This window comes from Rhinopithecus roxellana, chromosome 13, assembly GCF_007565055.1.
Source record: "Rhinopithecus roxellana isolate Shanxi Qingling chromosome 13, ASM756505v1, whole genome shotgun sequence".
Classification (NCBI taxonomy): domain Eukaryota; kingdom Metazoa; phylum Chordata; class Mammalia; order Primates; family Cercopithecidae; genus Rhinopithecus; species Rhinopithecus roxellana.
Genome location: NC_044561.1, coordinates 102,597,145 through 102,668,259, shown reverse-complemented (window position 1 = coordinate 102,668,259; position 71,115 = coordinate 102,597,145). Strand labels below are relative to the sequence as shown.

The 71,115-nt window shown below is 49.5% G+C and overlaps 1 protein-coding gene across 2 annotated transcripts; it reads right to left on the bottom strand.

Moving 5' to 3' along the window:
• Positions 1 to 11,409: 11,409 nt before the first annotated feature.
• On the bottom strand, positions 11,410 to 53,364 carry RSPO4 (R-spondin 4). 2 transcript variants are annotated; one of them, XM_010361298.2, is made up of 5 exons: positions 53,208 to 53,286; positions 18,993 to 19,181; positions 18,219 to 18,359; positions 15,077 to 15,262; positions 11,510 to 11,619 (listed from the first exon to the last, which is right to left on the bottom strand). In XM_010361298.2, the coding sequence occupies exons 1-5, from the start codon at positions 53,284 to 53,286 to the stop codon at positions 11,510 to 11,512; spliced, it is 705 nt and encodes a 234-aa protein (XP_010359600.1). The 2 variants fall into 2 exon arrangements, with proteins under 2 accessions (XP_010359601.1, XP_010359600.1); XM_010361299.2 differs by lacking the exon at positions 15,077 to 15,262 and having other exon boundaries at positions 11,410 to 11,619; positions 53,208 to 53,364.
• Positions 53,365 to 71,115: the final 17,751 nt, after the last annotated feature.

Genomic DNA, 71,115 nt, shown 5'->3' with positions numbered 1-71,115 from the left:
ACATGGCAGCAGGTGAAAGAGCCTGTGAAGGAGGCGAAGGGGAAAAGCATCAGATCTTGTGAGAACTCGCTCATTATTGTGAGAATAGCATGGAGGAAACTGCCTCCATAATCCAATCACCTCCTGCCAGGTACCACCCTCAACATGTGGGAATTATAGGGATTACAATTTGAGATGAGATTTGAGTGAGGACACAGAGCCGAACCCTATCAACTGTCCACCAACAGGTGAATGACCAAACAATGGACTACTATTCAGCAATACAAGGAAATGAATTAGGGAATGAATTATTGATACATGCAAAATACAGACGCATCTCAAATGCATTGTGTGGAATGAAAGAAGCCAGACTCAAAAGGCTGCGTCACTGGGGGAGGAGAACGGGAAAGCATGCAAGATGGACAGGGGGCCTTTGAAAGTGGCCACAGGGCTCAAGATGCGATGGCATCGCGGTCTGAAGAAAGGGAGCCCCATTGGTAGCGGGGCAGGGATAGGGAGTGATAGGGAGCTATTTGGGACAGGAGGCCCTCTTAGTGCAGTACAGAAAGTATGAGAAACTGATACTATGTGCAGCCTAAAACCCTCCCACCCTAAGCTGTGTGGCCTCAAGCAAGAGACTGAATCCCTGTGCCTCAGTTGACTCTTCTGTGAAGTGCTCCCTTCTCTGTTGGGCTGCCTCAGGAGTGAACTGTGCCTTGGACAGAGGGAGCACCCTCAATGCATTCCTTCCTTTCTTCTTTTTTTTTTAGACAGAGTCTCACTCTGTCACCCAGGCTGGAGTGCAGTGGCTCTATTGTGGCTCATTTCAACCTCCGCCCCCAGGTTCAAGCAATTCTCCTGCCTCAACCTCCTGAGTATCTGGCATTACAGGTGCCCGCCACTGCACTTGGCTAATTTTTGTATTTTTAGTAGAGACAGGGTTTCACCATCTAGACCAGGCTGGGCTTGAACTCCTGACCTCTTGATCCACCTGCCTTGGCCTCCCAAAGTGCTGGGATTACAGGCGTGAACCACCACACCCGGCCTCCTTCCTTCCTTCTTTCATTCATTCCACAACTATAGATTGTCTGCCAAGTGCCAGGTGCTCTTCTGGGTGCTTGGGACATGGTAAACAAAGCAGATACAGTCCCCATGCACAGTCTAGTGGGGAAGACAAGCACAGTCAGGTGAGGGAGGCAAACTATAAAGAGGTAAACTGGCCAGGCGCGGCGGCTCATGCCTGTAATCCCAGCACTTTGAGAGGCTGAGGAGGGCAGATCGCTTGAGGTCAGGAGTTCAAGATCAGCCTGGCCAACATGGTGAAACCCTGTCTCTACAAAAAATACAAAAATTAGCCGAGTGTGGTGGTGCATGCCTGTAATCCGAGCTACGTGGGAGGCTGAGGCAGGAGGATCACTTGAACCTGGGAGGCAGAGGTTGCAGTGAACCCAGATCATGCCGCTACACTCCAGCCTGGGTGACAGAGTGAGACTCCCTCTCAAAAGAAAAAAAAAGAGGTAAACAGATAAAGAAAATACTTTTAGATCATGATAAAAGTTAGGAAGAAAAAATTTTCAAGGCACTAAATAGAGAATGACTTGGAGCGGGTATGATATTTAGAGAAGGTTATCAGCAAAAGCCTCTCTGAAAAGGTAACATTTGAACAGAGATTTAGAGGGAGAGAAGGAACCAGCCATGTGGAGATCTGGGGGAAGAGCATTCCAGGCAGAGGGGATAGCAAGTGCAAGGGCCCTGAGGCCAGAATGAGTTTGGTGTTTTTAGGAAAGAAAAAGGCCAGTGGATAGGGCAAGGAGGAGAGGGCAGGAGGTAAGGTCAGAGGAGTGGGGAAAGTCTAGCTTGCACCAGCCCTGACATGGGACAAGACGCCCTCTATGCCCTTGGTCCTGGTGGCTCCTGCTTCCTCCTTTGTGTCCACCCAACATGATGGGTGGGCTTGGCCATCCCCAGATCCCTCTTGATGCCCCACTACTTGCCCTGCCCCGCCCAACAGTGAGGTCCAGCCTCCCAAACAGCTCCTCTTGCTTGTCATTGGATTAATGGGCAGGAATTTCTTCTGTTTTTTCAAAGCCATTGCCCCCAACCACAGTCCCCTAAGATCATGACGGTGCCATCAATCATACATGAACTGTTGAATGATGAATGCATCACTGTTGATGTGCAGGAGGCGCCCCAATGTGAGGGCTCGGAGCAGAGTCTCAGCCTCTCACAGACCTGGCTGTGCCCTTGGCTCCACCTCCTATGACCTAGGGCCCTGAGCCTCAGTCGCCTCACCTGTAAAATGAGGCAAAAAAAACATGCAAATAGATGTCCAACCTCAGTAGTAGTTAGAGAAACAAGAGCTAAATAGCAGTGAGGCGCACCCTTTACCTCCATTTCCTGGATTAGCAAATAGTAGAGTCAGGAACTTCCAAGTATTCATGAGGATGTGGGCCATGGGGATTCTGTGTTCTGCTGCTGGGTGTTTGGACTGGTTTAGTACCTAGGAGCCTAAGAAAGGGCATATCTGATGACCCAGGCATTTTCCTCCTGGGTGTATACCCCAGAGAACTTCTCCTGAAGCTCCAGAAGGAGCCCATTCGAGGTCATGGGTCACTGTGATGGTGTTTGAGGATGTGAGCAGTAGATGAGAATCCATGTCAATGCCTGGAAAAGCAAACTACAGGGGCCTCTAAAAAATACCAGATGAGGGCCGGACGCAGTGACTCATGCCTGTGATCCCAGCACTTTGGGAGGCCAAGGCAAATGGATCATTTGAGGTCAGGAGTTTAAGACCAACCTGGCCAGCATGATGAGACCCAATTTCTACTAAAAATACAAAAATTAGCCAGGTGTTGTTGTGTGCACTTGTTATCCCAGCTACTGGGGAGGCTGAGGCAGGAGAAATGCTTGAATCTGGGAGACTGAGGCTGCAGTGAGCCAAGATCACAGCACTGCACTCCAGCCTGGGCGACAGAGTGAGACTCCATCTGAAAATAAATAAAGAAATAAAAATAAATAAAAAATGAATAAAAAACACCAGATTAAAAAAGAAAACCAAAATGTAAAAATAAAAAACACCAGGTGTATGGGAGAAAAAAATTGAAGACAGGGAAATCTGTAGCACAAGATCATTTATGTGAATTTTTTTTTTTTTTTGAGACAGAGTTTTACTTTGTCACCCAGGCTGGAGTGCAGTAGCACAATCTTGGCTAACTGCAACCTCTGCCTCCTAGGTTCAAGTGATTCTCCTGCCTCAATCTCTCGAGTAGCTGGGATTACAGGCATGCACCACCATGCCCGGCTAACGTTTGTAGTTTTAGTAGAAACGGGGTTTCGCCATATTGGCATGGCTGATCTTTAACTCCTGACCTCAGGTGATCCACCCGCCTCAGCCCTTCAAAGTGCTGGGATTACAAGCATGAGCCACCGTGCCCGGCCCATTTCTATGAATGAAAGAAATCTCACAAACTACAGAACATCCCTACACGCATTAAAGGATTCACACGTGTTCAAGCCCAGAGAACAGGCTCACAGGAGCAGACGCTTGGGTGGGAGGGGGAGGGGATAGGGCAGAAAAGCATCAAGAGCAAAATCCAATTCAATCCAATTGTGCAACAGACAGTTTGCAGAATTGATGAGAATGTTTAACCCAGGTCTTGGCATCCAAAGTCCAAGTAAAAAAATAAATACGATAAAGCAGATAAAATGGGGGATGATGGAAGGGTGGCGATAGCAGTGCCTTTCTCATGGTGAATCCTCAAGGCTCCGATGAGCGAAGCCATGCAGAGTACTCAGCCAGGTGCCTGGCACGCAGCAAAGTGTCCGGTGCACAGTAGGGCTGCCCAGCTGTGAGCGGTGTGTGTATTCTCTCCAGCCTTGAATTCTGGCCTGGCTCTTTCTGCTTCTTGGGCTGTGCTGTCCTCTTGTGGCCTACACAGTGATAGGACTTACACTAAATAGAGATTGGCCATGGTCCAAGGTATCTGATAGAGCGTCGGAGGAGGGAAGGGAGGGAGTCACATGGGGGAGATAGGATCACAGGAGGCAGATGGGATCACAGGAGGGAGATGGGGTCACAGGAGGAAGAGCGACTTCCGATCGGGGAAGAGATGGTGGATAAGGCCTCCTGGAGAGCGAGTGTCTAGGCTGAAGGATAGATTCGATTGGGAGTCAAGGGGATTGATGAGCAAATGAAAGAATGAATGGAGTTAGGATATTGAGCTTGAGCATTACTTAGCCCTACTGTGTGCCAGGGCTTTACATGCCTCATATCATTTCATCCTCTACCATCCCTGGGAAGGGGAGTTACTGCTTCTGTCTCCTTTGCAGCTTCAGAAAGGGAGGCTCAGTGGGTTAGTGACTCGTCCAAAGTCAAGCTGCCAGCTGCACACAGAGCTTGGATATACACCCAGGTTGATGTGACTTGCTGGGGGACTCTACCTTCTCCACTTTGGGGTGGACCGAGGGACCCCAGTGAGCATAGGCACAGACCACCCCTGAGTCTGTCTGGACCACGTCTTAGCAGAAGTTTAATACTAGACCTGCACAGCAGGTGGAGATGGGTGGGACCTGTGTGGACAGGAGGAAGCAGACTGTGGGACAGTGTGCAGGGGCTCACTCCAGGGCTGGACCCTCACTCTTTGGCAGGCAGCTGGGGCACCACACCCAGGGGTTAAAGGTGGAGGCTCACTTCTTAAGCTAAAGGATGTCTCCAAGGCACTCTCTGAAAAATGCCTCATTTTGGAATTTACGTCAAAGCCATTTAAAATCCTTATTAAGAATATTTAAAGATCAGTTTTCAAAATGTCTCCTGAGTATTTCATTTTTGTTTTTCTTGACTTGGTAATATATTCCCATGGCTAAAAGTTCAAAAGGAACCAAAGAGAAAGGTAAGTCTCCTTTCTTTCCTCCCAGTCTAACCTCTCCCCACCCCAGAGCCATCACTGTTACTGGTTTCTAGAGTGTTTTGTCACCTATAGGTTTTGTGAATTCATGAATCATACACACATGTGTATTTTCACTCCTTCCCTTCCCCCCATGTGGGGGCTTACTAGGCACACTGTTCTGCAACTTACTTTTTTCACTTAACAATTCATCTCAGGGATGCCCCGTCATTGTGTCAAATCCTTCCTCATGGTGCTTCTCGGCCATGCGGTGTTGCACTGAGTGCCATGAGATTGCATCACAATGCCTCTCCTCTAGATATTTAGGATGTTTCCAGCATTTTGTGATCATGCACAGGACTGCAGGGAACAGCTGTGTAAGCAGGTACACCTGTTCTGCTGCACATGGGCCAGGCTAATTGGAGGATAAATCCCTAGAAGTGGATTGCTGGGACAGGGGACATGTGCACTGTGATCTGAATAGATGTCGACTCACCTTCTGTAGAGGTTGGGTCAAGTCACTCTCCTGAGGAAGGTAGGGGAGGGGGCGGCTTATCCCCACCCAGCCAAGGCCCTGTGGTTTCATTTTCTTTGTTTTTCTTTCTTTTGTATCTTTTTTTTTTTTTTTTTTTTGGCTCTTAGCCAATCAGATAGGTGGAAAATGGTAGCTCTGTGTGGCTTATTGTCATCTAATTTGAGTAAGGGTGACTATTTGGAGTTCCTTTTCTGGATGAAGCATTTTTGCCTCACGGGGACAGTGCTGAGCTGATGACATGGCAGTGCCACTCTGGACACGCTGATTCCCCCTGAGGCTCATCTTCTCGGGCTGAGTGGCACATGCGCCTGTGGAGGCCAGCTCATGGAGTGGTCGCCTGGTGGAGGGCAAAGTTTTTGAGTTCCCATTGCACTACTTACTTTCTGAGCCTCGGATTCCCCTTCTGTAAAAAGTGGAAAGAATAAAAGAACCCACTTCAGATGGCTCTGAGGAGGATGAATTTAAGTTTTTAATGTGAAATGCCTGGCACAGTTCCTAGCTCAGAGTTAGTGCTTAGGAAACGTTTGTTGAATGAAGAAATGAAAGAGATATAATCATTTTAAAAACTTTTATTGAGTACGTATTATGAAGGCTTGCTCATGTATTCATATATTTAAACCTCACAGTGACACCATGAGGGATACTTTTCTTATCCTCCTTTAAAGATGAGAAAACTGAGGCACAGAGAAAGATACAGGATCTTGCCGGTCATTGGTGGCGACGGGATTTGTGATCTTCTGTCTGCTCTTACCCGTCTCCCTTCCCTGCCTCCCACTCTAGGAGAGAGGTACCACCCTAAACCCCATTCCAGCTGTCCATTGCATGAAACAACCTCCCTAACCTCAGAGGCATAAACAAACAACCATTTTGTCATGTTCCTGGATTCTGAGGATCAGGAGTTCAGACAGGATAAGGTGGGCAGCTTATCTCTGCTGGGCCTTAGATGGGAGGACTCTGTGGCTGGGAGGATTCTGCAGTGGGGAGGTAGGACAGCAAGGACTAGAAGACCCACTCGTGTGAAGGCTTCTTCAGCTGCAAGTCTGGCTGTGGATCCATTCCACCTTGGGGATGGTAGGTTGGCTATGGCTATGGGTGAGGGTGGGAGTCGTGGGGGGCTGAGTGGGAGCCATCAGACCCCGGGCTGAGTCCACATGTTCCAAGTCTGACAGCTTAGGAGGCTTAGAAATTCCAGGGCTGGCACCCCAATCAGTAGCTTCTCCAGAATTTTGCAAGTGCTGTTCGCTCCCCCTCCCCACCCATCTCATTAACACCTCGCACTCTTCAGTTCTCAGCTCGGCTATCTGGTCCTGGAGGAGGAGCTTCCTAACCCCTGTATGCCTTAGATGGGATATGCTAGGTCCTGAACTCATGGAAGGTCTTATCACATTGTTGGGATTGACTGTCTGCAGACTGAATGCTTGGAGGACAAGGCAGGGTCTTTATCACCAGCACCCAGCACAGTACCAGGCACACAGTAGGCACTTTATGCATATTCACTGAATGAATGAATGGGTGAGACTGATGGATTTTGAATGACTTGAACTTGAGCCTCTTTTTCCTCCTAGAAGTTAGCTGGCAACGTAGCTGTGAAGGTGGCAGGAGATGGGTGGGAAATGCGAGGTTAGTAAGAGGAATTGGTAGAAAAATGGTAGTCATGATTTATGCTGAGGAGAGAAAAGCAAAGGAAATTAGATACTGCACCTGAAATACTTAGCAATGTTTGGTGCATAATAGGTGCTCCATAAATATAAGATGATGTCATCATCCTCATCCTCATCATTACTATTATTTATATTATAAGAATGCATATTTCCTGAATTAGAAGGTCCACATAGGATGGCTTGAAATATTCCTCTGGGCTGGGTGCAGTGACTCACACCTGTCATCCCAGTACTTTGGGAGGCTGAAGCAGGAGGATCGCTTGAGCCCAGGAGTTCAAGACCAGTCTAAGCAACATAGCAAGACTCTGTCTCTACAAATAATTTTAAAAATAGCTAGGTGTCATGGTGTGCATCTGTAGTCCTAGTTACTCGGGAGGCTGAGGTGGGAGGATCACCTGATCCCTGGAGGTCGAGGCTGCAGTGAGCCGGGATCATGTCACTGACCTCCAGTCTAGGCGACAGAGCTATTATCCATCTTAAAAAAAAAAAAGACAGAAAAAAGAAATTTTCTTCCAAGTGAAAATGGAGAGGTGTAATCCCCCACAGGTCACCTGGGCCAGATGTCTGGGCAGGAGGTCATGTTGCGGTGACTCACTTGGGGATGCTGGGCTTGGGTCATCCTCTGAGTCAGATTTTCCTTCTGTGCAAGGAAGGGCCTGAGACAGGGACCTGTGAGTCTGACACTTTTTACACACCTGAGAAGGCAATTCAGCTGAAGTCCTCATTGCAACTATTGTCCTTCAGCCTGAGGCAGTCAGTCCTTCGGTCTGAGGCAGCCTGTCCCCTGTCCTCCGCTGCCCTCCACCCTGCTCCAGTCCTGCTAGGAGAGAACAGCAACAAGTCTCCGTTTCAGAAATGCGCTCCTTTACGAGCCTGGCTGCGACCTGTTCCTGATTGATTGGCGCCATCCAGTGGCAGAATGTGGGCATGACATGCAGGGCTGGAGTGAGGAGTCAGGCAAGGATGAGGATGGAGTGAGCAGGTGGGGGGATCTGCAGAGAGGGCCCTAGTGTGGCCCAGTTGGAAGCGGTGACAGGAAGAACCCAGCAGGGATTCCTTATCTCTGGCCAAGGGGTTGTTCTCTCCTGCTGGCATAGCATCCGGAAGGTCAATAGCAGCGGAACTTCCCCCTGGGCTCTGCCCAGACTGCCCTTCTTTGGCTGTGTGACCCCACCCTGTTTCTGAGCTTCTCTGTGAACTTCTCCAAGCTTGGCTTGTAAGAAGGGAGTGGATGATGCCCATCTGACTAGCAGGGTCTCCTTCCCAGAGAGGTGCCTCAGTCCTCCAGAGAATGTGGGAGAGGCTGGGATTTGAAAGGATTGGAGCTGGGGGACAGGGAATGTCTGAGATGGAAAGGTTATAGGAGGGGCTTGGGCCCTGAAGAAATTTCATCTTGTAATCTGAAAATATTAAAAAACCGCCACAGCCCCCAGCTGAGGACAGAGGACCAGGCCCCCCGAGGGGAAAGAACATGGCCAGGGGATTGCAGGACTGGAAACTTCCACTCTTATCTTGGTCTTTTAGAACTGTGAAAATTAGAACGCTCAGCATCCTACAATTGGAATCTTAACAGGAAACACTATATAGTGTATGTATGTGTGTGTGTGTGTATACATACATATATTTATTTATATATGGGCTGGACATGGTGGCTCACGCCTGTAATCCCAGCACTTTGGGAGGCTGAGGTGGGAAGATCATTTGAGGCCAGGAGTTCAAAACCAGCCTGGGCAACATATTGAGACCCCCCCATCTCTACAAAAAAAATTAAAAATTAGCTGGGTGTGGTGGTGTACACCTGTAGTCCCAGCTACTTGGGAGGCTGAGGCAGGAGGCTTGCTTGAGGCCAGGAGTTTGAGGCTGCAGTGAGTTGTGATTGCACCACTGCACTCCAACCTGGGTGACAGACCAAGATCCTGCCTTAAAATAAAAATAAAAATAAAAAGATACACATACTTACATACACACATACACACTAAACTCTATAGCATCAGATCATTGAGCCTTGAGGTCAGAATCAGAATTGCAGGCACAAATCTAGACTCAGCCCTCTGAGCTGGAAGTCATCTGAGAGCCACCTCTCCCCTCAGCTTGTCTTTGAATGAATGTTTGCTCCTAAACGTGTTCGCAATGAATAGATCTGGGGGAGGGCCCTAAAATCTGAATTTCTAAAAAGCTCTCCAGGGGATGCTGTTGCTGGGTCTTCCAGATTTCGGCAACAGATTCAATTTAGTCATGCTTCCTCTTCATCACATGGGGAAACTGAGGCCTGGGAAGTGGAAGTGACTTGACCTAGACCCTACCAGATAGCTGGTGACAGGCTGGAGCTCCCAACTGTGCCTCCCAATGCCAAGGCCACTCTCACTCGCAGCCCAGGGTGTTTAGATGGCCCCGTAGGACTGTCAACCTCCTAGGTGCCCCTGGTCCCTGAGACATGTGGCTGGTGAGACTGCGAGGTTCTGGGGCTCGAGGTGTTACCCTCTTCTGCCTCTGGCTGAACCTGCTTCTTGAGAGTGGCCTGGAGGGGCTCAGGGCCCGTCCTCTTTCGTCAGCTCCCCCCAAGCTGAAACCCCACCCCATCCCCAATACACCCTGACCCCTCTCAGCCCCAAGCATTCCTGCGAAAAGCACTGCACATGTTTTAAATTCTGCTACTCCAAACTCATCAGTATCATGGTTTTGCAACACCCTCTCGATGCTCCAGAAGCATTTGCTTGTTTCTTTTCCCTTTATTAAAAAAATTTAAAAAAATGTTAGGGTCTTGAAACAATAACAACAGAGCATTTCAGAGGCACAAACGTTTGCAGAAGAGAAGCTGGTGGCCTGGCCAGGCGAAGGAGGGGGCTCTAACTGTTCTCAGGGAGGTGAGAGGAGGGAAGTCAGAGAGAGGGTGGGCCTGGGGAGGGTCAGCCAGGGGCTCCCCAGCTGCCAGGTGGAGGGCAGGTCTGGGGGTGGGTGCTCTCTTGGGGTAGGGGATGTAATATTTAGTCACCTAGAGCCTCTCCCCCAGCCTGCTGACCACATTCCTTCCCCAGGCCACTCCTGGGCCCCTTGGAGCTCTGACTCTGGCTTCTCCTGCCCATTCCTGTCCCAGCCACAGAGCCCAATGTGTTCAGGCCAGCCAGTCACAGCAAATACAAATCCCCTTTCTGAAGATTCCGGGGAGCAGAGCAGGAAGAGGTGTTATGATGGCAGAAGGACAGGCAGGGAGGACAGACTTGCTTCCAAGCTGGGTCTGACCTGGAGACTCCCCCCAGCATCCTTCCTGCCTAGGGCAAGGGGCATCACAGCGAAGCACAGATGCTCAAGTCACTGGTGGTGGGTGTGGGTGAGTGCACGGACTTTGCCTTGCTGCCAACCCACAATTTCCTATATTTCCCCACTCAAATGACCCCCAAAGTCTCCTCTTGGCCGTGAATGTACTGAGCAGAGCCGTCAGGTAGAAGCAGAGCCTGAAGGCTTCCTGTGTGACCCTGGGCAAGCCACTTCCTTCTCAGGCCTGTTTCCCCACATGGGCAGGAGGTGCTGAAGTGGGGAACGGAGCCGCTGGATAATCTCAGCTTTCCTTTCCATTTCAATGGCCTCTTCTGGGCTGGGCAGGTAGATCCCCCAGCAGTGACAGTTCACCTGATCCAGCTTGGGAAAAAGGGGCAGGGGACCCATGAGACGGAGGCCCGTCAGGGAGTGCTGATGAGGGTGGCAGGCAGCGTGCAGAGGATGACCTGGCTGGCCCAGGGCTGGCAGCCCAGCCAGAGGCCAGGTCGTGGCCCCCATGGCCAGCTGGGGGAAGTGTCCAGGCCAGGCCTCTGGAAGCCCTGGAGCCTTGCCCAGCCAGTTCCTCGGGGTGGCTGGTGGCTGAGGGCTGTGGAAATGGTCTCCGGGGACTGTCCAGAGAACCAGGTGCTCACAGCTCAGCGTCCTGGAGCCTCCCCCAGAGCAGAAGCAAGGCCCTCAGGACTCAGCCTTGCTGTGCCCCAGCTTTGCCCTCTGGAAACCCTTTCTCTGCAAAGATGCGGTCAGGGAAAGTCCTGGGAAAAGATGTTTGCTTTCTTTAAGTTGTAGTTAGAGAGAGCTGCAGGGGAGGGCACAGGCTCATGGTCCCTCTTAAAGTGTGTGTGAGAGGGAGAGAAGAGGAGGGAGAGAGAGAAGGACGTGGTGAAGGACAGGAAGAAACACAGAAAGAAAAAGAAAGATAAAAGATAAGTGAAAAAGAAGAGGAAAGAAGGGAAGGAGGGAGGGAGAAAGGAGAGGAGAATGCAGGTGGAAGAAATAAAGTAAATAAAAAAGAAAAAGAAAGGCAAGGTAGATTGACAGAAAAATGATAGAAGGGTGGAAAGAAAGAGAGGACAAATGGAGAAGACGGAGGAGGAAGGGTAAGAGGAGAGGAGGAGGAGCAGGAGGAGGTGTGCAGGGGCCGAGGACTAGGACCAGAGAGCCGAGAGAGCCGGCGGTCAGGGCTGCAGGCCGGGCTGGCGCGGCCTCACGTCCAGCCTGCGGTCCAGCTTTCTGTCCTTGCGTGGGCGCCGGTCCTTCCTGCCCTTCTTCTGGCCGGAGCTCCTCTCTGCAAGGAGAGCACAGGGCCCGGTGACCAAGGCTGCAGGGCCAGTTAGGTCCTGGGAGCCTCCTCAGTCCTCAAAGACAAGGGTGCCCCACCCACTCCTCAACAACGAGGCTCAGAAGAACATTTAGGCACTGACCTTGCAGTCCCTCCTGTTGAGAGTCTGGACCGCGGGCTAAGTTACCCCAAACTGAACCTTTCTCTCTAGTTCTTCAGGGAGTGCTGAGGGCCACTAACTTGCTCAGGGCTCTTTTGTGCTGGAGATCTGGCTTGGCCAGGCCTGCAGATTCACCTGGGGCCCCCCAGTCAGCATGTAGGGTGGCTCCATGGGAGTCCCATGGCTTTCCCCGGCACACTCCTTCCATAGCCAAGCAGGCTCTGTGCTGGACACTGGGCACCTTTCATCTGTGTCCCTGCATCAACTTCTCCATAACACTGTGGCAATAATACTTGAGCATTTAGCAAGTGCTCACCATATGCAGGTCACAGCCCCAAGCGCTTTATGTATATGAAACTCACAACAGCCGGGAGAGGCAGGTAGGGTCTGAGCCGCACCCAGTCCCGTCTTCTACAATTGTCCTCTCTTTCTCTCCACCCTTCTATCATTTTTCTGTGCCAGTCTACCTTTCCTTTCTTTTTCTTCTTTATTTCCTTTATTCTTTCCACCTCCATTCTGGCTGTGCCTGCTGCCCGGGGAGTTCTTCCGAGCAGTTGCTTGTCATTGTTATTGACAGGTGAGAAGACCACAGCATGGCTGGGAGCAAGGCCAGCCCTAAGTTTCTGCTTTACAAAGTGTCTCCACACCCAGGACATTCTTCTACATTGCTTGGGCCCCCTTCAGTTCCCTGCAAGGAGCTGTGTGTCCATTTGAACATGATGAACCTGAGGCTCCACAAGTTACTTTCTGAAGGTGTGCGGCTAGGCTGTTAGAGACCCTCCCAGCCTAGTGGCAAGGGAAGGGCAGTTTTATTCCTTAGGTGTCAACTGTGTGCCTGTCTCCCCAAGAGTCAGGACTGTGGCTCCAGTCCTGGCTCCTTGACTCTGCAGAGCAGAGTCAAGGAGCTAAGGTCAGGCTGCCCACTTTTGGGACTCCCCACGCCCACTCTGAGCCCTTGGGGAGCACTGAAGCCAACTCCCACTCTGTGCTGCGGAGCTGACTCTGCAGGCCTCAGGTAGGACTGCATCTGGAGATGGCGTGTGGGTGCTGCCTGAGTGGCCTTGCCAGCTCTGATGTGGGGGTGTGGGGGCCAGTGGCTTTGTGTCCCTACCCCTTCCCTAGGCCTGCCTGACAGCTGCTCATGTACCCATACAGTCACCCACCCATCCCTCCACTTATTTACCCACCTACCCGATTGCCGTCCACTGAACTGTCATCCACCTGTTAACTCATCTGCTTACCTCCATACCCACCTCCATACCCAATGACCCATCCATCCACCTAGGCACCCACCCATCAGCCATCCATCCACCTGTTCACCTACCGACCTACCTACCCACCCACCTAATCATCCACCTACCTACTCATCCACCCATCTACCCTCCCACCCACCCATCCATCCACTCATCCAACAAATATTAACTGGACACCGACTATGTGCCAGACTCTGTTAGAGGCACTAGAGAGACAGCTGTGAACAAGGCAGACAAAGCCCTTACCCTCACTGGAGATCACACTCTAGTAAGGAAAACAAACACTGAACAAAGCAAATACGAGAATGAGCAGGCTCGTTTCAGAAGGGTGCAAGTGCTACCATGTGATATGATGGAAAATGACTCCTGGGAGGGGGACTCATGGGAAGCCTCTCTGATGAGGAGCCGCTGCAGCTGAGACCTGGATGATGCAGGGAGCTACAGTGGGGTTGTTGCAAGGATTAGAGTCATGTTTCACAGCACTGAGCACAGCCAGCACATAGTAGGTGCTTTACGAATGTTTGCTGTTGTTGTGATTATTATTATCCAGGGGAAAAGTTTTCCCCTCATGGCCCCCCCCACAGCCATTCACCCCCCGTTCTTGGAGCCATGAGAGGTGCGATGTGGTAATGAGTGCAGGAGAACTGTCTGCCTCCTGTGTGAGTGCTTCCCTGGCTCTGGGGTCTCTTAGGTTCTCTGGTTCCATCTGAACCTCACTCCGTCCTCACCTGCCCAGTATGACTCCCAAAGGCTCCCATCTCTGCTATCTGCACTCCCAACCCAAATAGCACAAGTCCTTCTGAAAGAGGAGTGTCCCTGAGTTCAAATCCTGGCTCCACTACATCCCACCTGGGTGCCCCGGGTGGCCTGGCCCCAGGTCCCTCATCCTTCATCATGACTTTAGATTCCTGTTTGCATGACGAGTTATGTTTGAATTCTAGGTCCACAGCTCCCTGGCTTTGTGACCCTTAGGTGAATGACTCAACCTCTCTGGGCCTCAGTCCCCTCATCTGTAAAATGGGGATAATGTTAGTAACACCTACTGCACAGCATCATTGTGAAGATTACATGAGTTAACGATTATAGAGAATTCGGCACAGTGCCCAGTCAACACTGCCAATTCCGTGTAATTACTACTCACCATTCACATCTTACAAATATACCCTGTGGCCTCTCTTCTATGTAAATCAGTGGTCCTTAATATCTCCCAGACATTTTGGAAATACGTGTAGTGGTCTGGGATGCCACAGTGAAGGGGGTTCCTGTGGCATTCAGTGGATGGCAATCGGGATGCAGTGTGGGACAGTCCCCCACAAAGACGAGTTGTCCCCCATTCCATCCAGTTCTCTCACATCGTGCCCCACCCTTATGTAGCTGAAAAGTCTGCTTGCTGGGAGCTGAATTCTGTTTTACTCATGAATGCCAAGTGATTTCGAACACTTGCACTCACTGAAGACTCTAGGGCACTGCGAGTGTGGTGTCAATCAGAGATTAGTTTGGTTGGACCTTACTAACTGCTGGTCACTTTTGGGAAATCGCATCTCTGATGGCAATGCGGCCACACACTTGGAGCGCTGACCACGGCTGCCGTCTGCGCTGGGATTGTGCTTCCCTAAGTGTCTGCTGGTATGTTGGGCCAAGCGCTTCCATCATGAAATTTCTTTTCTTTCTCCTCTATATTACAGTTAGGGCACTATACTGATAAAAAAATTTACCTTTGCAAGTAGGCTACATTCTCCATGAACTTCATTAAGAATGGTATAGGAGGTATTCCCAAATCCTTCTTATTAAAAGGGGGCTGTTCAGTTTGAGGAGGTTGGGAACTCCTGGCCAGCTCAATTTCCCTAATGTTTTTGGGACTGAACCCAGCAAGGAAGGTCCTCCTTTGAAAGAACACCAGGGAAGACGGTGTGTACTCCACATGACGGTAAGGCTAATGGTGGCATTTCAGGCAGTCTCATAGGTACTATTTGTGGGGCAGTGTCCTGAGTCCACTCTGTCCCTGTGGGCCTTTCCCATCACAGCCTCATGTGCTTGTCCTGGGGCTCACCTCCTGGGCAGGGCCTCTGGATGGGACATTTCCTTGACTCAGAAAGCACCTGGCAGGTGGTTGTCTCCTCATGCCCAGCCCGGCCTGCCTCTCGTACCCGGGTCTCCAGGCCCCAAGCCGAGCCGCAGGTCTTTCCGTTGTACGCGCAGGGGCTCCAGCTGCCCCAGGGACCCGGTTCACACTGCCCTGTGGAGTGAAAGGAGAGACAGACAGACAGGGTCAGCTGGCAGTGAGGGTCCTTCAGTAGGCACAGAATAAGGGCAGGGTTTGAGGGGTTCAGCTCTCTGAAGACTGAAGACACCACTTCCACCTGCTAGGAGCAGAGGGGGCACATTTAAAAGTTATTTATAAGAGCCTGGAATGAGAGCTAAACTAATGCATGCACAGATTAATATGGGCCTGAAGACAGAGTGGCCGACTGCTTAGCTTTAAAGGGGAAGGCTTCCTGGAGGAGGTGATGTATGAGTGAAAGGGAGAGAGGGGAGCTCACCAGGTGAGAAGAAGGAAGCCCATTCCAGGCAAGTGTGTAAAGCCTTGGGAGCCCGGCCCCCCATGTTTGGGAGATGGGGCAGCATGAGTTGGGCGTGAAGTCTCAGGAAGTGGGGGGCAGGAGAGGAGGCTGGAAGGTCGCCTGGGAAGTCCTCAGGACCCAGACACAGGTTTTAAATTTGATCATGTGTCTTTAATCAACTTTGGAAGGAGGAAAAAGGAGGCCATGGACATAAAAGTTCTTCATAGGGGGTAATTAAAATACACACACACATATGTGTGTGTGTGTGTGTGTGTGTGTGTGTGTGTGTGTATACTTTGATTATTTAAAAAGTCCATGAGAAGTAGGCACAGAATATAAGTAGCTATGAATACTCCTATTTTGTAGATTTGGACACTGAGGCCTAGAGCAGGGGTTTGCTAAGGGAACGCAGCAAGAGGCTCACACAGCAGACACAGCAAGTTCAAGATGCAGTGGGGCCCAGACCTGGTTAGATGCACACATTTGACAAGTAAAGACTGAGCACCCAGTATGTGCTAGGCGCTATTCTGGGTGCTGAGGGAGCAGCAGCAGACAAGACAGACCAGGGTCTGCAGGCCTCCTGGAATTCACCATCTGGACACCGCCGTGATGAGGGAAGCGCAGGCACTGTGGGAGCCCAGAGGCGGCATGGGTTGGGTTGTAGGGGAGGAAACTCCTGGACTGGGTCTTGAAGTGGGGGTGGGAAGGCAGGGAAGGGGAGCCTAGCCAGGCTCAGGGAGGGACAGGAGGTGCTCTGGGTGAAGGCATAACCCCAGCAGAGTCCCCAGGATGATGTGGCCTGGAACTGGGCAGGCCGGAGAATGAGCTCAAATGGAAGAGGAAAAAAATGTTGGGGGTGGAAAGACTGGCAGATGGGACAGATTGCCCAGGTCCCGGGTGAACTCCGCCCGAGGGCAGTGGGAGCCACTGAAGGGTCCTGGGAGGAAAAGAAATTGAGCAGACTGTCATTTTGAAATACTCCCTCTGCTGTTGAGTGGAGAGTGGGTTGGAGGGACTGAGAGCTCAGGCAGGAGACGGGCAGGAGCTGTGGCCAGAATCCTGGCAACAGGCAGGGGGTGGCGAGAAGGCGGGAAGAGCGGGGCACAGAGGAGAGAAACAAATGGGTGGGGCTGGGGTGGGGAGAAAGGGTGAGCTGGATGGTGTGGGTTTGGGAGCTTTGTGCTGCTTCATTTCCCCCCCAAAGTTCCTCCTGCCACCCGAAATATTATGTATTTGTTCTCGGGTGTCACTTCTGTCTCTCCACTGAAATGCCATGTCCATGAGTGCAGAGGCTTTGTTTTGTTCTCTAACATGTCTCCAGCACCTAGGAAAGTGCCTGGCCATAGCAGATGCTCCAGTAGATATTTTCAGAGTGAATAAATGAACAGATTGGATTGAATATAGGGTGAGGGAGAGAGAAGAGTCAACAGTGATATCTGCATCTCCGGCATGGTCACCCAGGGATCAGGGAGCTGGTTATTGAAACCCAGAAGAAACCCAGAGGAAGCGTTAGGCAGTGGATGGTGGCAGTGGGAGTGGAAAGGAGGAACCCAGGGGGCAGTGGAGGTAAGGGTCTGCTGCTCAGGGAGGCTAGAGACACGGAGTCAGGGGCCATCAGCAGCTGGAATGACCATGAATGTGAGTCCAGAGGGAATGCATGGGCAGAGATGCACAGTTTAGATGAGAATGCCAAGGAGCAGCCTAGTGCAGGGACGGAAGAGGGCTCACAGGCAGGAGTATGACAAGGAGCTGTCAGGAAATAATCAGAGCAGCAATAACACTGATACTGACATGTACTGAGCACCTACTGTGTGCTGGCTGCTGTACTGAGCACTCTAAATTGTACTAATTCACTTAATCTTCGTAACAGTTCCTCCCCATAAGGTAGGCTCTATGTTCTATTTTTTTTTTTTTTTTTTTTTTTTTTTTTTTTTTTTTTTAACGTTTGGAGAAACTAAAGGACAGAGAGCTGAGATGGTTTGCTTAAGATCACTAAAGGGTAAGGTTTAGAGCTAGGATTGGACCCCAGGCCAGTCCTATTCCAAAATCAGTGCTCAGCCAGTGTGGTGGCTCATACCTGTACTCCCAATGCTTTGGGAGACTGAGGTGGGAAGACTGCTTGAGTCCCAGGGGCAGCCTGGGCAACATAGCAAGAGCCTGTCTTTGCAAAAACATAAACGCATCACCAGCTGTTGTGGTACATGCCTGTGGTCCCAGTTACTCGGGAGGCTGAGGCAGGAGGATTCCCTGAGCCTAGGAGTTTGGGGCTGCAGTGAGCTATGATCATGCCACTGCACTCCAGCTGGGTAACAGAGCGAGACCCAATCTCAAACAAAACAAGCAAACAAACAAACAAAAATCAGTGCTCTTCTTCTGCACTCTGCTGATTCTCTTGGCATTAATATCGATGCCAGTGTTGGCTGCAGTAGTAATCATAGTAATGGTGGTTACGTTGGCTCTAGTGTAACGCAGTTACTATGTGTAGGTATCTGGTGTACCCGACACGGTGGTGCTCGGCCTCCCCTAACCATATGGCATTCTACTGGGATTTCTTCCAGGCCCCCAACACCTCTCACCAAGCCCCCACTCCAGGGAGGTGGGGGGCAGGGTCAGGGCGGGGAGGTCACTCACCCTGGCACTCCCGTGTGTTCTGGTGGGCCAAAGTGCCTGGCGGGCAGGTGGGCAGACACTTCCCCTTGTACAAGTAAAATCGCCTCTTGCACCGGATGCAGAAGTCCTGGCTGAAGCAGCTCTCACAAGTGGCCCCACATTCTGTAACAGAGCCAGGGATACCCTGGGTGAGGGAGATTGCCAAGGATGGGGCTCACTGGGTCTGCCCAAGGTGGGAGGGCCTCTGGGTAGTTCCAGGCTTGGTAGCATTTGTGTCAGGACTCAGTATCTCCTTTGAAACCCAGACTTGGCCAAGGTCAAACTGGGCTGTATGTGAAGAGAACTCCCTTTCTCATTTGAGGGGAGGCTCAGAGAGAGTGAGTGACTTGCCTGAAGCCACCGGTAAATCAGGGCTGGAGTGAGGACTCCCTGCTTCTTTTTCACATCAGAAATAGTGATGATTTGCCCAAAGTTATAGCAAAAATTAGAGGCTGGAATTAGGACTCCTTTTCCTATTTGGGCTAGGACCAGAGAAGGTGAGCTACATGACTAAGGCCACACTACAAACTAGGGTAGAAGTGAAAGTTCCCTGCTCTATTAGTGCTAATTAAGGCTGAGAGGGGACAGACTTGCCTTAGGCTGCAGAGCCAGCCTGGATGCAGGCAGGTATCTCAGCGTCTGGGCTTAAACATGCACCTACTTCCCTGCTGTCTGTGCTGAGGTGAGAGGGTGGGATCTAAGCCCGCGGTGTCTAGGAGCCCAGCACTAGCATAGAACAAGGGAGAAGCCACGTACTTTTGCACCTGTTGACCTCCTGGCCCCGGATGCCGAAGTAGCCAGGGGGACAGTCGTGCAGGCACTTGCCGTACTGGCGGATGCCTTCTCGGCGGATGAACAGGAAGAGCCTCTGCTGGCAGGTGGAACAGCCATTCTCCTCTGAGCAGATGATACAGCCTGTGCAGTTGCCTCCCAGGCCAGTGCCCACTGCCCACCAGACCAGGACAGAAGGAGGGAGAAAGGGAGAGAGAGATGGTCAAACCATATATGTGAACAGCTGAGATAGTCTCATTGGGATAGCAGCTGGGCACATGGCCACCCAAACAAAAGACTACATTTCCCAGTTTCCCTTACAACTAAATATGGTCATGTGACAAAAATCTGGCCCATCAGATGTAAGGTAAAGTAGCATGTGCCACTTCAAGAAAGCTGCCTTAAAGGGCAGGGGTGTGCCCCTTGTCATCCCCTCATCCTTTCTGTTGGGTGGAATGTGAACAATGACTGGAACACAAGCAGCCATTTTCGATCACGAGGTGGAAACTGTGTCCTGTGAGGCGGTGGAAAAATCAGATAAAAAACACCTGGGTCCCTGAGGAAGGCAGAACTGCTGTACTAGCCCTAGCCTGCCTATGCAGACTGTTACATGAGAGAGAAATCAATATCTATCTTGCTTAGATCACTGTTACTTGGAGTTTTCCATTACTCACAAGCAAACTTAATCTTTACCAAAGTAGTATGTATTTTTGAGTGTGTGTGGGTGCACATGCATGAGTGGGGTGGGGTGAGACCCTCACCCTCCTGCTGGATTCCTGAACAATACTCAACAATACTTCATTTCTCACTGTCACCATCAGCAAGGGCTCCCACCATCATCAGGAATAGCAACGGGATAAATATATTTAAGGAGAAAAATTTTTGTTGCCCCAGAATTGGTACTCAGGAGCCAAAGCTGGGGAAAAAGAGGTGGAAAGTGCTCTAGAATCTTAAGCGAGCCATTCCCAGGCTCATAAGGAGTCTCTGTTACCCTGACCATCACCCCAGGACCCTGATTAAGCTGAACACTTGCAGGGAGGAACTCATGGGAGTTAGGAATTGTCAGCCTGGCCAGGCACAGTGGCTCATGCCTGTAACCCCAGCACTTTGGGAGGCCAAGGTGGGAGGATTGCTTGAGTCCAGGAGTTTGAGACCATCCTGGGCAATATGGCGAGCCCCTGTCTCTACAAAAAAAAAAATACAAAAATTAGCCGGGTATGGTGGCACACACCTGTAGTCCCAGCTACTTGGGAGGCTAAGGTAGGAGGATCACTTGAGCTGGGAAGGCCGCAGTGAGCTGTGTTTGTGCAACTGTACTCGAGTCTGAGAGACAGAATGAAGCCATGTTTCCAAAAAAGAAGAAAATAAAAAGAAGTGAGTTGTGGTGCTGTGACTTTTCCTCTGTACCCAACCCTCCCAAAAAAGTGAGGAGATGCCAGAGAAACTTACAAAGACAAGGGGTGCTAGCAAGAAGGTGCCAGCATCTCATGTCTTGCTTGAACATAAACTCATGTCCATAGTCCTGTGAATCTGCCCCCTTCCCATTCCTCTTTGAGCAGACAAAGGAGACCGGGAGACAGAAGGGCAGAGCTGAGGGGGAGAGTGTGGTAGAAGAGGCTGCACATCCTTCCCAGCACGCATGAGGGTTTCTCAGTGGTAAGGGGCACCTTGGGAGTAGCCAGGCTTAGGTGGTATTCCTGCTGCCTGGCACAAGAGGGCTGGTTGCTGGGAGGTGCCCCAGCAGTAAGAGGCAGCAGGGGAGACCACTGGGAGTAGGAGGTGGGGGAGAGTCAGAAAATGACCAGGTGTCACTAAGTGACAGGAAAGGATAGGGCAGCTTTTGAGAGGCGGCAATTGGGGAAACAGTAAATGGTTTCATGTTTATATGTCATCAGGGTCAGACTGATTAATAATCCGGTTACGCGCCTTGATTCATCTGAGCCCCAAGACCACCCGGCAGGAAACATTCTTAGCTCTCCAGCTCCCAGATGCTCCCCTCTTCCCACTGGTGCCCCATCTCCCTTGTAGAGGAATTCCCCATTGTGCGAGGTCCTGATGAGAAACACATCCTGGCACCTTCCCCCTGGAACAGAAACCAAAAGAGGTCTGACTCTTCTTTAAATTGGCAGCAGGTGAGAGCTAGCGAAAGTCTGTCCAGATACACATTCTGGTGACTCCAGTCCTGGGAGTGGGACTCAAGAGTGAGGGTCACACAGAAATGGGGTTCATGGTGGAGGCAGAGCAGGCTCTTTGCCTAGCCCTGGCTGCAGTCTTTCTCTCACCCTTCCATCCCTCAGTCCCTCTGTTCCTTCCTTCCTGCTCCAGCTCTCGGATGAGTACTGCTATGTCCCCAAACCTCATCTTCCGTTCCTTGGATTCGGTGAGGCCCCACATCCTGCTGATAACCCTATTTCTGTGGCTTATAACTCAGGAGCCTGACTGATCCAGGGTACTAACGTGTACCCTGGGATCCTGTTCCCAGCCAAAGTTGGCAATACCCTCAATTTTCTTGCCCTGGGAGGAGAAACTGCAACAGGAGAGCAGAATAAAGAGTTTTGTGTTCTGGAGCTGTATACCTGGCAGGGACCTGAGGGCAGAGAGCAAGTGTGATGTTGTAAGGGGGATTCCCAGAGTCAGAGAGCTAACAACATCCACTGAGAATTTAGCAGAGTCCAGACTTCTCACTCAGCAAAAGATTCAGATTCTGATACTACCAAGAGATGGCAAGAATGAAGGAAACCTTCACCTTTTCACCTTAGATAAGAGTGTCAACTTTGGGGAAAAATCTAGCAGTATCTAATAAATCTGAAGATGTCTCTTTTCTTTTTTGTGTTAAAATGTTTTTTTTGTTTGTTTGTTTTTGTTTTTGTTTTTTGACAGGATCTCGCTCTGTCACCCAGGCTCCAGTGCAGTGGCATGATCCTAGCTCACTGCAGCCTCAAACTCCTGGGCTTAAGCAACCCTCCTGCCTCAGCCTCCTAAGTAGCTGGGACTACAGGCATGTGCCACCACACCCAGATAATTTAAAAAAATTTATTGTACAGATGGTCTCTCTCTGTTTCCCAGGTTGGTCTTGAAATCTGGCCCCAAGTGATCTTCCTGCCTCAGGGTCCCAAAGTGTTGGGATTATAGATGTGAGCCACAATGCCTGGCCTGATATCTCTTTTCTAAATGTAGCAAATTAGCTTCTGGTGTATACCCTAGAGCAGCAGTTCTCAAACTCTGGCGCACAACAGCAGCTCCTAGAGAGCTTGTTGGAGTATAGGTCCCTGCGTTCCACCCTGGTATGTCTGATTCAGTAGGTCTGAGAATTTGTATTTCTAACAGGTTCCCAGGTGATGCTGATGCTGCTGGTCCAGGGATCACGCTCTTAGAACCACTGACCTAGAGAAACCCTTGTATATGTGTAGAAAGAGACAAAGATATTTATTGCAGCATTATTTAATAGCAAACAACTGCAAAAAGCCAACCCTCTGCCAAAGGAATAAATACATTGTGGTATATTCATACACCACTGCCAGATACCACATACACAATCCAGCCATGATAAATGACTGTGGTAGCTACAGTTATCATTGTGGACACAGCTCAAAGATGGGGCTGAGAGGAAAAAAGCAAGGTGCACAGTGAATCGTATAGTAAGAGCCATTTATATAAAGTTCAAGGACCTGCAAAGCAATATTTTGTAGCATTTGTTACTTGTAAATATGTATTCAGAGCAGAAGACATGAGACTAACCAACACTGAATTCAGGATCATGGCACACAAATGTTTATTGTATTATTTTAAATTCTTGACTTTAGGTTTGAAATAGTTCACCCTAAAAATGCATAAAGAACAAAAGAATTTAGCCTCTACTGTGTCCTGGGGCAGAAGGAGGTCTACATTCTTTCTTCTTCTCCACTAGCTCCCCTCCCAAGCTCTGTCCCATCTTCAAGCTGAGGTCTTGAGCAGGGGAAAGTGACAAATTCTGAAGACATGGGACTTGGGTTCCAAGAGCATTGGAGACTCGTGCCTCTGCATACTTTGTTAGTCATCCCCTCGTCCACTCTCCCCTCATCCTCAGTAGTGAAATCCTGATTTTTATTTTATTTTTTGAGTCAAGGTCTTGCTCTGTTCCCCAGGCTGAAGTGCAGTGGCGCCACCTTGGTTCACTGCAGCCTGGACTTCCCGGACTCAAGCAATTCTCCCTCCTCAGTCTCTCTAGTAGCTAGGACTACAGGCGTGCATCACTATGCCCGGCTAATTTGCGTATTTTTTTTGTAGAGAAATGGTTTTGCCATGTTTCCCAGGTTGGTCTCAAACTCCCGGGCTCAAGCAATCCTCCTGTCTGAGGCTCCCAAAGTGCTGGGATTACAGGCCTGAGCCACAGCGCCTGGCCAGAACCCTGATATTAAGCAGAGTTTATGTCCTCTAAGACTACATTTCCCAGGCCCTTTGCAGTTATATGTGGTCATGTGCCTATGCTCTGACCAATGGGATGTGAGCGGGCATGCCCTGCGCAGCCCCTTGGGAAATGCTGGCGTTGTTCTCCTCCCATTTTCCCTTCCATCTGCAGGACTGCAGGCTTGAGAGTGGAGCCACGGCAGATCCAGGAGGCAGAGGGATCTTACAGAAAGACAGCTTGGCGTGGCTGTATTAACCCAGGACTGCCCACCGCTGAGATTCTTTCCTGGGGAAGGAAGGAAAGCATTGCCCATCTTGTTTAGGTCACTGGGCCTTTCTGACGCACACACTGACGGATGATGTTGGGTCTTCTGCCATGCAAGGCAGCACAGAGTCATATCAGTGGAGACCAAGGTGCCCTGCTCTGTGCCTCAGCACTGTGGAAGCCCACTGGACCTGAGATGCGACCCCACTACCAAAGAGCAAGGGGACCCTCAGTTGATTTGTGGTGATCTCTACCACCTGGCAGAATAGGACTTCAAATTGCAAATTATGTTAAATTACAGAAAAACAAAGTAGCATTTCCTGCAAAATGAATCTGTGGACAGAGACTCACACCCTGACATGGTGTTGCTGCCCATTTTGCAGCTGAGAAAAACCGAGAATCAAGGAGGTGAAATGACATGTCCAGGGTCACACAGAATTGGCAGGGGCGGACCCACATCACTCTGCCCCATGCTGCCCTCTTAGAGCATCTGTCCAGGGCCTCCTGTGTCAGGCAGAGCGTGGGGCCATGCTGGTGAGCCACGCATGGCCCCTACCCCTAGAGGACAAACACCCTGGTGGGAGGAACTGAAGTCCACAGAAGTGACAGCAAAGCAGAATGAGATAAGGGGTCAAGATGGAGACAAAGCAAAGCTCTTACTACTCTTAGAAGAGCTTAGAGGTCACTCAGCATGTCTCCTGCAGTTTCATTGGGGACACTGAGGCCAGAAGGGGTGGAGCTTTCCCCAAAGGTAGGCAGCCAAACTGCAGAGAAGCCTCAGTCCTCTGTTAGAGTTACAGTACTATTTGTTTTTTTTGTTGTTGTTTGTTTGTTTGTTTTTGAGATGGAATCTCACTCTGTTGCCCAGACTGGAGTGTAGTGGTGCGATCTCAGCTCACTGCAAACTCCGTCTCCCAGGTTCAAACGATTCTTGTGCCTCAGCCTCCCGAGTAGCTGGGATTACAGGCACCAGCCACCAAGCCCAGCTAATTTTTTTTTTGTATTTTTAGTAGAGATGGGGTTTCACCACGTTGGCCAGGCTGGTCTCGAACTCCTGACCTGAAAAAGCTTGGGTATATGCTGAAAGCCAAAGAACCCAACAAAGACCCTCCCAGACCTCAAAGAGTGTTGGCTCGCAGGATGGTGTTTAGCATCCTTCAACACCCCAGTCTTTGAAGGGTAGTGGCTGTTTCCGGCCTCATCCTCGACCCTGGCAGTTGGCTAGGATGCCCTCTTGTGCCTCTATGTTGTAATGGCACCTCTTGCTTTTCGACTTCTGACAGGCTGTCTGGTGTTTCATCATGTCTCTGTAACTCATTAGAAAAGCAGTGCTATTGCCTCTCTCTACCCCCTACCCTAAAGTCATGGGTGTAGGCACTTGAATGTTCACTTTGTGAATCATCAGTGATGACAAGAGTCTGTACAGTGCTGCTCTAGAAAGATCCAAACGATGGTTCTTAAACTTGACTGTGCATAACGATCTCCAGAGAGGCTTGTAAAGTGTCTGCTTTGGGCCAGGAATGTGCACTTTAACAAGTCCAAAATAAATGTAACAGGAATTTTGGAAGTGTCTTCCCTGTTCACAGTCTCCTTTCCCTGAGAACTGGCCCCAGTAATCATGTTTGTAGGGCATGACTCTGACCCTAGCCAATGGCTGTCTCTTCCAGAATGGGCCAATTAGACCTTCTCTCTCTAGGCTGATGGACAATGGTCTGGACTGGCCTTGACCTAAGGCTATCTGCAGGTGGGAGGGTAGCGTGTTCCGATGCATATGTGTGACAAGCCTTGGTGGGCACTAGCTAACAAAGGCCCTGCTCCTCTGCACTGTCTGGCTTTGAGATTCATGTGCTGCCATCTCCACCCAGATGCACTTAACCTGGGCTTGGCCAATCAGAGCATCAGGTCCCCTTGACTACAGTGGTTGTAGGTTCAGACACAGGCACGCATCCCCACAAGAGCTAGTCTTGGGGTTTTTGCTGAGGTCAACAGATGTGTGTGGAGATGTGTGTTTTCCTTTTCTCTCTTTGGATCTAGGAGGATATAGATCAGAGCTGATGGGTGCCACATGAGGGAAAAGCTTCTGGAGAATGGAGGCCACACAGCAGAAGCAGAGCCAGGAGACACAGACAAAGACCAAAAAGAGTCATCTGTGCATGTGGATCCACCCTGGGGATCCATAAATTCTCTTCTTTTCTCAAGTCACATTGAATTAGGTTTTCTGTCACTTGCAACCAAATGATTCCTGACTAATATAGAAGTAGAGAGAGAAAAATAAATCAGATGCAGAGAAAGAAGTGGCAACCAGACCTCATGGGCTCCTTAAGACAGAAAAAGTTTCTCACTGCCTCCCAGTCCTTCTCAAAGCTTGGCTTGTCCCATAGCTCCAAATAAAGTGACTTTTTCACTTGAGCTAGTTGTCTTCTGTCAAACTACAATAAAAATGGATGTAGCTCACTAGATAGCAAACAGATCACGGCGGAGCAGCTCTGCTTTGGCACAGATGAGGAGCCTGGAGCACCACCTACCCAACCTGATCACCCTGGTGCTCCAGGGGACACTGAGGTTCCAGGGAGCACACTTTGAAATCCCCTGGGTCCTTCTACACATCTCAGCCTCTGTCGCCGTCCTCTCCCAGCCGAGATGCACATTTTAAAAGCATTTAAGCTCTAATTGCAACCTCCCCAAGTTTTCTTGGGACATCACAATGGATGGCAGGCACCCCATGTAATTTCCATTAACAAATGTCTCCCATAATCAAGACCATCCTCCCTCAGTCAAAACACCAGTAGACCACAAAAGCATGGCCCTGTGTTGCTCCAGCAGCTGGAGAGGCTTAGAATGAAATCTGAGTCACTCCATGTTTCCCCAAGCACCCGAGGGATGCGTCCAGACTTGGATGTCCATTTTATGGAGAATGACAGTGGAATCAAACACACCAGATTTGACAGTTTGCAAAGTGATAAAGGCTTATGACAACTCTGAATGCATGCATTAACCCATGGTTCAGTGATCCATTCATTCATTCACCCATTCATTCAACAAACAATTACTGAGCCCCTATTCTGGGTCAGGTCCATTGCTGGGACTCAATGGTTATGAGCTTTGCAGGAGCCGTGTGACATTGGGGAAGGTACTTTACCTCTACAAGCCTCAGTTTTTCCAGCTGTAAATGGGAATAATAAGGCTTATCTTGCAGGGCTGTTGTGATTAAAGGAGATGGTACATGAAAAACTGTTAACTCAGACCACCTGCAGCAGGCGTCTCATAAATAATACCATTATTATATTGAGAATGATGTGTTTTCCGCCCTCAAGGGACTTAAAAATCTAAAGATGTGTAACGATGCAGGTTCCCAGATTGATATCCTGGCCCCATCACTCATTGAACAAGTCCCCTCCTCTCTGTGGGACTCAGTTTCCCCATCTGAAAAATTGTGGCAGCAATTCCTACCTCCCCGTGACTTGTTATGAGGGACTGTGCAAACCAGCAAGTGCTGGCACATAGTAGGTGCTCCTCTGTAAACCTAGGTTCCCTCCCCGTTCCCTCACTATCGTGACACATAGTGGGACTGTCAACCAACATCTGGACCCTTCTCCTCTTTCCCAGGTGAGCAAAAAGAAGGCAGAGATGTTGGTGAGGCTGGAAGGAGGCCAGCAGGGTCCAGGGACATGGTCTTTTGCCCTCTGGATGGTGACGTGCTCAGGGCAGAGATATTAGCCAGCAGCTTTGGTCCTAGGTGAAGGGCAGGCTTATTCTTTCTTTTGGGAACAGGGAATAACCTGTGTTCTTCAAACAAGGATCCCTAAGCTCAGAGTCACCCATATCCTGAGAACTGCCCTAAGCACCTTGTTTCAACAGGAGTCAACGGCTCAACATGTGCAAGTGATGGCTGTAATTTTTTTCCCATTTCAGGGCTTTGAGTGAATTTAGGGTCATCTCTGCCATATCATGTCTTCCATCTGCCTTCACTCTGCAGAACTTCCCTGAGGGGGTCAAAAAGTGCAGGGTGACATCTGGGGCCCTGAAAATGTCACCTTCTCCTATGCAAGCTCGTGTCCTCAGCAGCCCACAGTGAGTCTGTCATTGAAATTTCCTTAATACGCAAGCCAGAAACTCTAGCCCCATACGTTTTTTAAAAACAAGACTAATTTGGATAGATTTCTAGCATTTAAAAAAATCAAGAGATTTCACATTAAAAAGCGGGAATTTGAACTTCCTTGGAAAAAGTCAGAACATCTGCCAACACTGGGTCTGCTGTCACAGGGCAGTGAGTGGTTAGAGTTACATAAATAAGGCACATGCTCCCCAGGTTACTGCAGCCCCTACCCCTCTCTGTTGTATTCCAGATACTGAGGGCAAAGGTCAGCTGCCTTACGTTCTCTTCCTTGAGCTACCTCTTAACACCCACTTCACTCACTCACAGTAGGACACAATGTAGAGCAGGGGTTCTCAAACTTGGACATGCATCAGATTCACCTAGAGAGCCTGTTAAAAACACAGGCTGCTGGGCCTTACCTTAGAGTTGCTGATTCAGTAGGTCTAGGCAGGGCTTGAGAATCCACATTGCTAACAGGTTCCCAGGTGATGCTGACCTTTGCTGGTCTTGGGCCCACACTTTGAGAACTACTAGTGTGAAACAGGGTTAAGAGCCAGACTGGCTGGATTGAAATTTCAGCTCTGCCCCTTACCCTTGCCATGTGACCTTGAACCAGTGCCTTAACCTCTCTGTGCTTCAGTTTTCTCATCTGTAAAACAGGAATCCTCCTGGCTGACCTCCCAGGTGTGCTATAGGGGCCTGGGCAGGGCTGACACTCAAGCGGGTCTCCATGACATCACTGTTACTACCATTATTATCACCACCCACCCTGCCTGTGTTGGCATTTGTGATCCTGGAACTGCTTTGACAATCAGTGCAGAGCTTTTGGTTTTGATGCCAACATTTTTGGGGGTAGTGTTTCTTCATAATTGGGGTGTGCCCCGGGAAGTATGTCTTGCATGAGAACATCATGTCATGGTGAACTAAGGATTTAATACAGCTGTCCTGGAGGACTCCCGGGGGGTAAGAAGGATGGGGAAGGACAGCAAGACACCACTGCCCCCTGCCCCAAGGCAGTGAGACTGAGGAGGGCCAGACCCTGCTGAGGACCCTGCTCTGTCCTTGGGAAGGACCCAGAACCATGCAGGAGGGCCCCACACAGACAGTGCTGGGCAGTGCATTCTCCAATGCTCGCCTGGCAGTGCAGGATGCATGTTACCGATGACCAAGGGAAATAAACAACATCTGGGCACCCGCCTGCCCACTCAGGCCTCCACATATGGGAGGCAATCGCCACCACTGGAGGCTTGCTCAGAAGATCCCCCAGCACATTTCTGCCTGGGGGTGGATTGCACCATCCCTAGCAAGGGGGTGGGCCATGGAGATGACTCCCAGCTTAGAGACTCCCTGGAATCAGGGCTAGAGGTTGCTAGCCCACTGGACCCTTCTCAGCACTCAGGAGGTGGGGGGACCAGCAGGGCGGAACATTCAGCAGAATGTTGTGGTTGCCTTGGCTTTGGGGCATGACAAACCACCACTTCCTAGTTGGGTGATATTGGGCAAGTGGCTTTACTATTCTGAGCTTTGGTCTTCTCTTCTGTGAAATGGGGACAATAGTAGCAACCACCTCCCAGGCAGTTGTGGGGATGCCATGAACTCATCCACGCAAAGTGCTTAGCACAGCTCACAGCAGATGAACGACCACTCTGTTACTACTTGATTCATGCGAGATGCTCCCTTGAGAGCTGGGTCCAGCTTGGCTTGCTCACCTTTAAATCCCCACAGCCCTGCACATTGTAGGTGCCCATTAACTACCCATTTGTGATTATACCCATTATGCCCATTCATTATTTCTTAAATGAATGCATGAACGGTGGCTCAATAAAGGTTCTCAAAAACTGCTCTTAGGGTGCTCACAGCCTATTCGGGAGGACCAGTCCCATACAAATGTGGAGAAAGCCAATGACCTCCGCCAAGCAGGGCTCAGAGCCAAGTGAAGGACCCAGGCAGGGTGGGAGTGAGACTCCAGAGACTGGAGACATCAGGGGTGGTTTTCTAGGGAGGCAGATGTAGGGACACAAGCTGAGGCCAGGGGCAGGACTAGTTTGTGTAGATGGAGGAAAGGTTTCTAAGAGAGGTGAGTACAAGATGACATTGTACTCAATTGGTAGAAAGGGCGGGGCTTGAGCAAGGAGCAGATGGCAAATCCCTGCTAAGGTGCCAATACAGGACACCTAAGGGGCTGATAGATAAGACTCTCAAAATACAGTAAGAATAGGCACACATCCAATACGGGAACTTTTCATCCTTTGCCCTCCAAACCTGCTTCTCCTGTCCATTTTAGTCAATGGCTACTCCACTCAGGGCTGAAGACTTCAGCAGCATCTTGTCTCTTCTTTCTCCTCCATATCCTACTATTGGCACATCAGGAATCCGGTCAGCTCTACTTCTGAAATATGTCCGGAAATACTTCTCTCCACCTTCCCTGCCCCCACCCCCTTCCCTGCTCCTGCCCTCTTTCCCCACCACTCACCTTCTCTGGCTATGCTGGCCTCATCCTCCATGTTCCCCATCTGCCAAGACCACTCCCACCACAGGGCCTTTGCACTTGCTCTTCCTTTTGTCTGGAATGCCCTTCCCACATTCACCCACAAGGCTTCCTCCCTCAAATGTCTCCTTGTGGGGACAAGAGTGATTCCTTCTTAGATGCTAATCTGCCACGTCGACTCCTGACTAACCTTGAGTCCAGTAATGCCTCCAAGATGTCTAGCTGAAGCATTACTCTGTATGCAGAAACACTTATTTGCTGCGGATTTCACTTTTCCTCCAAAACAAACCTTGATGCTGCTGCAGGAATCATAGGCTATGACGCCCATAGCACAGTGCCAGTCACCTGTGCACTCCTCTCAGAGCACACAGACCTTTCTCCCCAAGATATATAAGCCCTGGGTCTCGGGGGTTACAGCTCGGAGATCTACCTATCTTGAGGCTGCCCAAGATCTTGCTCTGTTCGTAAGTTCCCCAACTAATAACCCTTTACCAACAAATTGGAATTGTCTGCCTCATTCTTTGGTTTCTCAGCTCCTTCTGCATTTGGGGTTGCCTTGCGTATACAGCCCTTTCACAGAACACCCCTTCCCTGTGATCCCCCCAGACCTCCTGACTGCAGCAGCATCACACCCACACCCCACTCCTCTCCCACGTTGCTATGTTCTTCGTGCCATTTATCCCCACCTGATAGGGTCTAAATTTGGCAAGTGCTGTTGTCTCTTTCCCAGCAGTGAAAGATGAGTTCCAGGAAGGCAGAGATGAGCCACGGCACACTGGACCAACTATGCAGTACCTGCCTTCTCACTTCACCAATTATTTCTTTTATAGCTGCTTACCATTCCGCACAGAGGGGCTGCAAAACTGATTCAAGTACTATTATCACACCCATTTTAGAGAGGAGGAAACTGAGGTTCAGAGCAATTATGCTGCTTGCCTGAGGTCACTTAATAAGAAGTGGAGCAGATATTCAAACCCAGGCAGTGTGACTCTGAACCTGAGGGTTATCCTTGAGGCTACACTGCAACCTGGATACTCAACATATCCCCATGCGCCTCCTCAGTCCTCCATGCAGAGTCCCTTACCTACTGAGGCCTTGCTAAGTTGCCAGTGCTATGCTGAGGCCTTCTTCAGCGTCCACTTGACCTCACCTGAGACAGGAAATTGGCCAAATGGTGGCAGTGCAGGCTGCCCCAGGATTGACCCTGCCTCCTCTGCATTCCTCATCCATCCTCCCCTCATACCCAATAGACAGTGAGCAGATCAATAGGTGTGTGTTCAATCAGGGGATGAAATGCCCACTCCATCTCTCAAATTCTTCAGGAGTGAGTCTCTTGCCTCGCAACTGGGACTTGGGGAGGATGCAGAAAAATTACCTGCTAAGTTGCAGCCACTGCTGGACATTCTGGCCAGAATCCTCTTTAGACATTGACCTATATGGGCTGGTCGCAGGGGTGGAGATGGTGTTGGTAAAACCAGGGTTCAAACTCACATTTGTTGATTTCATGGCCAGTGGTGATCTCAGATTTCAACCCACATCAGAATCACCTGAGGCTGCTTATGAAAAACAAGAGGTGCTGTCGCCTCTTGACACATGCAGTTGTTTTAACGTGTATGGTGTGCCCAGGGTTGTATGTGCATGAACTCGGAGATCTTCAAAAACTGCCCTGTGAGGTCAGCCAGGGCTTCCCAAACTGTAATATGCACACAAAGGAATTTAACTCAGGGATCTTGGGTTAAAATGTGGATTTTGATGCTAAAGTTCTGGAATGGGGCCGGGGTGCTGGCCCGAGAACTCATTTTAAGAAGCGAGGAGGGAGATGCTGTTATCATTCCTCATTTTACAGCTCAGGAAGCGAAGGCTCAGAGACCTACAACTCTAAGTGGTGGAGTTAGATTTAAAACCACAGCTGATGAAGACCCCAGACTCATTCTACTGTGTCACACTGCCTTACCCTGTTGGTCTGATGATGAACGTGGAGGGGGACAATGGGGGTGATACTCAAAAGGGGCAACCTGACTGGGCAGAGTGGCTCACACCTGTAATCCCAGCACTTTGGGAGGCTGAGGCAGGTAGATCATAGGAGGCTCAGAGTTCGAGACCAGTCTGGCCAACATGGCAAAACCCCATCTCTACTAAAAATACAAAGTTAGCTGGGCGTGGTGGTGCACACCTGTAATCCCAGCTACTCAGGAGGCTGAGGCTTGAGAATCACTTGAATCCAGGAGGCGGAGGTTGCATAAGCCAAGATTGCACCACTGCACTCCAGCCTGGGCGACGGAATGAGACTCTGTCTCAAAAAAGATAAGATAAAATAAAATAAATAAAAAATAAAATAGAATAAAATATCAAAGGGGCAACCTGACTCCTTTCGCCACTCATAGGAGGGGCATTTCCTCAAGCAGCCTGAGTTGGGGACAGTCCCGCCAGGCCCAGCATGACAGAAAAAGGAGGGGCTGGGTTCGTGTGTGTGTGACGTGTGTGTTTGGGGGACAGGGTCAGGTGTGTGCTGATGCGTCAGACCCCCGTCTAAAGGGATTTGCCTGCCCCCAGGTTAAAGCATGGAGAAGGCCGGAGCCCCTGCTCTATGCTGGTCCTGCAGGGCTCAGCTGGGGCCCATATCGGGGGTTGACACAGTGGAACAGGCTGCTTGTGCCTGCCATTCCCTACTTCCTGACCCACGTGAACCAAATCTCTGCTTCCCCATCCTCATGGACCTGCCCTGGACCACATTTATTCTGCCCCCCATTAGCTACTCATTAAGAGAAATTACAATTGTGTTTTTGGGGGTGCTGAGCAGCCCAGAGCAACCACTAGTGACCTTCAGAAAAATAATATTAAAGGAAAAAGGGTTGTTTTTGGATTCCTCATCATTTGGCAAGCTGCGCTGAGGGTAGAGCAGCCAGATGAGTTCGGGACCGGGCCAGAGAGTCTACCCTCCAGCTGGCTTCTCCAGACCCATCGGTCCAGAACTAGTGCCCTGTTAGCCGTGAACACAGAACTGTCACAAAGCTGTCCTGAGCTTGAAACTGTTACCAACCAATCTGTCTGTGGAGTTGTTACAAAACCGTCTTGTGTGTGAATGTGTCACAATGTTGTCAAGTATGTGACTTTGTATAAGAAATTGTCGTGCAGTTGTCCTCTAGGTAAAACTGCCAAGAAGTCGTCAAGTATATGCAGTTGCCACTCATTTGAAAAACTACTGGGAAAAAGTTTCTTTTCTTTTCATGTATGAGGGACAGGTTGCTGTATGTGTGACCTTGAGCAAGTTGCTGACAGGCACTGTGCGTGGCTGCTGCTTCTGCAATAACAGTGCCTGGTACACAGTAGGTGCTCAATGAGTACTTGCCAAATGTCTCCTCAGGGCTGCAAAGTGGACTCAGATAGGTTCCGGTTCTTTCAGGTGCTGGTTTTGTCCCATAGTGGGCTGGGCTGGGTGCCTCGGGTAGGTCTGCTGCCTTTCACATCCTCTCTGAGCCTGCTTGGGTTGTTGTAAAGTGCACTGAGGCCTGAGTATGACATGCCCAGCAATACTGGGGAAAATAAATGCTGGCTGCTAATTCCTTCTCTCCCTCTTGTGGGGGGTTTATGATTCCTCAGGACTCTTCAGGGTAGCAGAGGCCTCTCGTGGCTCTTTGGGAGGCTGTGGGAGCTTCAGCTTTGGCTGAGTAGGACATTTGCTGTGGTTAGGACTCTGGCAGGACACCTCCAGTCAATCAGGATGCTCATTGTCACAAGGATTGGGGGCAATGCCCACTGCTCCAAACCCAGGAGGCCTCCTCTGGGGAGGATGTGAGCTCCAGGATTCCAGGAAGGGTGGGAGGAAACCTAAGGAGAGCTGAAAGCTTGTAATTCCTAAGATAAGCCCGTGTGAGAAAGGTACCAGCTTTTGAAGTTCGTTCTGCAAACGACCTTCTTCACTTTTTCGCGTTGAAGTCCTGCAATCAGCAGAGCTCAGGGCTAGGAATTAGGGCCTTTACTCCGGTCCCAGCTTGGACTCAGACTCATTGTATGACCTTTGGCAGGGCACCTCATCGCCCCCTGCCTCAGTTTCCCTATCAGAAAAACAGAGGCTTGGTCTTGATAAAGAAGTTTTGAACTTTTTCTTAGCCAAAGGAGCCTTCTTTTTCCAAGATGAAATGTGATATGAGAGATCGATTCCTAAAATGAATGAGTTGAACTGTTTTGGCTGAGGCCAGGATGGGGGTGAGGGTGAGGATCTCGAGCTGTCTTTTTGGTTTCCTTTGCCTACTTCTAGAGGCAGGCTCTGAGGGCTTGGATACTCCCTAAGGACCCTTTGAACCCCAGACTTCCACAGGGCTAATGGCTGTAAGGAAGGTGATATAACTTTGTGGGACTCTGGAGCCTGGGTTCATTCCCACACTAGCTTCTCTGAGCATTAGTTTTCTCGTCTGTAAATGGGGATAATGACTATGCTCACATGTTGCTGTGACAGTTCAGTAAGCTGGTTTTGTGTGTGGCATGCCAAAACAGGGTTTGGCTGACATGGGGTGCACAGCAATGCGGGAGCTGCTAGCAGTTGTGGATCTCTTCTCTCATGAGCAAGACTGCCTCAACAACTCTGCGATATGGGTAGTAGTATCTGGTCTTGCAGACAAGGAAGCTAAGGCACAGAGAAGGTAAGTAAGTCGCCCAGATCACATAGCTGGTGAGTGGCAAACTCAAAGCCAGGCAGTCTTAATAACAGATAGTTATTATTATTTTAAGTACTGGGGAGAGACTAGGCCCCAGAATAGGTCCAAAATAAATACCCTCCTCACCTTATATAATTAAGCCCTAAGAAAGCTTAGAAATAGGCCGGGCATGGTGGTTCATGCCTGCAGTCCCAGCATTTTGGGAGGCCGAAGCGGGTGGATCACGAGGTCAGAGTTCAAGACCAGCCTGACCAAGATGGTGAAACCCCGTCTCTACTAAAAATACAAAACACCTGCACTGGGTGCGTTGGCAGGCACCTGTAATCCCATTACTTGGGAGGCTGAGACAGGAGAATCACTTGAACCTGGGCAGCAGAGGTTGCAGTGAGCTGAGATCATGCCACTGCACTCCACCCTGGGTGACAGAGTGAGACTCTGTCTCAGAAAAAAAGAAAGCTTAGAAATATAACCAGCTCCCAGTGCTGAGAAGACTTGGGGCCCCGCTGCCAGTGAGCATCAGGCAAGGGGGCAGGTCTAAAAGTCAGGGCTGACTGAGGCAGGCCCTTGGTCAATGTGTCCCTGCCAGTGTTCCTGGGACAGCCCCAGTTCTTCTCAGCCAGCAACCTGGGTATCTGGAGCTTCCAAGGGGTGGCGGAGAGTTGGGAATGCAGTTTGGGCCTCCAGCCACTTGGCACAAAGTAAGCATCTTCAGGGACCCTATTCTGGGTCTGGTCTCTCCCCATGGGCCTTCTTCAACACTCAGATCCTAGTATAAGGGAGAGAGCCCCAGATGTGGACTCTTGTCCAGTTCTGCAGGTCCTCAGGCAAGTGTCTCTCTGTCTCTGGGCTTCAGTTTCTCCATCTGTCAAATGGATGTTTAAACTCAGTGTGTCTAAAGGCCCACTGTTCACCCATCCATCCACCTACCCACCCACCTACCCATCCACCTACCCATCTGCCCACCCATCTATCCATCCATCCATCCATCCATCCATCCATCCATCCATCCATCCTTCCACCCACCCACCCATCTATCCATTCATCCATCCACCCACCCACCCACTCATCTATCTACCCATCCATCCATCCACCACCCACCCATCTATCCATTTACCCACCCATCTATCCATCCACTCACCCACCCATCTGTCCATTCATCCATCCACCCACCCACTCATCTATCCATTTATCTATCTATCCACGCACCCACCCATCATCCACCCAACCATCTATCCATCCATCCATCCATCCATTCAGCAGATATTTCTTGAACACCATCTATGTGCCAGGATCCTTTATTTATTAAAGTTAAAAGACAAATCACAGACCTGTAGAAACATTTTAGAAAGACACACAAAATCATACTGGATTGGAAATGTAAATTTCCCAGGGACTTTTATTCACCAGGGACTTTTATTCACCAGTGACTCTCCAGCGCCATGCATAAGGCCACATGTCTACTAGCTGCTCTGTAAAATACTTGTTGGATGTAAGAATGAATAGGACATACTTTGCTGTTCTAAAGAGAGCTGCCTCCTGAATCTGAGAGTGGAGTCAGACATCCTCTCCAGGACTTATTGAGAGGGGGCCAACTATCTTTGTCACCCCCACCCCTGACCTGCCCCACTGCCTCCCCAGCCCATATAATCCAGTTTCTAAAAAGGATCTAAGGAGGATTGGTCAGCAGTGGCTGGGGCAGGGCAAGGCACGGCATGTCCCCAACTCCCAAGCCCAGGTGGGCTCATGGTTTGGAGGGGAGAAACTATGAACCATAGGGAAACAGGCATTCCATCCCTTGATTGAACACACACTTGTTGATCTACCCTATGTCTATTGGGAGTGAGTGAAGAATGAATGAGAAATGCAAAAGGGGTGGGGTCTGGCAGGGGCAGCCTGCATTGCCACCATTTGACCAATTTCCTGTCAATTTCCTATATTCGGTCAAGTGGACACTGAAGGAGGCACTTGAGCTTAATCTAAGCCATGGTTTTCCAGCCCAAGGGGCATGAGGCTGTCGAAGGGGAATGGGGTAGTGAGGAAGCTAGGGTGATCTGAAGAGGTCAAGCTCGTGCTCCTTGCCCAATAATCACACCTGTGTCCCAATTAGGCACCTGCCACACGTGGGAGAAAGGGGAGGGCATGGATGGAGGCAGAAGAACATTTAGTCCCAGTCTCTCCCTGCTGCTCACTGGTGATGGCCCCAGAGTTTTCTAACACTGGGAATTGTGGAGGCCACAGCAGCAGCAGGGTAGTGACAGCTGTCTCTATCCCCATTCTTTCTTCAGCTCCCCAACATACAGGGGAGAAATCAACCCAGAGGGTGGAGAGAAGAGAGTGAGACAGCATGACATATCTCCCTACAGGGTAAATCAGTGGAGTCAGAAGCTGAGTCAGGCAGTGATGGGGAAGGCAGTGATGGGAAAGGAGAGCTTCAAATCAGACCTATGTTTTAAAAATTTAGCACTGGACTAGGCTTTTTAATAGCTGAAAGTTACCAGAAAGCTTTGAGATCTGCCCAAAGTTATTAAGGATTGGAGTTAAAAATATGACTGTGTATTGGGGGCGGGGGATGGGGGATGTGTGGAAAGCATGTCATGTTTGTAATCCTCTGTTACAACTTCAATATCATCATTAAGCCAGTTACACACAAAGTAGCCAAGAATATCCTTGATACACAAAGAGCTCCTATAAATCAATAAGAAAAAGGGGAATGATCCAAGTGTGTTGAGGGAGAATGGGCAAAGACATTACAAGTAATTTAAAAAAGGAAGACAAATGGGACAATAACCATATGCAAAGCTGTTCTACTTCCCTAAGAATTTTCAAATTGAAGATGAGAACAAGAATGAAATACTACCATGACCTACAAGATACAGAAACTGTAAAAGACTCTGGCACCTTATTTTGAGAAGGCAATTTAGGCAGAGTCTATTATCTGTAGCATGAGGTAGTAACAGCATTTGACAGGCAGTGTCCTGAGTTCAGAGATGGGTAGGCACTTGTTAGGAACCACACAGTGAGTCATGGGAGGGGAGGAGCTAGAACTCAGACCTCTGGATAGGCACCTTCGACTCTTTATCTCCAGCCAGCTGGTCCTCTCTATCTGGGCTAGTGTACAGCCTGGCCCCTGGCCCCTGACTGGGTAGCCCAGGTCTGCTATATCCATTGCTGCACCCTGCTCTGGGCCTGAGGATGGCTGGGACACTGCTATTCCAAATGACACGTCTCTCATGGTTACCCTGTCCTTCCCAGAGACAAATCTTTCAATTAGTCCTGCTGGGCAGCAGCCTTAGAGGGTAGAGGTAGGACTCCAAGTCTGGGGATAAGATAAACCTGTTCCCAAATCCCAGCCCCACCTTTACTCCCTGGGACAATTACTTAACCTCAGTTTGCTCATTTGTAAAATAAACACTGTCCAGGTGTGGTGGCTGACACCTGTAATCCCAGCACTTTGGGAGGCTGAGGTGGGAGGATCACTTAAGGCCAGGAATTTGAGACCAGCCTGGGCAACACAGTGAGACCCTTATCTCTATGAAAATAAAATTTAAAAAAATTAGCCAGGCATGGTGATGCATACCTATAGTCCCAGCTACACAGGAGGCTGAGGTGGGAGGATTGCTTGAGCCCGAGAGATCAAGGCTGCAATGAGCTATGATCATGCTACAGTCCTCCAGTCTGGGTGACAGAGAGAGAGACCCTGTCTCAAAAACAAACAAACAAGATTAAAATGAACACAATCACCCACCCACTGAAAAGCTTGTTCCTTCCTGCCAGGCACTTTTCAAGGCACTGCGGATACATCAGTGAATGAGACAGACCTTCCCCTCATGAAGTTTACATCCTAAGTGGGAGAGGGAGATCATTTCAGAGAATGACAAGGAATTGAATTTGGGTACACAGAGTGGCAGGAGGGAGGGCCTGGGCTGCCTAGAAGGGCATCTCTGAGATATATAAGAAAGCACTCTTGGCGGAGGGACCAGTGGGTACAAAAGCCCAGAAGCAGGAAAGAACGTGGTGTGGAAGAGAGCAGCGAGGCCAGAGTGCAGTGACCGAGGGGAGAGTGGTGGTTGGTGAGGTCTGGAGGCAGAGGGCCCAGACCCTCAGGACACATGGACGAGTATGGATGGTGCTGGGTTTTCCTGGAATTGAGTCAGGAAGCACTGTGGATTGCAAGCCGAGGAGTGTCTGCCACCTTGAAAGTTTCTCTGGTGCTGAGGGGAATGGACTGTGGGGCAGGAGTAGAAGCTGGGAGCTCAGGGTGTAGGGGTTCTGGTCATTCTAGTGGCCTGGACGAGGCTGGCAGCTATGAGAAGCGGGTGGATCCAGGGAGGATGGACAGACAAGCTCTGCTCATGGGTTATTATGAAAATTAAAGGGTAAGTGATTTAGTCCACATTGCAGCACATAACACATGCTAGACAGATCTTAGTTTTTTTATTTATATATTTATTTATTTTTGAGACAGAGTCTTTCTATATCACTCAGGCTGGAGTGCAGTGGTGTGATCTCAACTCACTGCAACCTCCGCCTCCCAGGTTCAAGCAATTCTCCTCCTCAGCCTCTCTAGTAGCTGGGATTACAGATGCCCACCACCATGCCTGGCTAGTTTTCATAATTTTAGTAGAGATCGGGTTTCACCATGTTGGTCAGGCTGGTCTCGAACTCCTGACCTCAAGTGATCCACCTGACTCAGCCTCCCAAAGTGCTGGGATTACAGGTGAGAGCCACTATGCCCAGGCAGATCTCAGCTTTTAAGAGACCTAGACCTAGAATCTGAGATATACAAGAAAGCACTCTTGGCAGAGGGACTAGTGGGTACAAAAGCCCAGAAGCAGGAAAGAACGTGGTGCCTCCTCCATAAATGTCCCAAATCGCTTCTGCCTCTCCTGGTCATTGGTTCAAATTGTGATTCCTTGACCTCTTGTTGCCTCTTGACTTTTGCAGCCTGCTGGGATGAGGTACTTGTTCTGAGTTCCTCTAGTTGTTATTTTAAGCAGACTGCATGTCCTCCGGCCCCCATCTCCCAAGCTGGTGCGAAACCCAAGGCAGTATCTGGGTGGCTCCCTAAGTCATTTTCCAAATTGAGAATAGGTAGTAAAGTCACCTATTCTCACAACCGTGACATCCACCCAGTCGAGGTTCCCAGACTAACTGCCCAGTCCCCAGAAGTAGAGAGATGGGAGGCAGCGCCAGGCAGGAGGGAACCCAGGTCGCATAGACAGGTTTGAGTCCCAGCTCTGCCACCTTGGCCCTAGGAAGGCCCTCTGACCTCTCTGAGTCTCTGCACCTCATCTGCAAAATAGGAATGATGTTATTAAAGGATTGCCTGCAGGGTAAAGTGAGGTAATAACCTGCAGAGAGCACCTGGCTGTGTGCCAGCTCATACGGCAAATGCTCACCAGGTAGGAGGATCCTAAGGTTGTGGGCAATGCATACAAAGCCTCTGGTGCATTGTAGGTGCTCAATAAATGGTAGGATGCTAGTAGGGAGGAGTTGAATGAAAGAAGGGGAAAGAGACCCAGTGCATGGTGGGGGAGGCAGGAACACAGGGAGTTGGGTGCTCCACCTTGGAAACCTCTCCTGGCCCTGGGGGCACTGTCTCCACCAAATCCAAATCCAGGCAGCTAGAGGGACCTGGGCCTGCACAGGCATGGAAATTCTGCACTCACTATTAGTGGGCCTCAGTTTCCTCATCTGCGAAGCGGGAACCATAACCCTTCTTACCCAGTTATAACCTGGATTCTGGGCTGGAAACAAGATGAGCAGCTACAACCTGTCCTACACCACCCCCAGTTGGAGATACGGGCATCTGGGAGCTCTGGCCGATTTTCAAAGGGACTAGAACTGCAAAGAGCAGAACCAGGCTAATGCTGGCTGAGTGTTCACAGTGTGCCAGGACCTGTGCTATGCAGGTCCTTGTACCAAATCATTAAAACTTGCCATAACCCCACAAGGTGGGGACTACTCTTACTCCATTTGCAGGGATGAGAAAACTGAGGCTCTAGAGGTGAAGGGGTTGGCCCAAGCATTCACAGGAGGTGCCAGGTGGAATGCAAACCTGAGCCCAGCTCCTAACCACTGGGGAGGAGCCTGCCTTGTGGCCTGTCACCCCTCCTTGCCGACTCCTGCCAGCTGGGCCTCCAAAGGCCAACAAATGCCATTTAAAGCCATACCTCTCTCAGGGCACACCAGGGATGAGCTCCAACCTGTGGGGGCAGACAGGAGGAGTTATATCAGCCAAGTGAAGGCAGGAGGGAGAAGGCTACTCCAAGTGCCTTTATTCTGGAACTGTTTGCATTGCAGGGATGGAGCCCTTAGCAGCAACCCCCAGACCATCAAAAAAGCTGGCTATGCACACAAACGTCCTGAGTGTATGTTTCCCTTCATTCTCTCTCTTTTCCCCTTCCTTCCTTCCTTCCTTCCTTCCTTCCTTCCTTCCTTCCTTCCTTCCTTCCTTCCTTCCTTCCTTCTCTCCCTCCCTCCTTCCTTTCTTCCTTTCTCTCTCTCTCTCTTTCTCAATCTCTCTCTCTCTTTCTTTCTCTTTCTCTCTCTTTCTTCCTGGGGTGGGGAGTTGTTGATGCAAGAGAGTAAGATGATCCACAAACTGAACTGATTCAGCCAAAGCAACCCTCAGCCAGAGGCGAGCGGGAAGTGTAATCTGTTGGCTGGGGATACTCCTTGTGGGGGACTTTGAACCCCTGTGGGGTGTTGTTCAAGCCAATGTCACTCGCCTTCAAGGGCAGGGAGTCTCCAGCTGATGTCTCTTTTACAAGAAAACTCACTGCTGCTGAGGCTACTACCTCCATCAGAGTAGGGGGGAGGGGGACCCCAAGGACAGGGTCTGGTTTGGAGCATATGCGTGCCAACTGCAGGCAGTGATCCAAGGGCACAGTCAGGAAGGAGGGTGGACAGAGGAGCATCACCGCAATTGAGCGTCCCAGTAGCGTGCTCAGGAAGGCCTGAGGGCTGCTGCAGCAGCACTAACACTTGTCGGAAGAATCCCTCGCAGGAAGGGTGGTCCAATGGCGAGCCGTAGTGGATCCAAGCTCACACTCTGAAGTGTGACTTTGCTTGTTTATTTTAAGAGAAGGGGGTCTCACCGTGTTGCCCAGGATGGCCTCGAACTCCTGGACTCAAGCCATCCTCCCTCCTCAGCTCCGTGAGTAGCTGGGATTTCAGGTGAGAGTCAATGCACCTGGCTCTGGAGTGTGGCTTCTTGTAAGACCTTCTTATACAGACTTTTTTGTTATTGTTTTTGAGATGGAGTATCACTCTGTCACCCAGGCTGGAGTGCAGTGGCACGATCTTGGCTCACTGCAAGCTCCACCTCCCAGGTTCACGCCATTCTCCTGCCTCAGCCCCCCAAGTAGCTGGGACTACAGGCGCCCGCCACCACGCCTGGCTAATTTTTTGTGGTTTTTAGTAGAGACGGGGTTTCACTGTGTTAGCCAGGATGGTCTCCATCTCCTGACCTCGTGATCCGCCCACCTTGGCCTCCCAAAGTGCTGGGATTACAGGCGTGAGCCACTGAGCCCGGCCCAGACTTTTTAATAAGATCAGAAAACCCAGACCATAAGGCAGAACAATCCGCCTCTCCCCCCTCGAAAACCAATGGATTTGACCACATTGACAGCATGGTAAGTAATGATTTCTACTCTCCGAAGGTGGGGACTCTACAAAGTCAGATTTAAAAAGATATTTTTTGTGTCAAAATCAACACAGGATTGATATCTAGGTAATACAAGGAAGCCCTATAAGTTGACAAGAAAACTTCAGGAAATCCAATTTTAAAAGTGGGAAAAAAATAAAATAAAATGTTTAAAAAGTGAAAAAATAAAATTTAAAATTAAAAATCAGGTGAATAAGAACTACATAATTAAAACAAAAAAGTTAAAATAAAATAACATTCAAAAACAAAATTAAATAACAAAATAAAAATTTAAAAATAAGGTATAAAAATAAAGTGTAAAAATCCATTCAAATAAAAAATACATTTGTAAAATAATTTAAATGCATTAAAGTTAATAAAAACAAAATATTAAGAATAAAAGCAACATGTTTAAATGAAATAAAATTTAAAAATGTAAAAATACATGAAAGAATTTTAAGAGTAAAATAAAAAATCAGCTATTTTTAACAATATAAAGAATAAAGGAAAAAAAATAGAACATCAAAGGAGAGCAAGGTCTTGCTAGACCTTGCTAGACCTTGCTGATGACGTGCTGTGAATTAAGGAGTCTGATTGGCTCAAATGCCTGCAGGGAGGCGGGGGAAGTGAATGAGGAGGGTGGTGTAGGGGGTGAGAGGGGAGGAGGAAGGAAAAGCATGCCCTCAGGCAGCATCTGACTCGGTTTTTCCAGCCCGCTGTGGGCAGAGGGCAGGATGTCAGGCCCCACCATGGCCTCACCCCAAAATAGCCATCACATCATTTATGCATTTGTAATGTGCTGGCAATACACACACACACACACACACACACACACACACACACGCACGCATGCATGTTACATCATCCCATTCTCACTGCCGTCCTCTGAGGTCCACTTTCATAGAGGAGTGAACAGAGACTCAGAGAGGGTGGGTCACTGTGCCACAGTCACACAGCACTTAGGACCACCCTATCCTCTGAATCCGGCATCCTCAAAATGACCTTCTTTGGACGAGTTAGGTCTGCCGAGGACTTTCAAACAGAGGCAGGGCCATCTCTGACATCAGGCTCTAACTTCTGTACGCTAGGAAGAGCCCATCCCCCATGACGCATGACAGTTATCACCATTAAAGAAGCACTGACTGTCTGCCAGGGGGTCACATGCATAGTCATCTTGACAACCATATGAGGTAGATGCTCTTATTGTCCCCATTGTATTGACAGACAACATCAAGATTCAGGAGTCAGACACTGTCACCCAAGCACGGCAGTAACAGAACTGGGAGCTGAGCCCAGCACTGGCATAGCCCAAATCTCACACTCCCTGCTTGTCACCAGGCCATTTTAACCATCACTGACGAGCACTCCCTATATGCTAGCAATGTGTTTGTCTATGTTTCATGCCTCATTTTAAAAATTAGCCAACAGGAGCACAGAAGGGAGAGATGACCTGCCCAAGGTCACTCAGCCAGTAAGTGGTAGAGCCTACAGCCTTCGGGACAGCCTGCCAAGCCCCCAGTGCTCATCTGGGACTTGCTAGAGACAGCTGTGCCCATTGGCCAACCCCAGAGCAGGCTCAGAAGGGCAGCTGTGACATTCCTTCTCTTCACGTCTCCACCCTGGCGGATGTGGGCTCTGCCATCGGGCTCCAGGGAAAGTGGAGGTTTCCAGCGAAAGGGAGTGGTTTCCCCATGTGGCCTGGGTCCTCTGGGCTTGGGAATGCCTCTGTTCTGAGTTGGTGAAACAGAACCTCCCACCCCGTGCGCAATGGCACATGAGAGCCCCTACTATGGGCCACAGAGCAAGGGCCCTATGAATCATGCTGTTACTGCAAGCAATCATTCCAGGGCAGGCAGTGGCGGCCCAGCATGGGACAGCAGTGTCCGGGTGGAGCTGGCGTCACCCATCCGGAGATGGGAAGCAGACCATTCCCGACGGGATCTGGAAGAAACTCCGAGGGCGGGGCTGAGGGCACATGTGTCCTGGATGTTGCTGTTACACAGGGCTAGGAAAAACGGCTCCAGCCCACAGAGACCTGGGAGCACATCACGACCTTTCCCCAGCCTGGTTGTGTGTCCTTGGCAAGTTGATTCCCCTCCCTGAATGTGGAAGGTCTCGTCTGTAGAAGAGGCAGAATAATAGGGTCAAGCCACTTCATGGGGCTATAATGTGGGTAGCCCAGGAGGAGGGCTGCCGTGGTGGTTATGGACTCAGGCTTTGGAATCAATCGTCTGGATGGAATCCTGGTTTTTGCCAAACTTACTCTGCCAAGCTATGGGGTAGAAACATGAAATTGCTAATATTTGGCTGTTTATGACCTACAAAAATGGCAACTGCACATACTTCAATGAATGTGCCTCTCTTTTAATGGCTTCCTCCTCTACAAAATGTGGGTAATGACAGGCCCCTCAGAGGGGTGCTGTGAGGATGAAATAAAGCTGGGAGGCAATTAAGTTCAGTAGTTAGAGCTGGGCTCTGGGGCAAGGAAGGATTTGAACCTTGGCTGAGTGGCCTTGGGCAGTTACTTAACCTCCCTGTGCCTCAGTTTTCTCGTCTATAAAACAGGAATACTACTACCCACTGTGCAGGTTTATTAAGATACTTTAATCAATGAATACATACAAAGTACTTAGAACAGTGTCTGAAATTGTTAAATAAAACAAAGGAATGCAGGCAACATCTGACGTCTCCTACACCCTCACTTCTACTCACCTAAATGCTCAACCACAAAACCAAATCCAAAGTGACTTTTGTTAACCTTTGATGCCAATGAAAGTTAAGTATTTTTAAAGAAAAAATATGGTTTGGGGAACATATATGTGTGTAGAGATGTAGGTGAGGAGTGTGTTCCCTGATGTCCACCCCTAGGGCTGTTCTATGTCCTGATGGTGCCTATAGCCCAATACTCTAAGGACAGGACTAGCCTTGAGACCATGATGGCTCCGTGGCTTGGTCCCTCTCAGGAAATCACACAGCCAAGCCTCCGACCCTATGGAGAGGCTCACGTTGCCCAGGTAACTCTGGAGGCCCTTAAGAGGCACTCAGCCCTGGGCTGGCCTCTGGTTATTAAGAAATTCCTGCAGACAGCCTTGGATGTGTGAAAGCCCTCTAGATTCCATCCTGTCTTAACTTTTTTTGAGACACAGTCTTGTTCTGTCATCCAGGCTGGAGTGCAATGGTGCAATCTCAGCTCACTGCAACCTTTGCTTCCCAGGTTCAAGTGATTCTCATGCCTCAGCCTCCTGAGTAGTTGGGATTACAGGTGTGCACCAACACACCTGGCTAATTTTTGTATTTTTAGTAGAGATGGGGTTTCACCATGTTGGCCAGGCTAGTCTTGAACTCCTGGCCTCAGGTATTCTGCCTGCCTCAGCCTCCCAAAGTGCTGGGATTACAGGTGTGAGCCACTGTGCCTGGCTCCATCCTGTCTTCTGACATTTGTCCCAGCCCTGGGAAAAAAGGCAAAGCACACTGGGCATTTCCAAGTCACATGGGGGAAACTGAGGCTCTGAGAGGCTCTCAACCTGTCAGGCTCTGGAGCAGGTTGCCTTCCTCTACCAATTCAAGTTTTGCCTTCACCACTGGTTGCCTGCACCCTCACTTCTACTCATGGCTGGGTGACCTTGGGTAAGGTGCTTCCCCGCTTGAGTCTCCAATTTTACAAGGATTGGTCTCAAAGATCTCACTTGACCTTTTTGGCCTTAACACTTCATTATTCTAGAACTCTTCAGAATTTCAGAGAGAAAATGAAAGCTGAACTGCTCTGCAAACTATAAAGTGCTATACGAACAAGAAGGTGGTTAATGGCAGCATTAGATGGGTTTTCAGGAGAAGTCTACCGTAGGCAGGATTTGCTGTGGGTTTTGGAATTAAGAAGACCCAGCTCACACATGTATTTGCGATGTGACTTTGGACAAGCCAGCCCCCCTCTCTGAACCAACTTCCCTCTTCTGTAAGCTGGCGGTGGGGGCATATCCACCAGGCAGGGCTGGGGTGAGGACCAAAGGAAAGGAGCGCGCAATGTCTGCCACACCCCGGCCACGCAGAGGTGTTGATGCAGGAGGAGATTTAGGGCCCCAACACGTGATTCCACCTTCCAGGAGCTAAAGTCCACACACCTGGGGAATGATGTGGCTGTCAGATTCAGGGTGATTAGAAACAAGCATCTGAACTAAGGCAATTGTTTGGAGCTCCAGAGACAGACTCTCTGGGCTTACATCCCAGCACCCCTGTCTGTTGCTGTACCACCCACTGGGCCTCAGTCTCCTCAACTGTAATATAAAGATCCTCCTGGAATCTGCCCCTTACAGCTGTCAGGAGGGCCTTCATTAGGCCATAACTGAAAGAGGCTGAGCACAGAAGATGGGCTCAGCTGGTCCAGCAGCCTCCACACTATTTTGACAATGGTAAGAAATACACTTTTATATCAGTACACACACTAGTACACACATGCACACACTCACATACATCCACATATATGTGCATGCACACTCACCCACTCATACACACATTCACATATATGTGTAAACTGAAACACATTCCTTAATATAATAGTTTTCACACTTACAATGCACTCTGATATAGTCTAAAAACGAGGTTGGCAAAAACCGTAGCCTCTGGACCAAATTTGGATGTTTTTGTGTGGCCGGTGAGTTAAGAAGAGTGGAGGATGTGACAGATCATATGTGGCTTGCAAGGCCTAAAGTATGTACTATCTGACCCTTTGCAAAAAATGTTTTCTGACCCCACTCTATTTTATTCAGTTATATTCCATTCCGTTCTGTTCCATTCCGTTCCATTCCCTTTCATTTGAAAATGCTGGCTATAGTTAATTTATCGCCCTCACCTGCTGATGCATCGTAACCCTCAGTTTGGAAAACTTTAAACTAATGGGAGCTTCAGTTTTTTCACCAGATGGGAGGACGGATGAATAAACCCTATCCATGTGACACCTCAGCCAAGCAACATCCCCTCTTTGTCTCGGATTCCTCAGCTGAGACTGGGACCACCACCAGCCTGCTCTCAAGGGTGTGTTGAGGTGCAGCCTCAGAAGTCTTGTCCATGATGTTCTCATTGATGGATCTTAAGATCCCAATAGTAAATATTTTAGGCTTTTTGCACCACATACGATCTGTTGCATATTCCAATATTCTTAGCTTGAAGGCCATGTAAAAATAGTCCTCTGGCCACAGAAATGGAGGAACACCCATCTCTGCTGTCCTTTTCAACACCTAGCACAGGGCCTGGCCTAGAGAAGGGACCCAATAAGTATTTCTTCATGATGATGGTGACCGGAGAATGGCACCCAATGCCTTCCATGACTGGACTCCGGCCCAATCTGCAATCAGAACTTCACTTCCTTCGGCCATGTGGTCCCTTGTGCCCTTCCCACCTGGCCACACTCTCCCATCATCCTGCAGAGGTCCTCACCCTACTGCCACCTCTGCCTGACAGAATCCTAAATCCTACTCCCCATGATGGGGTTCCTCTCAGATGCTTCCACCTTGCAGTCCTGGCAAATCACTGACATGATTCATTTCTATATCTATTGCACAGGCTTCGGAGCCTCCAAAACTCTGGGTCCAGGTCCTGGCTCTGCAGCTGTGAGCTCCTGAGCAGGTCATTGATGCTTACTGAGCCTCAGTTCCTGTGTCTGGGAAACAGGCATAACACAAGGCAGTGGCAGAGTGAGGATGTGAAGCCCCACCTTCACAGTTCCTGGCACGTGGCCCGCCTCCCTCCTTGCTCCGTGGCCTCAATCTCAGTGGCCTGAATCTCCTTCGGTGGCCGGGCAGGGGGGTTGGATAGTTTCCATCCACAGGACAGGGAGGTGGGGCAATGGGATGGAAAAAGCAGTATCTATTTTGCACCCAGGCTTGGCTTCAGAACGCTGAGTGGAAGAAGGATGGCAAATAAAACTCAATTGATTGACCACCTACTATGTGCCAAGAAGTCAGCTTTCCATTTCTCAGCCAGCCCCTATGTTATGAAGAAACCCAAGCCGAGAGGCCCAAGGTTACGTTCTATTAAGACTCAGCGCCATTCCCTCAGTCCTCAATGTCCAGTCATTACCCAGCCCAGCCCTGTAGGAATCCCCTTCAGAACTACACCTGCATCTAAACCTGGCTTCACCTGGATGCCAGCACTCAGGGGACATACCTTGTTCTGTGCCCAGCGATGGCTCCTGCTTGCCCAGGGCTTGGTGCATCTGTGTGTACAGGAGACAGTGCTGCCTGCCTGGCCCTCCATATGGGGCTTTGCAATTTAAACGGAAGTGTCATATTCACTCCACATAACAGGCCTCTGGAGTGGGCACCACCGCAGTCAATTTACAATAAAGAAAAACAAGCCCAGAGAGAGGAGATTTGCTTCAGATACGTCACAAGCAAGAGGCGGAGGTGAGCTTAACCCACGTGAGACCCCACTCCCTTCCGGTCCAGGGCATGTCTGCTCTGCTGTAAAATGGGAAGGGAAAGTGGTCAAATCCTTATGAAGCCCCTACTGTGTGCCTTCGGCCCCCTTCCCTCTTGGACTGTGGTACATCTTCCCAATTGCTCAGAGGTAGGTGTAAGTTTTCCCATTTCACAGGTGGGGAAGCATGGATGGGAGAAGGCATGTGGCCTGCTTAATGTCACATATCTAGGGCAGGAGAGGGCTCAAGGTTTGAACCCAGGGCTCTTCACTTTGCCCCTTCTTGCTCAGGTCTAGAAAGATCCAGAAACTCCATGTGAATGTGGGGGTCCCTCCCCAGCAGGCCTTGGATGTCAGGGAAAGTCAGTCACAGGCTGGCATCTCCTCCTTGCCTAAATGGACCTCCAGATCTAGGGATGCAAACCAGAGCCCCCTCACTCTGCCGGACTGTCCCATTGCCAGGACACCCCAGCATGTTTCAAAAAAATGTCCCCATCTGGTTCTGATTCATTTATACTTAATTAATCAAAATGCTGTTTTGTAAGAGACACTTGAGATCCAAGAATCTTTCTCAAGTCTTTTATTTCATTCTTTCTTAGAAACAGAAAAATTGGGCTTCATTAAGAAGCAGTTACGCCGGAGCCTGAGGAAGGATGGGTCTGTGGGAACCAGGCCTCAAGGGGGCTCAGACAGGGCAGATGCCAGCCCAGCAGATCACTCCTCGGGATTGTGCAGACCTGGCCAAACGCTAAGGCCAAAGACTCAGGCACGGGGGAGGCTGGAGAAAGGTGGGAAAGGGTCATCCCTCTGTGTTGGCCGTTCCCCAAGGACAGGCCCAGGGCTGCTCACCTGGGTATCTCCAAGGTCCCCAACACAGAACCTGGCACAGAGGCTGCCCTGTGAAACTTGTTAAATGAGCAAGGAAATGAATAAATGAATGAAGTACTGCCAACAGCCAGGTGTTTTCAGGACACATTCTCCCGCCAAAGTTAGAATAAGGTCAAAGTTGGTAGGACCCTCAGGGATTGCGTACAGAATTTTCCAAGCAGATGCCTTATGAGAAATGGTCTCTGATGTGTAATATGTTTGGGAAAGGTCACTCTCTCTCTCTCTCTCTCTCTCTCTCTTTTTTTTTTTTTTTTTTGGAGACAGCATCTGTTCTGTCACCCAGGCTGGGGTGCAGTGGCACAATCACAGCTCGCTGCAGCCTTGATGTCCTTCCTGGATTGAAGTGATCCTCCCACCTCGGCTTCCTAAGTAGCTGGGACTACAGGTGTGCACCACCACCACCATGCCTGGCTATTTTTTGTATTTTTTATAGGGACAAAAAAATGTATTTTTTGTAGAGTTTTGCCATGTTGCCCAGGTTGGTCTTGAACTCCTGGGCTCAAGCTATCCTCCCATCTTGGCCTCCCAAAGTGCCAGGATTATAGGCTTGAGCCATCACACCTGGGTTACACTGTCTATCTCCACCTCTTCAGCATGCTCTAATAAGTCTCATCGCCAAGAAATCTGCTAAACCCAGCATTTCCCAATCTATTTGACCAGAACGCCTGTGGCTGCCTTGCAAAAGATGCTACAGGAAGGGTTTATCTAGCTCTGGTCCCCACTCCAGTGCCAATGGGCAACTGAGGCTATGGGTGGGGGATGGAGAAAAATCTACTGACCCAAGGTCACGTGACACAACTGGGTCAGGGGTGTGACTGAAATTCAAGGCTATCTCCATTGTATCCAACAAATAAAAGGAGCCCTAAGCCTCTTCTGAAAATGCTAGGCAGGTGTGTGTCCCAGAGGCAAGAGATCAGGTACTAGAGGAGGGATGCTGAGAGCCCCTCACCAAATTGCAGCCGTATCCCTACCTCCTCACTGAGTTCCTGGGGAGGTGGTGGTGAGCTGTAGATGGGGCGGGGGGCAAAAGGGGCAGGATAGAAATTTATCATTTTTCTTTTTCTTTTTTTTTTTGTCTTTTTTGAGCTGAGAAGCATCTTAAAGTCTTCTAAACCAGCTCTTTTTTTTTCTTTTTTGTTGTTGTCATTGCTGTTGTTGAGACAGAGTCTCACTCTGACACCCAGGCTGTAGTGCAGTGGCAAGATCTCGGCTCACTGCGACCTCTGCCCCCTGGGTTCAAGCGATTCTCCTGCCTCAGCCTCCCAAGTAGCTGGAATTACAGGCGCCTGCCACCACACCCAGCTAATCTTTGTATTTTTAGTAGAGACAGGGTTTCACCTTGTTAGCCAGGCTGGTCTCAAACTTCTGACCTCAAGTGATCCGCCTGCCTTGGCTTCCCGAAGTACTGGTATCACAGGCGTGAGCCACCACACCTGGCCTAAACCAGCTCCTCTTTAGATGAAGAAACTGAGGCTCTGAGAAGGGAAGACCAGCACACCTCAGAAGATATCTTCTCAGCATTACGTCAGGCAGATCGGGATTCGAGCCTGCTTTGCTACTCACCTGCTGTGCAACCTTGGACAAGTCGGTTTCCTTCTCTGAACCTCAGTTCCCTCATCCAGAAAACAAGGATCTCTCCCCTCCCTCCACTAGGCCATTGTGAGTAGCCAAGGACACAGTGGACAGGAAATGAGAATGATTAATACTTACCAGCACCCATTAGGAGCCTGTGTCCTCAGCTACTCATTTCCCATACACACTCAGTCTTGCCCACAATCGTCCTTATGAGCAGGATACTTAAGATGGGTTAATGAAGGGAAAGGGGGTTTGTTTGATTTTTTGGTATTGTTTAGAATGGAGAAGGATCTCAGAGATCTTCTAAAGGACCCTCAGATGGGTAAAGTGAGAATTGGAGAGGCAAAGTGACTTATCCAAGGCCACTCAGTTGGTAACTGGGGAAGCTGGGCTTTGAACTCAGTTGACCTGGCTCCAGAGCCCATGCCCCTAACTACTAAACAAAGGCCATTAACAAAGGAGTGTCCCCATAGAGTCCCAAACTCACCCCAGCTCAGCTGAAAACCACATGCCTCTCCATTCCCTTGTCCCACTGTCACAGCAAGAACTGGAGCCCCTTGGGCCACAGTCTCCCTGACCCCATCCAATCCCACCTCCCAATTCTCCCACAGCCTCTGTCTGCTTCCTGCTCCGTTTCAGGAGTGACTGTCACTGTAGGGCTTTCACACAGATGGAAGGCCCCAGAGGGCAAGCCATTCTCTCTCATTTTCTCTCCCCTTTATCCTTGCTCACACCCAATGCCAGGGCTGGAAAGAGAGAAGACACCAGCTGGACAATTCAGCAGTTATGTAAACCAGTCTGAGCCTTGGAATCCCAGGCTTTAACAAAACTGAACGACCCCTATGTCATGAGGATATAGTTGGGATTTGATGAGCTAGGACATGAAAAACCCCTGGCACAGTGGCTGGCATTCGGCTGCTGATCTCAAGAGTGGCACCTGGAAGCCAAAGGGCTGCCCGGCTCAGGCAGGCGATTTGCTCATTTGCTCAGCTGCTTACCCTTCTCTGAGGCACAGTCTCTACCAATTCCTGCTCTGCAGGGACAGCCTCCAGCCCACCTTCTGAGGATGTTCTGACTCTCACAGCGAGGCTGTGGCATAGGACTCCCAGGTGGGAGTGCATTGGGCCCCTGGTACATTTATGATCTGAACCTTGGCTCATCTTCCTAGCGGCCTGGGAGGTCAAGAAGAAAAACTAAGACTCTCTGAGGCGCTGGACTTCTTCTAGGCCATCCCCTATTAGAATAAATGAACCTGAACTCAGGTCTCAGGTCTGGCTGAACTCAACAGAGGGGGCCACGGAGGATCACTGCCCTCTGGGAGGTGACACCAGGAGTCAGGGTGAGTGATGAGGCTGGGACTGGGGCCTCTGGACTCCCAGCCCAGGGCTCTCAATGTCACTTCCTGGCCCAGTGTGGATGCTTGGGATGGCTTCTAAGCCACTGAGTCTGTCTCCTAGTCCCTGTGCCCCCCAGTCTGGCTCTTGAGGCTTCTGTCTCTGCACGGAGCCGTCCTCCTTTCTGCCGACCATGTGGCTACTACAGAGAGCCCTGCTACCCTCTACCTTCTGGGAGAGTCTCCTTGGCCCACCCTGCTCAATGGCTGGCTCACTGGGTGCCCTGGAACCTTAGTCTCCCCATTTAAAGTGAGGTTGAGACTCATCTGGAGGAGCGAATGATCCAGGGCGCCAGGCACCAGGCAGATGCCCCCTAAGCCGCCACCCCGGCCTCCCGGCCCCCGGTCCGCCCAGCAGCGCCTGCCCGGCCGCCCTGTCCTGTCACCCCTCGTACCTTGCTTCTTCCTTCGGTTCAGGGCGAGCATGTCCACGGCGTGGGCGACGAGCAGGAGCAGGCAGAGTGGCGCCCGCATCTGGGCAGCCTGGTCCGGGCTGGCGCTCCCTGGGCGGCCCGACGGCCCGGCGGCGGCGCGGAGGGCGCGGGGGCTGCTGTGCGCGCGCCGGGCGCATCCGCCAGTCGCGGGTCGGTACGGCAGCCAGGGACCCGCGGTCCGCCCAGAGGCCAGCAGCCAGGTCGAGTGAGGGCGTTGGCGGAGCAGGGGCACTGCCCTGGCGGGGAGGAGCCGGCGCAGCGGGGGCGGCGCGTTAACCAACTCGGGGCCCGGGAGCGCGGGGGGAGGGGCCGGGGGTCGCCCGGGTCAGGGTGCTCGAGTTCGATCTGTCCCGCAGCGCGCGGTCTCGCGTCTTTCCCGCCCCCGGCACTGCCCCAGAGCACGTGCACATGCCCACCGCCAGGCACAGGTACACAAGCGCGCGCAGGTACAGATGCACGGACACCCGGAGACCCTTACCGTCTCCCGCGCCCTCTCCGCGTCTGTGGTTTTCTTTCCCTGCCCCCAGCCCCCTTTCTCTGTTCCTCCTTCTAGCCCTTAAGGACCACTCCTTGGCTCCTGCTTTCTCTGTCTTTCCGCGTCCCGCGCTCCCCCGCTCTGCCCCGGACCCTGCCTGGCTGTTCCTGCATCCTTTACTCTTGCTGGTGGTCTCTCTCTCAGGCTCACAGTCTCCTCCTAGCTGGGCCTCTGGTTCTCCCTTTTCTCTGTCTCTCCCTTCAACCCCATCTCTCCCCTTCTCTCCTCCTGCAGGGTGGGGTGTTTGCGGGGCTCCTGCTGCCTGGTTTTCTCTTTTTCTCTCTACCCTGTCTCATTCTTTTAACAGAGTCCTGAGCCCCTTCTAAGCCACTAACCCTGAATGTTTCCTGCGCAGCCTGCGGGGATCATCTACTCTGACTCAAAGTGACCAGCACCTCATAAATCCGCTTGTGACAGGGCTAGGGACCTGGACTGTGTTTCCTCCAACCTTATCACCAGGACTGGGAGCAGCTGATTTGAGTTTAACCCTTTCAGAGCAAATTCCTCCTTCAACCCAACAGCACGCTCACCTCTCCTGTCACTATACCCACCAACAACAACAACAATAATGCTAGCTGTCATTTGTGAGGCATATATGGTGGGCATTGCTAAGAACTTTACATATAATAGAGTCTTCAAAACAACCCAATGGGTTGGGTTTCTATTCTGAGTAACCCCACTTTTCTGGGGAGCAAAGGGAAGCTCAGAGAGTCCAAGTGACTTGCCCCAAGGCCACACAGCAGGTCAGTGGCCATTCTGGTCCAGTGCCTGTCCCTCTTAGCCACTTCTCAGGCACAGACTCATCAGAATGGAAGAGGCCTTGGAGGGAGGCCCAGCGGAGCTTACATTTGACACTGTCTTGCTGAACAATTGTCCTTCCTTTTTTTTTTTTTTTCTTTCTTTGTTTCTTTCTTTCTTTTTCTAGATGGATTTTCACTCTGTCACCCAGGCTGGAGTGCAATGGCATGATCTCAGCTCACTGCAACCTCCGCCTCCTGGGTTCAAGCGATTCTCCTGCCTCAGCCTCCCAAGTAGCTGGCATTACAGGCGCCTGCCACCACATCCAGCTACTTTTTGTAGTTTTTAGTAGAGACAGGGTTTCACCATGTTAGCCAGGCTGTCTCAAACTCCTGACCTCAAGTGATCTGCCTCCCTCAGCCTCCCAAAGTGCTGGGACTACAGGCGTGAGCCACCCTGTGCAGCCTGTCCTCTTTTTTACTACGTGTGAAGTTTATTCCAAAAGAAATGGAAGGTAAATGCTGGTACCTCCTCTAGCTCCTTCTCCCAGTGCAATGAGGGACACTTGAAGGCATAGCAGGGGCAGGAGAAACACAGAGTGTGGCAGCTGAAGGTACAGCCCTGGCCTGGCCATTCTTTCTGTGGCGCTCCAAGAACACTGGCAGACAACATGGAGATCTTGGTGGAATGTCAGAGTCAGCCCACCCAAACTGCTCCGTTTCACAGATGAGGCCACTGAGGCTTCAGGACTGGGGGTGCCTAGATTAGGCCACCCAGTGAGTCAAGGACAGAGCTGACATGGGCATCCAGGTATCCCATTGTGGTCACCACCATGGCCTGCAAGGCCCTCTTGTTCTGACATCTCTGATCTCAGTCTTTCCCACTGCCCCACCCCTCTCCCTTTAGCCTTAGAGATTTCAACTCTTGATTATTTCACAAACACCACAGGCCTCTCACACCTCTGAGCTTTTCATGTTGTGGGGCCTCTCCATGGAATACCGTCCTATATCCTACCTCCTTCTTCGCTGCCTCTGCTCCAGGAAGCCTTCCCTGATTCTCAGACCAGGTCCAGTACCTCCTCTGGGCATCCACAATCCCTTTATCACAGCTCTGATCACATCAGGTGGTAACAATGGATGTGTCTGTTCTTCCCTCTAAACTGTCATCTCTTTCAAGCCAGAGCCAGACACACAGCGGTGCTCAGAATGTTTGCATAATGAATGCATAAATAAATGAATGGTGAATGAATGAATTCTCCAGATGCACAAGTCTCCCAGCCTGTACATGGAATGCAGGTACTTGGAGAAACGAGGTGACCCCAGAAGATCAAGCTGTAGGAAAGCAGAGGTCATCCTCTGTCCCACTACCCCCAGTACTAGAGCCTCCAAAGTCCAAAGGGGACAGCTTCCATATGGCAGGGCCAGAGAGGACCAATGTGCATTGTGAATTGACAGCCAGCCACATGGCTCTGCAGGACGAAGCTGCTCACCCCTTTTGAATTTCTTCCCCTATTCATTCCCCACTGCCTTTGCTCTAGCTAGCCTCATGTTTCTCAGACTCTTGTCACTCATCCTGCGGTTTTTGCTGTTCTCTCTGCCTGGAAAATCTTGCCCCAGATATGCTTGGGGCTTGTTTCCCCTCGATGTTGCCTCCTCAGAGAGGCCCCCTGTGACCACTGCAGTAAAACGGACTACCATTCACTTTATCCTCTTGTCTTGCTTTACCTTCCATAGTACCTCTTCATGTCTATCAGTTCCTGTTTGCTTGTTTGTGAGTTCCATGAGGACAGGAATCTTCTATTTTGTCCCTATGTGCCCTATACTGCAGTGATTAAGACATACTTGTGGAATGGATTTTTTTAAAAAAATGAATGAATGAATAAGCACTCATTCATCCATAGATTCATTGCGGGGCCTCAAGTACTTTCTGTTCTCTTAGGCTCAGTTTCCCCAGTTGTTCAATGGCACAGATGGGATTTTGTGTTCTGTGAGAGCCCCTTTAGTGCTTCCAGAATTGGATATTTCTAGGGTTCTAAGGCCCAGAACTCAGGGCCCTTTCTTGCCCCGAGATGCTCAAAGGGTGTTTGGTTCTCTTTAACCATGGGGGCTGTCTGAGCATCTCAGCCTGCTATCCAGTCCCCCTTCCCCAATACAGGTGCCCAGGGAGGCTAGCGATGCTGATGGCGTGCTCCGGGGGGTGTGCACCCAAGGGGTGTCAGTTAAGGCACCATTGTCACAAATAGATGAAGACAGCTATAATGGCTGAAGCACACTAAGCTCACAGCATGTGTTCCTGATCAGCAGATCCTTCTCTGTGGGATAGCAGGAGCTCAGATTCCTTTCAGCTTGTGTTCTGCCCTGTTCAGTACCTGGTTTAAAGCTCATCAAGAAGGGGCAGGGCTTATGGGAGGTACAGAGACTGTCTACCTATGTCCCATTGGCCAGAACTCAGACACATGGCCACACCTACCTGCAAGGGTGGCTGGGAAATGTACTCCAACCATGTGCTAGACAACACACAGGAGGAAAAGCAAGAGTTTGGTGAACATCTGGCCCATTGACCAACGTTGGGCCACCCTCATTTCTTGCCCCTGTCATGCAGTAGCTCCTTCCTGTGTCTGCTCTGACCCCTACAGGCTCTTCTTCTTAAGCAGCCAGAGGACCTGTATTATGCACCTGGTGAAGCCCAAATTTCTCCTCAGAGATGCAAGGGCTGCCTGATGGCCTCTACTAGGGGGCCATCTGCTAGGGTGACCAGCTGTCTGGTTTGCCAGGGATTGAGGGGCTTCCTAGGATGCAACGTTGACCTGTGTGTAGCCTTGTAGAACACGACCACAATCAAGATACTTAAATGTAACATCATCACAAGACTCCTTCATGCTATCCATTTATGGCTCCGCCCTCCCTCTCTACTTCCAGTCCTAACCCCTAGCAACCTCTAAGCTGTTCTCCATCTCTGCAATTTTTTATTTTTTTGAGACAGGGTCTCACTCTGTCACCCAGGCTGGAGTGCAGTGGCACGATCACGGTTCCCTGCAGCCTCGACCTCCTGGGCTAATGCTATCCTCCTGCCTCAGCTGAGTAGCCTGGACTACAGGTGCGTGCCACCATACCTGGCTAATTTTTTACTTTTTGTAGAGGTGAGGTTTCACCATTTTCCCCAGGCTGGTCTTGGACTGCTGGGCTCGGGTGATCCTTCCACCTTGGCTTCCCAAAGTGCTGGGATTATAGGAGTGAATCACCACACCTGGCCTCCCGTCTCTATAATTGTTTTCACATAAATATTGTATAATGGAATCATGCAGTATGTGTCTTTTTGAGATTGGCTTTCTTCACTCAGCACAATTTGCTTGGAGATTCATTTTAGTTTTGCATGTATTAGTTATTTGCTTTTTACTGCTGAGTAGTATTCCGCAGTATGAATGTGATATAGTTTGTTTAGCCATTCACCCACTGAAGGACATTTGGGTATTTTCCAGTTTTTCATTATTAAGAATAAAGGTGCCATGCTCACTTGGGTATAGATTTTTGTGTATCCTCTTTGGTGAAATGTCTGTGCATGTCTTTCACACATTTTAGATTGGATTTTTAAATCACTATTGTGTTTTAAGAGTTCTATGTATATTCTAGATAGAAGTTCTTTGTTGGTTACGTGATTTGCAAAGTGTGAGGTTTATGTCAAGGTTCATTTTGTATTTTTATGTTTTTTATGTTTATGTTTGTTTATGTTCATTTTTAATTTTTGTTTATTAAGAGGTTCATTTTTTAATTTTTGGTCTGTGGTTGTCCAGTTGCTCCAGTATGCTTTGATGTAAAAGCTTTTAAATGCTTGTACTTCTTTATCAAAAATTAATTGGGCATATTGGTATGGATTTCCTTGGAGCTGTCTCCTGTATTCCATGTCTTTCTGTCTTCCAGTACTATACTATATTGATTACTGTAACTGTATAATAAATCTTGAAATTGGTGGATGGATCCTTCTAACTTTATTCTTCTTTTTCAAAATTATTTTAGCCATTCTAGTTCCTCTGCCTTTTCATACATATTTTAGAATAATCTTGTTTATATCTACTGAGAATCTTGCTGTGAGTTTGATTAGAATTGCATTAAACATATATATGAATTTGGGAAGAATTCACGTCTTTACTATATTGAGTCTTCCAATCCAAAAATGTAGTATGTCTCTCCATTTGTTTAGATCTTCTTTGATTTTTTAAAAAAATGTTTTGTCATTTCAGCATACAACTCTTGTGCATGTTTTGTTAGATTTCTACCTATTTCCTTTTTTCTGTCTTAGAAATTATAAACGGTATTCTATTTTAAATTTTGCTGTCCGTGTGTTCATTGCTAGTAGATAGAAATACAATTGATGTTTGTGTGTTGATCTTGTATCCTAGCACCTTGCTGAACTCATATATTAGTTCTGGGAGTATTTTTGTAGATTTCTTGGGTTTCTCAACATTGACAATCGTATCAACTGCAAATAGGGACAGTTTTATTTCTTTTCTTCTGATCTTTGTGTCTTTTGTCTCCTTTACCTGCCTTATCAAACTTGCTAGAACTTCCGGCACTATGCTGAATAAGTGTGATGAGCATAGTCATCCTTGTTCCCAATCTTGCCTTGTTCCCAATCTTAGTGGGAAGGCATTCAGTCTTTCACCATGACATTAGACTTTAAGACTTTCGTAGATACTCTTTATCACCTTGAGGAAGATCCTCTCTGTGGCTACTTTTCTGAGCATTTTTAAAAATTATGAATGGTTGTTGAATTTTGTCAAATGTTTTTGCTGCACACTGGTATAATCACTTACTGTTTATTCTTTAGTCTACGGATATGGTATATTACACTGATTGATTTTCAAGTATTAAACCAACCTTTCTTCAATGGAATAAGCCCCACTTGGCCATTCTCCATTATATACTGCTGAATTCTACCTACTAATATTTTGCTGAGGATTTTTGTGTCTAAATCCATGAAGAATATTGGTCTATATTTCTCTTTTTTGTTCTGTCTTTTGTCTGGTTTTGGTAGCAGGGTAAATACCCGCCCCAGGAGCACCAGAAGAACAAGGCTTACCAGAATAGAATTGCAAGGGTTCCAGGCCAAGTGCGGTGGCCTATGCCTGTAATCCCAGCACTTTTGGAGGCTGAGGTGGGCGGATCACCTGAGGTCAGGAGTTCGAGACCAGCCTGGCCAACATGGTGAAACCCTGTCTTTACTAAAAATACAAAAATTGCCGGCATGGTGGTGCATGCCTGTAATCCCAGCTACTTGGGAGGCTGAGGCAGGAGAATCACTTGAACCCTGGAGGCGGAGGTTGCAGTGAGCCGAGATCGCTCCATTGCACTCCAGCCTGGGCGACAAGAGCAAGACTCCATCTCAAAAACAAAAACAAAAACAAAAAAGAATTGCAAGAGTTCCAACAATTTTACTGTCATTGGAGCTAAAGCCCACAAAAGTAAATGAGGACTCACATGCTACATTTAAACAGGGAAACTGCCACCTGCTAAAGTGAAGTATGAAATAGGACTTGAAGTTTCAACTGACGCTAATACCAAAATGACTCAGATGTTGAAATTGTGTGACAAGGATTTTAAAGCAGCCATCATAAAAATGCTTTGGCAAGAAATTATGAAATCTACTGAAACAAATGAAAACACAAAATCTCAGCAAAGAAATGGAAGTTATATAAAAGGACCAAATAGAAATTTTAGAAATGAAAAATACCATAATTGGGGAAAAAAGCTTTGCTAATAGACTCATTAGTACAGTGGAGATGTCCAGTGATGAGCAAATACCCCAACTCTCTATTGAATGGCCAGGATGGCCACACGCCTAAAACATGCCATGCTGTCTCCTGCCATGCTGTCTCCTAGAATTCCCCAGCCCTGCCATGCTGACTTCAGAGGGACTGAGCTTCAGTTGCCCACGGTGCTGTCTGGATAACATGTCCTTCCTCCATGGGCTGCCTGCCCTTCCTGTTTCACTGCTTATGCTCCGTGCTATGTTTCTTGGGATCAATTCCCAAATCAATTTCTTGAACTCAAATCCTTGCCTCAGGGTTGGCTTCTGGCAACCCCAAACTGAGACTCATTCTTACTAATTCTCATGACAACCTATAAGGTTTTGCAGGTAAAACATGGAACAGCACCTAACCCAGAGTGAGTTCTCACTCGTAACTTTCGTTATCGGTGCCTCAGTTTTGTTATGTATAAAACAGAGATGTCGAACCCCCCACCCTCTTCCTCTGGACTTCTTCTTGTTCTCCTTTTAAATAAAAATCTCTGCAAACCCACCTTTGTTCTTTGTTTTATGTGTTCTTTCCCGAGGGAAAGCAAACAGCCTCGTCCCTGTGGGATGCTCAGGCAGACAAAGGAACTGCTTCAAGCCAGCCACCCCTCCTTCACCAACCCCAGTGGAATCCCAGCCTCCACAGTCAGTTGGGTTGTTGTTTTTTATAATGCCAGTGTGAAATAAATTGAAAAATTACCCATAAAATACAGGTTTTCAGCAGCTGGCCTGAAATTTCTTTCCGTAAACAAACAAGTTTAAAAAGATGCCTGATGCCACCGGCCAATCCCTCCCCGAGACTTTTATGTCCCCATGTGGCAGTGGGGTCTGCCGGGAGATTTGGCCTCCTGGGCAAAGGCAGGCTGCTGGGGGCCACAAGTCACCCCAGGTCTTTGGGACTGACTTGTACTTCTCATCTGTGTCTGTTTGCTCCATGAAGAATCCCCCAGACTCATCCCCCAGCTCCTACACTCAGCATAGACTTGGGAGCCAAACTGCCTGGATTTGAATGAAAGATTTCCACTTATTCAGTGTGACTTCAAGCAAGTTACTTAACCGATCTCTGCCTCAGTTTCCCCCACTGATAATACTGATAATATTAGTACCTACTTCATAGGATTGTTTGTGGATTAAATTAGTTAAATATACATGAAGTTCTTAGGACATGACACAAGGCCATGCTGTATAACTGTTAGCTATTATTAGCTGTCCAGGCAGAAGAAAAACTAGGATAGAAGCTGCAGTAGGAGGCCTAGTGACATTCTGATTTTCTCACAATAAGCTTTCTCTGGAGTTTCCTTCAGGGTGTTTACATAAATGCTTGTCCAACACTCTGTAGTTTGCAAAGCATGCTACATCTGCTGTCTCATTTGGATTAACATTTAAGCCATGGAAGGAGTCAGGACAGGGGTTGTGATTATCCCCATTACCCCTAATTTACAGAAGAGGAAACTGAGGCCCAGTAGGTGAATTGACTTGCCCATGGTCTCAAGAAGGGGTAGAGCCAGGACCCCATTTCTGTAACTTGAGGATCCAGGACGCATCTTGATTCTTGTCACACACTGAGAGCAGGTCAGAGCCCTCCTGATCCTGCATCGCACACTGAAGCTTGAACCTCATCCTAGACCACAACATAACCCTGATGTCAGATGGGGCTCTGACCCCATGCTTGATCACAGACTGAAGCCCAGATTAAGCCTCAGTTTCGGTTTGAGTCAGAATTCTGAATCTTGCTTCACACTAGGCCCTGACTCCAGCGTCAGACTGATTCCCGATCTTTGTTATAGACTGAATCCTAATCCAGGTCCCATATTGACTCATGATCCTGATTCCACACTGTGCCCTAACTCTGACCCCAGACTGAGCCCCCAGTGGGAGCCTCTAACTTGGAACTCCATCTCTAGCCCCATCCTGAATCTGTTGTATAAATCCAATTGCCCATCTTCCCCAGGCTTTTATCCATCTACCTGAAAAACAGAGTGGGGAAGAAAGTGCTCAGCACCCTTTGGAGAAGGCCCAGGCACCAAAGCAGAATTTACAATCCACCGCAGGAAGCAAGACCCTCATCTCATCTCCTGTGTTTGCAACTTCCTCCAACTCCACCCCAGCTGGGACAGCCTCAAAGACCCCAGTCCTCCTGACGCCAGAACTCTGAGGAGTTCTATTGTTTAGGTGGTTTTCGGTTTTGATTACTTAATACAGTCATTTCTGGTTTTATATTCACAGCTTTGGTCAGCTGGGATAGCGTTTTTCTTCTTCCTGTGGTTGAAGTTGTAACACTATTTCAGACAAAGGAAAAATCTTAAAAACAACAGTGAAAATATTTTCAAAATATGTTCACAATCAAGTTAATACCTTGGTAATTGGCTGGGGAAGAGAAGGGAAGGACAAAGAGAGATTTTTCGTAATGAAGGGGCAACAGGTCTCTGGTGGGTTGGAGGACAGCAGGGTGGGGGCCAGCCTTGGGTCTCAGTCTACACAAAGGTGGTAATGGGCTGGGGGAGATAGGGATTGGGAGCTGGACCCAGGACGGTGGAGGAGAAAAGCCAAGGGCAGTCCTTTAAATGTCTCACTCTGGAGGGAGTTAGGACCTGGAGCCTATTATTTGCTGTGTGCCCTTAATTCTGGGCCTCACTTTTTTCATCTGTGAAATAGATTCAAAAACACCTGCCCAAGGAGGACTCTTGACATTAAAAGACAAGGTGGCTGCAAAGCACCCAGCACAAGGCCTGACATTGGGGTGTACAAGTAATAGTAGTTGATGCCATCTTTATTATTTGTATTCATGGTTTGCCAGCCCAGAGGCCATAGAACCTGGTGGTACAGGGAAGCCTGAGTCAGACAACCTGGATTCAAGCCCCAGTTCGGCCACTTACTACTTATGTGACCTCCCAGCAAGTTGCTGAGCCTCTCTGAGCTTTGGTTTTCTCATCCATAAAATGGGGATAGTAACTGAGTTGTTGTGAGGATCAAATGTGTGAATGTGTGCAAACACTTAGAACTGTGCCTAGCTCATAGCCAGGGCCCAGTAAGTGTCAGCTACTATTACCTGCTCAAAAATATTTCATGCATACCTACTATGTGCAGGTTGTGAATTGATTGATTGATTGGTTCTTTTTTCATTACTAAGCACTAACTGTGTGCCAGAGAGCAGTGAGAACCGAAGACACAGTAGCTTCTATCAAGGCCCTTGTCGCCTGATGGGAGATGGAGAAGGAAAGAAGGCAATGACAACAAGGTCAGGTAAATTCTAAACTCCAGGCACAGGGGAGGAGCTGTGGGAACCTAAGGGCAAGGCCAGAGAAGGGTTCACAGGAGTTAAACATTCATTCATTCAACAAGTATCTACTGAGCACTGGCCCAAGGCTGAGGATTCAGCCACCACCACCAGAGGTCCACATCTGGCCTTCCTGGAGCTTGCAGCCTAGCGGAGGAGACAGGAACAATGAACACACACACACACACACACACACATAGATAACATGATGGTGGTGATGGTGAGTGATACGATGAAAACCAAAGCCAGGGGAGGGGATAGAGACGGAGAGATGTGGTCAGGGAAGGCTTCTCTGCAAGGTGATGCTGAGCAGAGATTTGAATAAAGTGGGGGGAACGAGTCCTGTGGAGGTCTGGGGAGGGCATTCCAGGTGGAGGCGCAGCAGATGCAGAGGCCCAGAGGTGGGCGTGAACCTGGGGTAATGAGGGAGGCAGAGGGAGAGAGTGGAGGGGGCAAGGGTATGTGTAGGAGGGAAGCAGGGCAGGAGTGGGAGCGCAGTGACTAGCTTGCATGTATTCCCAAAGAGATGGGAAGGAGAGGCGGGCAGAGGAGTGAAGGAGAGGAACCAGGAGCTGCCACTTTTGAGAAGCACTGAGAAGAGAAGCAGAGGTGGGTGGGGAGGGGGATGCAGGGCCAAGACTGGTTGGGAGGGGCCCTGCTTGCTGGAAGGGGAGAAGACTGGGGGAGGTGTTCCAACCTTCACAAGCCACAGGCAGCCACTGAGGGACATTAGACAGGGAAGGGATGAGATCAGACCCTGGCATTAGAAAGGCTGGAGTTCTGGGTCCTTCATGCCCTTTCCCTTAATTCTCACAACAACCCATTTCACAGGTGGGGAAAATGGAGATCCAAGAGAGGTTCAGCGACTTGCCCTATGTCACTCTGAAAGGATGCAGATCTGGCTGCCTCCAGCTCCCCCTGCTCCTTGAGTTCCCTGCTGTCTTCCCTGGCCTCTGTCTCTGGGCCCAAGAACTCCCGGCCCTCAGTACCCACGGCCTCCCTCTGGGGAGGTCCCCAGTCACCTCCTTCCTGGAGGGCTCAGCCAAAATCAGACTAAGGAGGAAGTAGTGGGCATCCACCTTCTGGCTTTCCTCAGCCCCTTATTCCTAGGACCAGTTCCCATCTGAGGGTCCTCACTGGCTCCCTGCAGTCCCTTGAAACTTCTGATCATTCAGCTCCTGGGAGTTCCTGGGCAAAGTTATCCAGGCCCAGGTCCCCAGCTCTTGACTCTCCTCTCATTCCCTCAGTGGGTGCCCTGCCCACACCAGAATGGCATTCACTGTCCACGTGCTTGCTGACTCGGGGGGCAGGCTGAGTGCTGATGAGTTAATGTCCCCCAGGAGCACCCCTGAGTGGATGAGGATGGGAGTTGGTGGAAAAACTTTTCAGTTCCCTCGTCCCTTTGGGTGGGACAGTTCTGTTGCCAGGGTTCCCAGTGGAAGGGATGCCCGGTTGCCAACTTGATCCTTATCCCACCCTGTGCTTGCTTCTTTGGGATTGGCTTCCAGGTAATCCATATGGATGGAAATTCTTATTTCCAGGTCTGCCAAGATAACCACCAAGCCTAGTCCATTCTACCTGCAAAATAGCTCTCCGACCCTTGCCTCTGTGACTGCCAGTTCTGCCACAGCCTCCTGCATCTCCTGTTTGTACTCATGTAAAGGCCTCCCAAGTTGTCCTTTTATTTTGCCCTTGTGGTCTACTCCTCCTCCCTCCCAAGGGGCCAAAGGGGTTGGGTTTTAAGGAAAACCTGACCATGGCTGCCTGCTGTTCTCAGGCTAAATAGCACCCCTGCAAGGCCTACAGGCAGCCTCCCTGACCATTTCTCTACATCTCTGCCCCAAGCCACACTGGTCACCTTCCCATTCTTCAAACACACCTACTTATCACCTTCTCAGGGCCTTTGCACTTGCTGTCTCCTCTGGATGGAGCACTCCCAGTCTCCCATGGTTAGCTCATTCCAGGCTTCAGCTCAAACGTCACCTCCTCAAAGAGGCCACCACCACTCTTGACCCTCTTAGCTTTGCTTTGTCTCCTTTGAACTGTTTCCCATGATCCGAACTAGCCTTGTTTGTTTGTTGTGATGATGATTGAGCCCCCAAAGCAGACACCTTGTCTGCACACACTGGGCATCTTGCTGGCTGTGGGTGTTGAGCTGTGAGATGGGCTATGTTCTTGCCCTGCTGGAGTTGATAGACTGGTTGGACAGAGGCTGGAGGAATGAACCAGTTGTGAAAAATGCCACAAAGGAAGAGGAGTAACCAGCTGCAGGGAGAGTGGGAGGGCACACTCACTTGGGTGGGTGGATTCTGTGTAAGAACAGAGACTTACCAAGGTGGGTGGATCACTTGAGGTCAGGAGTTCAAGACCACTCTAGCCAACATGGTGAAACTCCATCTGTACTAAAAATACAAAAAAATCAGCTAGGCGTGGTGGGGCACACCTGTTATCCCAGCTGCACAGGAGACTGAGGCAGGAGAATCACTTGAACCTGGAAGGCGGAGGTTGCAGTGAGCCGAGATCATACTGCTGCCCTCCAGCCTGGGTGACAAGAGTGAAACTCCATCTCAAGTAAGTAAGTAAGTAAGTAAGTAAGTAAATAAATAAATAAATAAATAAGCTAAAATAAAGTGCAGCTGCATTTGCCTCCCAGGGCAGCCCAGGTGTAAGCTGTGCAGCTTGGTAGAATGTCTCCATGGCTCCTAGGGGGTGGCCCAAGAGAGCTCCAAACACATCATACTCCAGCAGATGGAACTGGTCAGCCCACAGCCACATGGCCATGGCCAGCTGCAAGAGGCTGGGAAATGTAATATTCTGCAGGCCACCCATGTGCTCAGATAAAAATCAGGGGAATATTATTCAAGAGAAAGCAAGATAGAGTGTGGGGGATGGCTGGTGATCCTTGCCATAGGCATCAGCAGGAAACCACCAGCCCCCACTCCCCTGTTTCTGCGTGTCTGTTTCTTGGTCCTTCCTGTGTGTGATGGAGGGAAAGATGGCGGTGTGTGATGGAAAGAAAGATGGTCCTGAATGAGCCTGATTCCACTTCTGGGTTCCTACACCCTCTGGTAATTCCCTCCTTGCCCTGGTTTCTGCCCTCTATCTCCTACAGTGTCTCCAGTCCTCCTTTGCTCCATTTCTCCCTCTCATCATAGACTATCTTGGAAGTTCTGCCTACAAATGTGGCAGCTGCTGCCTCGCTCCTCTCTCCATCCCCTCTGGAAGCCTGGCCTCTCCCCAACTTCCTGCTCTGTTGTGTAGCTCACTCAGCGGGGACCAGTCTCTCTGTCATGAGATCCACTTTTTCTCTCCAACCTCCCTGTGGACCTCTGTCCTGTCAACATCCCTCCTGACACTATCTGTGACATTTGACCACTTGCTGGAATCAAAGAATGTGGGCTCTGCAGTCAGGCAGGACAGAAATGAGAATGCTTCGCCTCTCTCAGCCTCAGTGATCTCATCTGTAAAATGGTGTGAAGAATGTCCACTAACTAATTGAAACAAATTTTTGTTTGCAGCCATGACATACCATGCATTTAAGTAAGCCCATACAAGCACATCTGAAGGCAGTGATAACACAGTCAGTAATACTACTGGGAGTGCTTAGCTCTTACTGGGTGCTAAGCTGTTCACATCAGCTCAGAAATATGGCCCCTCCCATGGCCCCACCTGCACTCTTTTCTCCTTTTTTGCTTAACTTCCCTTTTGTTGCTTCTTTCTTGAGTCCATTTGTGGCTCTGTTTCTCTTCATCTCTGCAGCTATCCCAAATTCTTTTTTAAATTTTTATGTATGCATGTATTTATTTATTTTGAGACTGAGTTTCACTCTTGTTGGCCAGGCTGGAGTGCAATAGCGCGATCTCGGCTCACTGCAACCTCCACCTCCCAGGTTCAAGCGATTCTTCTGCTTCAGCCTCCCAAGTAGCTGGGATTACAGGCGCACACCACCCCACTCAGTTTGTTATTGTATTTTTAGTAGAGAGAGGGTTTCATCATGTTAGCCAGGCTGGTCTCGAACTCCTAACCTCAGGTGATCCACTCATCTCAACCTCCCAAAGTGCTGGGATTACAGGCATGAAACACGGCATCCAGCCAGTTCTCCCAAATCCTTTTCCCAGCTCTGACATGCTGCCACACTTCATCTACCTGACTGGACAGCTCCGTTTGAAGTCCTGTGGGCATCTCAAACCCAGGGTGCCTAAAATAAAACTCAGCCTCTTCCCCTGCAGGCTTCCAACTCTGGAAAGGGCCCAACCACCTACTCGATGGATCTGTGAGCCAGGCCCTCCTCTCAGGCCCCTCCTCTCTTCCCCTGGCCCCAGCCTTCTTCCCCACTTCCCCACCCTTCCCCACCCCAACGCACACACAGTTTGCTCAATTGTTATTTCTCACATACTGCATTGTGTCACCCCACCTGGTCATTGTCCTGCCCATGTCCTCTCAGCACTCACCTTTCCATGTTCAAGGAGTCTTCTGCAAACACCTGCAGCTCTGCCTGAAGCCAAGGTGCTGGAGAACTAAGAGTCCCCAAGCAGCCCTCAGCCAATGACTGATGGGAGGTGGTGGATAAATGCCAGCTCCCTGCCCTGAGTTGGGAGACCTAAGGTGTGTTCTTCACTGTCTCAAGAGGATCTCAATGGGGCTGAGCTCCTGTTGCCCATATCAGCAACTCACTAATTATGCGTCAGTGGCTTCAGTGGCTTACTGCAGTGTCTTCATTGTCTCTGGGCCACAGAATTTTATGGAAGTCATAGCTCTTCTCCCTAGAGTCCATCTATGAAGCCACTTTACCTCTGTTTGAGAAGCACTGGTCTCCAGGATGACATCTAAGCCCCTTACCTGACATTCAACATGCTGACCCCACCGTGTGTCTACCCTTCCATGCTTTGCTCATGCTCTTCACTCCTGCCTGAAATAATCATCACTTTGCTTAATGCTTATCTGAGTTGTACCTACCCTTCAAGACTCAGCTCAAGTTCACTTCCTCCAGGAAGTCTTCCAGACCACATTAATTCTTCGAGTGTTCCCCACAGCCCCAAGAATCTGCTCCCTGCATGTGGCACAAATAGTGCCTTGGGTCTTACCTGGTTTGTTCCTCCAGCAAACAAAGGTTAGGTTAGCATTTTCTCTGTGCAAGGCCCTGAGAGCTGGGAGAGCTGGAGACATGGGGGTGAGTCAACACAGACCCTGCTCTGAGGTCTGGGCAGTCCAGGACATGGGGTTGGGCATTCCAGGCAAGACCATCAACTCCACGAGGAAAGGGACCATTTTAATTCACTATGAGAAATGAGTGAATCATTTATTTTCTTAGCTTAAAGCAGGGGGTGGACAAGAGACTGACTCTGGCCCACCTTCTGTTTTTATAAATAAAGTTTTATTGAAACACAGCTATATTTCTTCATGTATCACCTATGGCCTTTACACTACAATGTAGGAGTAATTGTGAAAGAGACCACATGGACCACAAACACTAAAATATTTACTATTTGGACCTTTATAGAAGTTCCCTGGCCCCTAGCTTGAAACACCAATACTTGTTTATTATTTCACACAGTTTCTGAAGGCCAGAAATTTGGGAGTGGTTTAGCTGGGTGGTTCTGGCTGAGGGTGTCTCAGAAGGTTGCAGTCCCCAGGGCTGTCTGAGTCTCGTCACAACAGAGCAGCTGGTTTCCCCAGTGAAGGCTTCCATGCTAGGCACCTCACACACAGCCTCATTTAATCCTCATAAATATGCTTAAAGGACAGCTATGATTATTACCTACATTTCTCAGCTGAGGAAACCAGAGCTCAGAGAGAGGAAGTTATTTCCCTAAGGCAAGGACAGAGCTAGGACTGGATCTCAGATTCCTCTGCCTCCAAAGCCCTGCTCATAACCACTGGGCTGTCTTTCTGAGCACTGTGGGGTCCCAGCAAATGATCTGTGGCTGGGGATCCAGGATCATTTTGATTTGACTCAGATATCCCTCTGCTGGGGGCATGGTCCTACTCTCCCTCCAGTTAACTAACTCCACATGTGGGGTCCACCTTCTTTCAGACCCTCTATCAAGTAAGTCAATGGTACTGTCCAATTCCTTCCCAATATCTTTGCCATCCACCCCTGCTCTTTTCCAGCTCCAGTGCTTCAGTCTTACCTCTGGCCGTCTGGGCTCCCACCTAGAGACAAAGTCAGGGGAGGCAATGCTTTCTGCTGATATTCCTTGATTTTGCCCACCCAATGCACTCTCGCTGTCCTGTGCCCATCCTCTCAGAAGATGGATATGCAAAGAACGACCCCAGAGCCATAGGAAGGCCCCAAATGCATTCCAAAGTACTACAGATGATACCTCCTGATCAAGCCCTATTGCTAATCAATCAATAGAATTCATATAATTATACAATTTAATTTGTTCAGCCCTCTACATTCACAAATGCCTGGACCTTGGTTTCGGGTAAACTGGCTCAAGTTCCTGCTTGGTCTTTGCCAACATGTGTCCATGGGCAGGTCTCAGTCTCTCTTTTGGCCTCAGCCTCATCTCAGGATTGCTAGAGGGGGTTAAAGGACATTGCATTGTAATTTGTTTGTTATCACATTTGGTATATAATACTTGCTAGACCCATGATGCAAAGAGCAGTCAGTCCACATGCTTATAAGAGAAGCAAAGATGTTCAATATTATAGAATGCATGGCTAACATGGCCCCAAGATCGTCCAATGGAAAACTCTTCTTCTAATCAAATAGTGAATAATCCAGGAATAACCAAAGAAAAAGTTTATCTTATTATTTGGTCTTCACAGCAGCTCCATGAGGCAGAATTCATTTTGTGTGTTTTGCAGATACGGGAACAGTAGGTGAGAGCATGAGTAACTCAGCTCAGGTCACACAGTGGGTGGGAGAGAACTAGAACAAGAACCCAGTGCTCTTTCTGCTCTAACCACTGACCCATCCTCTCACCCATCATGCATCCACACTCCCATCCACCCACCTTCCCATTCATTTATTCACCCATTCACCTACCTTCCATCCATCTACCATCCACCATCTACCCACACTCCCATCTACCATCCACCCACATTTCCATTCACCCATCCTCCCATCCTTCCGTCCGTCAACCCTCCAATCCAGCACCCACCAACCTTCCCATCCATTCATTTACCCATCCACCCATTCATCCACCCTCCCATCCATCCATCTACTATCCATCATCTACCCACTTTCCCATCCACTATTCACCCCCACCCTCCTATCCATCCATCCATCCAACCATCCACCCACTCCCCCATCCAACCCTCCACTGTCCCAACCATCCACCATCCACCCACCTATCCACCACCCACCCTTCCTTTCATTCACCCATCCTCCCATCCTCCCATCCACCATCCACCCTCCAGTCATTTATTTGACATTTGCTGAGAGCCTACTAACCACCAATCACTATTCCAGGCATTGAGATACGACTTTGAGCTAAACAAAATCCTGCTTCATGGAGCTCGCATTCTGACGGTGAATGGCAGTGACAGACAAATAAATATGCAGTTTACATGAGGCATAA

What these genes read in the sequence shown, in the direction of transcription:
- RSPO4 (XM_010361298.2), bottom strand. Translation starts at nt 53,286, where the DNA reads ATGCGGGCGCCACTCTGCCTGCTCCTGCTCGTCGCCCACGCCGTGGAC. An exon ending in GAACCGAAGGAAGAAGCAAG is followed by an intron (nt 19,182 to 53,207) that starts GTACGAGGGGTG and finishes TCTGGTGGGCAG; the next exon opens with TGGGCACTGGCCTGGGAGGC. An exon ending in CCAGAGGCCCTGCCCAGGAG is followed by an intron (nt 11,620 to 15,076) that starts GTGAGCCCCAGG and finishes CTCTCCTTGCAG; the next exon opens with AGAGGAGCTCCGGCCAGAAG.